At 38.4% G+C, this 54,361-nt stretch overlaps 5 protein-coding genes and 6 pseudogenes across 7 annotated transcripts in view; 4 read left to right on the forward strand and 7 right to left on the reverse strand.

Annotated features, from left to right (window-relative positions):
• LOC103326665 (cytochrome P450 71AU50-like) overlaps positions 1–1,981 on the reverse strand; it is a 2,052-nt gene extending 71 nt beyond the window's left edge. The window contains exons 1-2 of the mRNA XM_016793043.2: positions 950–1,981; positions 1–650 (exon numbers count right to left, since the gene is read on the reverse strand). The exon at positions 1–650 is cut by the window's left edge and continues 71 nt beyond it. Of these exons, the coding sequence (XP_016648529.2) occupies positions 36–650; positions 950–1,825 (1,491 nt within the window). The 5' untranslated portion in view covers positions 1,826–1,981 and the 3' untranslated portion in view covers positions 1–35. The remainder of the gene's footprint in view (positions 651–949) is intronic.
• A 7,661-nt stretch (positions 1,982–9,642) lies between these two features.
• Positions 9,643–11,720, reverse strand: LOC103326657 (cytochrome P450 71AU50-like). Its single transcript, XM_008228900.3, has 2 exons — positions 10,721–11,720; positions 9,643–10,425 (listed from the first exon to the last, which is right to left on the reverse strand). The coding sequence occupies exons 1-2, from the start codon at positions 11,594–11,596 to the stop codon at positions 9,811–9,813; spliced, it is 1,491 nt and encodes a 496-aa protein (XP_008227122.2). The 5' UTR covers positions 11,597–11,720; the 3' UTR covers positions 9,643–9,810.
• Positions 11,721–13,077: 1,357 nt separating this feature from the next.
• LOC103326666 (cytochrome P450 71AU50-like) lies at positions 13,078–21,508 on the forward strand (annotated as a pseudogene).
• Positions 21,509–26,069: 4,561 nt separating this feature from the next.
• On the reverse strand, positions 26,070–28,081 carry LOC103326658 (cytochrome P450 71AU50-like). The gene is made up of 2 exons (XM_089047648.1): positions 27,148–28,081; positions 26,070–26,852 (listed from the first exon to the last, which is right to left on the reverse strand). Exons 1-2 carry the CDS (start codon positions 27,832–27,834, stop codon positions 26,238–26,240), a joined length of 1,302 nt encoding a protein of 433 aa, XP_088903774.1. The 5' UTR covers positions 27,835–28,081; the 3' UTR covers positions 26,070–26,237.
• A 1,825-nt stretch (positions 28,082–29,906) lies between these two features.
• On the forward strand, positions 29,907–31,545 carry LOC103326667 (cytochrome P450 71AU50-like; annotated as a pseudogene).
• A 262-nt stretch (positions 31,546–31,807) lies between these two features.
• Positions 31,808–32,251, reverse strand: LOC103326668 (S-protein homolog 2-like). The gene has a single exon (XM_008228906.2). The coding sequence runs from the start codon at positions 32,249–32,251 to the stop codon at positions 31,808–31,810; it is 444 nt and encodes a 147-aa protein (XP_008227128.1).
• Positions 32,252–34,307: 2,056 nt separating this feature from the next.
• Positions 34,308–35,028, reverse strand: LOC148919005 (uncharacterized; annotated as a pseudogene).
• Positions 35,029–35,912: 884 nt separating this feature from the next.
• On the forward strand, positions 35,913–40,127 carry LOC103326659 (pentatricopeptide repeat-containing protein At4g39620, chloroplastic-like). 2 transcript variants are annotated; one of them, XR_016125205.1, is made up of 3 exons: positions 35,913–36,444; positions 36,951–38,206; positions 39,887–40,127. XR_016125205.1 is itself a non-coding variant. In XM_089048397.1 (3 exons), the coding sequence occupies exons 1-2, from the start codon at positions 36,097–36,099 to the stop codon at positions 38,061–38,063; spliced, it is 1,461 nt and encodes a 486-aa protein (XP_088904523.1). In that variant the 5' UTR covers positions 35,913–36,096; the 3' UTR covers positions 39,887–40,127. The 2 variants fall into 2 exon arrangements, 1 of the variants encoding a protein (XP_088904523.1); XM_089048397.1 differs by having other exon boundaries at positions 36,951–38,063.
• Positions 40,128–40,565: 438 nt separating this feature from the next.
• Positions 40,566–42,228, reverse strand: LOC103326669 (F-box/kelch-repeat protein At3g06240-like; annotated as a pseudogene). The gene has a single exon (XR_016125206.1). The product of XR_016125206.1 is annotated as an F-box/kelch-repeat protein At3g06240-like (transcript).
• Positions 42,229–46,195: 3,967 nt separating this feature from the next.
• On the forward strand, positions 46,196–48,554 carry LOC148919006 (uncharacterized; annotated as a pseudogene).
• A 3,559-nt stretch (positions 48,555–52,113) lies between these two features.
• LOC103326670 (UDP-glycosyltransferase 79B6 pseudogene) lies at positions 52,114–53,194 on the reverse strand (annotated as a pseudogene).
• Between the last annotated feature and the right edge of the window lie 1,167 nt (positions 53,195–54,361).

Genomic DNA, 54,361 nt, shown 5'->3' on the forward strand with positions numbered 1-54,361 from the left:
AAACTACAAAATGAGGCATTGTAGACATATTATGATCATTTGTGAAGTCGATAAGAAGGAATAGCGATTAGACGTTTGGCCCTTTCCACCGTAATGCCAAAAGACTCACTCATGTCCAATTCTTCTGGCAACATGTTATTTGGAAGTTCCCAATCAAAACAGTGGACAAGTTGTGCCAACATTAACTGGACCACAGTGAGCCCTAACTGAATTCCTGGGCAACGTCTTCGGCCAGAGCCAAATGGGATAAGCTGAAAGTGATTTCCTCTAACATCAACGTCGCTACCCTCAAATCTTTCTGGTATGAACTCCTCTGCATCAGTCCAAGCACTCAGGTCTCTCCCAATTGCCCAAGCATTTATGATAACGCGCGATTTTTTGGGTATGTGGTAGCCATTGACGATGCAGTCTTCAGTGGCCGCATGAGGAACCAACAATGGCGCAACTGGGTGTAGCCTCAGGGTTTCCTTCACTACCATGCTCAAGTAGTCCAATTTCTCCAAGTCTGATTCCTCTACCATTCTCTCCAATCCAACAACATCTTCTAGCTCCTTTTGGACTTGTTTCATTGCTTTTGGATGCCTCATTAGCTCGGACAGTGCCCAGTCGACCGTTGTTGATGACGTGTCCATGGAGGCCACCAGCATGTCCTGCAAAGAAATTTTGCCATTTTTTTACATTAAGTGGTGTAACAGACATAGACAAAACCATATACACATGATAAATAACAAAAGGGACATGTATAACTGATCAATTGAAACAAAATTCCACCTAATTAATGGTTCAGATTCACAAATCTTAAACCTCGACATGTTAAATTTTCTCACAAGAAATGATTTCGTTTTACATCGAGCAATGCTAGAATAAAAGGACAAATAATTAAAATGATGCAAGGATTTAGTGTTTAATACCACCATGCCTATATGTTTAAGTTTTTGTGTATACTAACCATTATTATCGCTTTGATATGAGGGCGTTCGATTTGGTATTCAGATTCTTCGGATCCCATGAAGCCCACCATGACATCAACAAAGTCTTTAGTCCTTTCTCCATCGTTAGATTGAAGATGTTCCTCAATGATCTTCTCAAAAAAGGTATCAAACGCCTTGTTAACAGACTTCATCCGCTTTGTAAACCCTTGGAGGTCAAGGGGAGCTATAAAAGGAATGTAATCAGCCAAGTTAGAGGCGCCTGCCAATTGGAGGCCCTCTTTGATCACAGACCTGAAACCCCTCGTATCAAAATCCTCATCCCTGTACTTCTTCCCAAGCACCATCCTGCAGCTCATGTCCACGCTGAGAGATGAGACAATGTCACTCAGATCAAGAGCAACATGTCCCTTATAGGCAGCGTCTCGAATAGACTCAACACAGAGAGCAACCTCTTCTCGCCTCATGGACTTAAAAGAGTTGATTTTGTGGTTGCTGAGCAACTCAAGTGTGCACATCTTCCGCATGTCGCGCCAATACGGGCCATATTCAGCGAAGCTCAAGTTCCTCTGCCCAAAAGAGATGTGCTTTGCACCTTCATGAGGTGGCCTGCTAGCAAACACAAGGTCGTGTGTTTTCAGGAACAGCTTGGCAGCTTGTGGAGATGAGACAACAATGGTGGGCATAAGGCCTAAGCGCATGTACATGACGTCACCATATTTTTGGGCTAGTCGATGAAGATCCTTGTTAGGGAACTCCCCTGATAGCAAGTGAAGGCTTCCAAAAATGGGAAACCCTCTTGGACCAGGAGGTAACCTCTTCTTCTTGTTCTTGCACCATGCTTGCAGGATGTGAACAAGTGCAAGCAACCCAATTGTTGCCCAAATCCAAACCATTGCTGTTTTGGGGATATGATCTCAAATGGTTGAGCTAGATCTAGCTGAGTGTGTTTAAGACGGTATGTCTCTCTATACTTCTTCTGTTTATGTACTTTGTTTAGATCTTCCAAACAACTAGACTATTTGTATGTGTGCTTTTCAAATGGGATTCTATTCTTTGTAGGCGGCATCTAATAGTCTTTCCTCTTTTCTTTCAGTCTTTTGCTACAAATATATTCAACAAAATTACTACTAAAAAATAGAGTTGTTGGGAAAACATCATCACCTTAAGATTTCTTGGAGTGGGTTCCAAGTCCCTTCATCTTTTCTTACCATTAGACTAAATCTATATCTCCAATTGAAAATTTTGTCTTGTTTCGTTTTGAAAATTTAGACTAGAATTCTTTAGTCAATATTGTCATGAAGAGAGGCATATAAATGTTTCTTGATGCACAAGTAGGCGGCGTCTAATAGTCTTTCCTTGATGATCACTTCCTCTTTTCTTACCATTAGACTAAATCTATATCTCCAATTGAAAATTTTGCCTTGTTTCGTACTGATACGTACAGAGATCATCAAGACTAGAACTCTTTAGTCAATATTTTCATGTTATTATTATTATTTTTTTGGTCGGAATATTGTCATGTCACTTGTGATCTAGAATTCAAGAAACCTCTATTAATATCAAGACATAAATTATTAGATGAGTAGATTACATATTAACCCCCAGGAGGGTTAATGCATTTTGACTTGAATTATGTTCTTAAAATTTTAACATTCGCTTGATCTTTTAATAAACAAAAATGAGGCATTCGAATTTGAGATTTCTGTCGATATTTGAAAAAAAACAAATACCAAGAGTTAGTTTCAACTTTTTTAGAAAATGGTATTAAGTTAGTACCATCTTGAACAATGATGTTAAGTAACTTTTTGTTATCATGTAATGACATGGGAAAAAATATAATACCTAGAGAGCCAGCATGTATGGTTGGTCACCGTGGCCAACACATGGGTGCGGTGATTTATTATTTGAATATAAGTGATATTCTAAACTACAATGGGAGGAGGTCTCTCAAACATATACTATCAAGGTGTCATGAGATTTTGAACGTGAGACTAGGGATCATCTTTTAACCCTAGGTCGAAGTGAGTCACCCGAAGCCCATGGGCCAAATCCCAACCTAACCCGATGAGTAGGCCCACTCGGCCCAGTTCGTTCTAAGATTGGGTAGAGTTTGGGCTTCGGATTTGAAACCCCATGCCCACCCATGGCCCGACCCCAGTAGGCCTGCCCATTACCTTATCTTGCCTTATTTCCATCCCAAACATTTAAGTAAATGTCTTGTCTTTTTACTTTAATTTGCTTTTATATTACTCCATTTACTTAAGTTATTTACAATGTAAATAAGGAAGTACTCCTATTTGAATTCAATTAAAAATACTAAAAAATCAAATTTCCAATAAATCAAAATATGAAAATCCAACCTGATGACGAAACGTACTATGGGACCAATGATCTGCAAGTCAAGTTGACAGGACCCGCCCCGAATTTCCGGAACCCGAGGCGAACCTGCGGAGACCCGGCATCACACCCATGCCAGTTCACTCCTTAAAACTATGTCCTCGTTTATCGAGAGAGGATTAAGGGCACGAGACTTTCTGCTGAAATTTCGAGAGTCTCCCCTGTAAATTTAACATTTCCCAAAATTTCCACCTGCATAAAACACATTTTATAACCCAACCGGCAGCACGCACAATATAATCTCATGCAATTTACATAAATGGCCTTCGGCCTTCAAATGATTCTAGCAGAACTGCCCACAATGTTTTTAAAATAACTTAATGCATCAAACATGCATATAATAAATTCAAAATCTATTTATGCACACCTTCACTCACTTAGTCCCCAGGACAAGCCTCAATTCAACCAAGTTTCGGGACCAACAATGAGGTCCGAACCAATCTCAATGAGACCACCTAAGTGGGGTCTAATCTATGGCTGCACCTAGTAACTTCAGGCTGCCTACGTACCCTACTAAGGGATCAAGCCACACGTAGTTCTTTCGTATCAATCCTGGCTTCTAATATCAACTAAACCATTACCGTCATACAAGTTCATACATTCTAGGATTTATCCATCATAACACACCAAACACAATCACATAGCTCCCCTCATACGACGGGACGCACCCGGCCATGTATGGGGTCTGTCAACACGCCGGCTAATCCAAAGACGCGTGCGACCTCAACACTGGGCCTAGCTACATTCTCACTAGCCCACACACAATCATATCTCCCCTCATACGTCGGGACGCACCCGCCACGTATGGGGTCTGCATCAACACGCCGGCTAATCCAAAGGCGTGTGTGACCTCAACACTGGGCCTGGCTACATTCTCACCAACCTGCACACAATCATATCTCTCCTCATCGTCGGGACGCACTCGGCCACGTATGAGGTCATCCAACACTGCTGGCTAATCCAAAGGCGCGTGCGACCTCAACTCTGGGTCGACTACATTCTCACTAGCCCGCACACAATCATATCTCCCCTCATACATCGGGACGCACCCGGCCACGTATGGGAGTCTGTTATCACGCCGGCTAATCCAAAGGCGCGTGCGACCTCAACACTGAGCTGGCTACATTCTCACCAGCCCGCACACAATCATATCTCCCCTCATCGTCGGGACGCACTAGGCCACGTATGGAGTCCGCATCAACACGCCGGCTAATCCAAAGATGCGTGCGACCTCAACACTGGGCACTGGCTACATTCTCACCACCCTTGCGGGATTAAAGGCCTCAACATAATCACAATATGGGGTACGTGGGGTAGTGCGTAAAGCATGTAAACTAACATTCTATACTCTTTAATACCTTCGTATACATACATAATTACATTCATCCCATATAATCCTTTATTTCGTAAATCTCAACCCTGGTATAGCATCTGATAATTCAGCAATTTAAACCATATAATAATATCCTAAATTTGCATATAAACCATTTAACTCAACAACGCTCAAGACCTGTCACTAAGGTCATTCTAACCCTCCTGGGATGGTAGAACTACAATGAAAGTCTCGCGGTCAACCTAGGGTCAAACTACCCAAACTTGGTCAAACAGGCCCGCGGGGCCCACGACCTCCAAATCATGATCCGAGAGTTCCTATAGGTTCTACAAGGTCAAGGACACACGTTCTGCAAGTTTGGTCCAGATCGGACGGTCGATCGCTCACGATCGCACGATCGGACGATCACTAAAACCCTAGCCCTATGGTTGGCATTTCCGGAGTATCCGGGACTCCGTTTTATGATCCGTCGAATCCTACACGATCCTGGTAATACCTAGATCAACATATTATAACCTGAGGACTATCCAACAGTCCAAACCTAGCGAACCCAAAAAATACGCGATATGCGATATCCGTTCGGGGCTCTAACGGTACCCAAAATGAGATCAAAGCACACCTACGCGCCCGTGACATCGAGAGGATCACAGTGGGACAAAAATGCCCCTCAACTACAGTGCCCACACGCCGCCACACGCCCGGCAGCGTGGGAGTCCAAAGCGATATTGCATCGCCGGAAAACTTCCAAATCGAGAGCCAAGACTCTTACCCTAGGTAATACACCTAATTTGGAGCCGCTTTTGTTCTTGGGCATACCCCAAAAACTGACCGGAAGTGGCCGGAATCTCCCCTCAAAATTCGGCCGAAATCCAATTTGTAAATCGAGTTGCCTACGCTACAAATTGATCAATTCCTACCCAACAGGCAGCTAGAGCTCGGAAAATAGATGAGAAAGCATACCTTGATCGCAAGATTTGGTGGCCGGAATCGCCGGAACGAGCTCTAAAAATCTGAGTCAAAACCGCCGTTTCTCGCAATTTCCGGTGGTATCATTGCCGGCTAATGTTGAAAAGAACGGGTGAGGCAGGACGGCGGAGTCAAGCCGGTCATTTTGGGACCGGTCCCGACCCGAGTGGTGGTGGATGAATGAACGACCGGCCAAAGCGTGGCCGGCTATGGTGGCGTCGCGAACCAAAGGAGAGAGAGAGGGACGCTCGGGGAGAGAGAAAGAGAGAGAGAGAGGGAAGTTCCGTCTTTTTATCAAAATTCCGTTTTCCAAATATTTACGATCATGCCACTGAGTTTCTTTCGATCTTAACTCTCTCGTTACAACTCCGATTCGAGTCCACTATGTGTCTACGAACTCATCTCGCCGTGCTCTACGCAACGGTATAGTCGAATTTCCCAAATTCCTTCCGAATAAGAAATAACCAAATTACCCCTACCTCAAGGGCAATTTCGTAAGTTCACTTAAATAAATTAAAATGGGCAATAAATTTGGAGTCGAGGTGTTACACAAGTCCTTTTTCTATTGGTCTAAATCCCATTTACTAGGTGCAGTGATATCTATATGCAATGTTTCAGGCTTTGCTTTAATTTCTCTTTTAAAATTTTTTTTTAAAAAAAGAACTATATTAATATCAAGACTAGGAAGTATATGTTGATCAACCCCCTGGATTCATGATTAAGAACAAAGAGGATAGAGTTTACAGACTTAAGAAGGCATTATATGGCCTTAAGGAAGCTCCAAGAGCTCGGTACGAAGAAATCAACTCTTATTTCACAAAGGTTGGTTTTCAAAGAAGTCCTAGTGAAGCAACATTTTATGTGAAATCTGCAGAAAGTGGAATACTGATTATTTCCCTATATGTGGATGACATTATTTACACTGGAAGCTCAGGAGAATTGATGATGGAGTTCAAAACTGAGATGATGAAAAAATATGAGATGATTGACCTTGGGTTATTACATCATTTCTTGGGTTTAGGTGTGCTACAAACAGAGTCCTATATCTTTTTGCATCAGAAGAAATATGCAAGGACATTGTTGGACAAGTTTGGTTTCAAAGATTGCGAATCAGTTGCTACTCCTCTTGCAGTAAATGAAAAATTATCTAAGGTGGATGGGAGTGAACAAGCTAATGAAAGTGTGTGTATAGGCAGATAGTTGGAAGTCTGCTATACTTGACTGCAACAAGACTGGATCTCATGTTTGCAACGAGCCTTTTGGCTAGATTTATACATTCAAGGCACACTTGATTATGGTATAGCATATGAGAAAGGGAAAGAAGTAATGCTTATTGGCTACTGTGATAGTGATTCGTCAGGGAGTGAAGATGACATGAAAAGCACATCTGGATATGCATTTAGTCTTGGATCAGGTGTATTTTCTTGGGCATCTGTCAAGCAAAGCAGTGTTGCACTATCCACTGCAAAAGCTGAATATGTTAGTGCAGCAGAAGCCACTGCCCAAGCAATCTGGTTGAGATTTGTTCTCTTAGATTTTGGTGAAGAACAGGTTGGTGCTACTCCAATTCTATGTGATAATACTTTAGCTATAGCCATAACCAAGAATCCTGTGCATCATCATAAAACAAGGCATATAAACAGGAGATTTCATTTCATTCGAGATGCGTTGCAAAATGGAGAGATTGATTTGTTATACTGCAAGATTGAAGAGCAAACTGCAGATATTTTTACCAAGGCATTGGCCAGGGATCATTTTGAATACCTAAGAAGAAAGCTTGGAGTAATCTCAGCTAAACACTTAGAAAGGAGTGTTGAAATATAAGTGTTTTAGCTGATATTATTTTGTATTTAGTTTAAATCTACAGATTTAAATGTGAGCCCTTGGATTACAGTCTAAGTGGACAGTTAAGATGTAATCTTAGAATAGGAGAATGGATGGCTAGATTTGGATGATGTAATGTGGGAATATTTTGTTCCCAACAGTTAAGTGTGCACAGTGTGTGCGTGAATGAAAGTGAATACATCTCTCTCTCTCTCTCTCTCTCTCCAAAATCTAACATTTCCCTCTTAGGGTTTTACTTGTATATATAACCTTTCTCTATAAAGTGTATGGGAGGATAGCCAAAAATATCTTGTAACCATTTTTATACAAATAAAAATACAATTCGTATTCTTTCAAGGTCTGAATTTGAAACCATCTTCTTTTACAAAAGTTATCCCAACTGCCGAGATATCAGAGATTGAGACTCATAATTTTATGGGAAAAACACAAAGGAGAGAGAAAATTTGTAAAAAAAGCCAAAATGGACAAAATTGCCCTTATTTATTTTTGGATTTCCTAAGGAATCCTTTACATTTGCATGTCTTTGATTTGAAAGTTAAAAGGTTTTTCTGTCTTTTTTGAAAAAGTTTTGGCTTTTTCCAAAAATGAATTTTTATTATTTTTTTGCTAAAACCTAAATTTACTTAATTTTATTCCTCCTTTTCTATATAAGTGTTGCTAGTTCAGTTACCCCGCTTTAGTTAACCAGAACTTTTTGAAATATGTTTTTAATTCAATTCTATGATTGTTTGCTCTTTCCTTGTTGTTAATGGAGAATGGGGAATCGAATTTGGAAACACTTTCAACATTAAGATGAGAAATACCAATAGACCAATAGCTAGTTGGTGAATGTTCATTGTCTTTTCAATAACAAGTATTATTGTATTGTGGTTTTGTTATGGGTGAGTGTAACCAGTTGAATCTAGGTTTTGCTTTGAATTTTTTTGTTTTTTTGTTTTTCTTTTTGTTTTTTGTTTGTTTGTTTGTTTGTTTTTTTTTTTTCAGGATTCTCCTTGTGATAAAGATTGTTCTCATAAGACAATGTCGCCTAAAGAAGAACAAGAATAAAAAAATCTAGGATAAATACATAATATTCAAGTCAACTGATGGAGAACTGGTAAATGTAATTACTCTCTTTAAAATATCATTTTCTGTTTGCCATTGTTTTTCCTTTAACAATTTAAAGGAAATATATATGTGTGAAAATTAAAAAAATTATCCCTTCTTTTCCTTTCATTTTGGAAAATATCTCCGAAAAAAAAAACAATTATAATGTGTATTCGGATATAAGGGGACGTGAAATTTGATAATGAAGAAAGAACTTTAGTGCCAGTTTTATAACTGATTTTGAACATGGTAGTGGGACTCAAATGAATCATAAGGAAATAAAAAACATTAGGCGAATAAAAACAAAACGGAATAACAAGGGACTTGTAGTTCAAGCGGCTAAGAACATTTATTCGTGCTCCCAAAATTCTAGGTTTGATTTTCCCAATATCAATTGTATAAAAAATGATAAAATCTGGAAATATGGAGTGTTTAGGAGAAAGAGAATGACAGAATTTTCTGGTTTTTCCAACTTGATTTTTTTGTATAACTTACAACAGGAATTTATACAAGAAGTAGGCTCGCTAACCAAGCTCAATATTAATTACAAGTAGGTAGATTGCAGCTGGTCTTGAGCTCCAAATCCTTGCGCCCCTAATCCTGGAGATTGCAGTAGCCTCCCAAAGTCAAGCCAACCTCATTGATGCAGCCAACGTCCAGCTGGTCTAGCTAACATAAAAAGCAAAAGAAAAAACAAAACAGAGAAAGGGTACTATCAAGTCTTTGATAAGCTAGCATTTAAAATGGCTAATATCAAGTCATTTTTACTATGTCGTAAAATCAAGTTTCCTGTATTTCAAAAATTTCATATATACATTAGTTACAAAATGAACGCAAATATAATAGTCCCTCGACCAACACTCATGCGCTTGACAAGTATTGAGTAACTATAAAGTAGACATGGTGACTTGTGTTGATCTTTCAGTCAGCTTGCCTACAGCAACTGCAGGAATTTGTCATATCAACAGATAAAGATTGGGACATGGGGTGCCTGATGTTTACAAAATATAGTCTGCTTATTTGTATATCTTGCTTCAAGAAATCTATCCAAGTTGTAAACGAAAGGAGAAAGAGACTCTCAACTTAAGTACGTAACGCGATTTTATTTATTTTATTCTTTTTTTTTAAATATAATTTTCTTCAAGTGAAGAAAACAAATGTAACGCGTTACAAGAGTGGTATATAGTAGAAAAACAGAAACGACACTAGAAAATATTAAAAGTACAAAATGAGGCATTGCAGACATTATGATCATTTGTGAAGTCGATAAGAAGGAATAGCGATTAGACGTTTGGCCCTTGCCACCGTAATGCCAAACACCTCACTCATGTCCAATTCTTCTGGCAACATGTTATTTGGAAGTTCCCAATCAAAACAATGGACAAGTTGTGCCAACATTAACTGGACCACAGTGAGCCCTAACTGAATTCCTGGGCAACGTCTTCGGCCAGAGCCAAATGGGATAAGCTGAAAGTGATTTCCTCTAACATCAACGTCGCTACCCTCAAATCTTTCTGGTATGAACTCCTCTGCATCGGTCCAAGCACTTGGGTCTCTCCCAATTGCCCAAGCGTTTATGATAACGCGCGATTTTTTGGGTATGTGGTAGCCATTGACGGTGCAGTCTTCAGTGGCTGCATGAGGAACCAACAATGGCGCAACTGGGTGTAGCCTCAGGGTTTCCTTCACTACCATGCTCAAGTAGTCCAATTTCTCCAAGTCTGATTCCTCTACCATTCTCTCCAATCCAACAACATCTTCTAGCTCCTTCTGGACTTTTTTCATTGCTTTTGGATGCTTCATGAGCTCGGACAGTGCGTAGTCGACTGTTGTTGATGACGTGTCCATGGAGGCCACCAGCATGTCCTGCAAAGAAATTTGCCATTTTTTTACATTAAGTGGTGTAACAGACACAGACAAAACTATATACACATGATAAATAACAAAAGGGACATGTATAACTGATCAATTGAAACAAAATTCCACCTAATTAATGGTTCAGATTCACAAATCTTAAACTCGACATGTTAAATTTTCTCACAAGAAACAGTTTCGTTTTACTTCAAGCAATGTTAGAATAAAAGGACAAATAATTAAAATGAAGCAAGGATTTGGGGTTTAATACCACCATGCCTATGTTTAATTTTTTGTGTATACTAACCAGTATTATCGCTTTGATATGAGAGCGTTCGATTCGGTATTCAGATTCTTCGGATCCCATGAAGCCCACCATGACATCAACAAAGTCTTTAGTCCTTTCTCCATCGTTCGATTGAAGATGTTCCTCAATGATCTTCTCAAAGAAGACATCAAACGCCTTGTTAACGGACTTCATCCGCTTCGTAAACCCTTGGAGGTCAAGGGGAGCTACAAAAGGAATGTAATCAGCCAAGTTAGAGGCGCCTGCCAATTTGAGGCCCTCTTTGATCACAGACCTGAAACCCCTCGCATCAAAATCCTCATCCCTGTACTTCTTCCCAAGCACCATCCGGCAGCTCATGTCCACGCTGAGAGATGAGACAATGTCACTCAGATCAACAGCAACACGTCCCTTATAGGCAGCGTCTCGAATAGACTCAACACAGAAAGCAACCTCTTCTCGCCTCATGGACTTAAAAGAGTTGATTTTGTGGTTGCTGAGCAACTCAAGTGTGCACATCTTCCGCATGTCGCGCCAATACGGGCCATATTCAGCGAAGCTCAAGTTCCTCTGCCCAAAAGAGATGTGCTTTGCACCTTCATGAGGTGGCCTGCTAGCAAACACAAGGTCGTGTGTTTTCAGGAACAGCTTGGCAGCTTGTGGAGATGAGACAACAATGGTGGGCATAAGGCCTAAGCGCATGTACATGACGTCACCATATTTTTGGGCTAGTCGATGAAGATCCTTGTTAGGGAACTCCCCTGATAGCAAGTGAAGGCTTCCAAAAATGGGAAACCCTCTTGGACCAGGAGGTAACCTCTTCTTCTTGTTCTTGCACCATGCTTGCAGGATGTGAACAAGTGCAAGCAACCCAATTGTTGCCCAAATCCAAACCATTGCTCTTTTGGGGATATGATCTCAAATGGTTGAGCTAGATCTAGCTGAGTGTGTTTAAGACGGTATGTCTCTCTATACTTCTTCTATTTATGTACTTTGTTTAGATCTTCCAAACACCTAGACTATTTGTATGTGGGGTTTTCAAAAGGGATTCTATTCTTTGTAGGCGGCGTCTAATAGTCTTTCCTTGCTGATCACTTCCTCTTTTCTTTCAGTCTTTTGCTACAAATATATTCAACAAAATTACTACTAAAAATATAGTTGTTGGGAAAATTAAACATTCCAAGTCCCTTCATCTTTTCTTACCATTAGACTAAATCTATATCTCCAATTGAAAATTTTGTCTTGTTTCGTATTGAAAATTTAGACTAGAACTCTTTAGTCCAAAATTGTCATGTCATTAATATTGTCATGTCACTTGTGATCTAGAATTCAAGAAACCTCTATTAATATCAAGACATAAATTATTAGATGAGTAGATTACATATTAACCCCCAGGAGGTTTAATGCATTTTGACTTAAATTTTGTTCTTAAAAATTTAACATTCGCTTGATCTTTTAATCAACAAAGATGAGAGATTCAAATTTAAGATTTCTGTCAATATTTGAAAAAAGACAAATACCAAAAGTTAGTTTCAACTTTTTTAGAAAATGCTATTAAGTTAGGACCATCTTGAACAATGATGTTAAGCAACTTTTTGTTATCATGTAATGACATGGGAAAAAAAATACGTAGAGAGCCAGCATGGATGGGTGGTCGCCTTGGCCATGGGTGCAATGATTTATTATTTGAATAAAAGCGGTACTCTAAACTACAATGGGAGAGGGTCTTTCAAGCATACATTACCAAGGTGTCATTGGAGTTCGAATATGAGACTAAGGACCATCATTTGGCCTGCGGGGTGAAGAAAATAGCCCGAGGCCCATGGGCCAAACCCAGCCTAACCCAATGATTATGCCCGCTCGGCCCAGTTCTTTCAAAGATTAGGTAAGGCTTGAACTTTGGATTTGAAACCCCCGGCCCACCTATGGCCCGGCCCGAATAGGTCCGTCCATTGCCTTATCTTGCCTTATTTCCATCCTAAACATTTAAGTAAATGTCTTGTCTTTTTACTTTAATTTATTTTTATATTACTCAATTTACTTAAGTTTACAATGTAAATAAATACCCCAATATAAATTCAATTAAAAATACTAAAAAATTAAATTCCCAACAAATCAAAATACGAAAATCTAGCCTGATAACGAACCCTACGGTGAGACCAATGATCTACATGTCAAGTCCTTTTTCTATTGAGTTAAACCCCATTGACTAGGTGCAATGATATATATGCAACGTTTCAGGCTTCGCTTTAATTTCTCTTCTTTTTAAATTTTTTTAAAAAGAAAACTCTATCCAACTAATTGATAAAAATCAAGAGGTCTGAAAATGGAATCTGTTTTCCTCCGCTGCCATTGAATAAAAAAACTATTAAAAGAAAGACACTCTTTTTTGGTCCAAGAAGAAAAAAACATAATTTACATATCAAACAGAACCACTTACAAGCTTCCCAATCTATTTTTTAACCTTGACCTGTGACATGATCACTTACAAGCTTGGAATGATCTCTAATATTCTAGGTAAGGCAGCAACAATAATAGAGATAAATTTCATAAACACTTAGCTCAGCAACAACTTCAGAATTTCCCCCCAGAGAGCAAATGGTTTGGATTTGGGCAACAATTGGGTTGCTTGTACTTGTTCATATCCTCCAAGCATGGTGGAAGAACAAGAAGAGGTTACCCCCCGGGCCAAGAGGTTTTCCTGTTTTTGGAAGCCTCCACTTGCTAGGGGACCTCCCTTACCGGGATCTTCATCGACTAGCCCGAAAATACGGTGACATCATGCATATGCAGTTAGGTCTTGTTCCCACCGTTGTGGTCTCTTCCCCGCAGGCTGCCGAGCTGTTCCTGAAAACACACGACCTTGTTTTTGCAACTAGGCCACCTCATGAAGGTGCAAAGCATCTCTCTTTTGGGCAAAGGAACTTAAGCTTTGTTTAGTATGGCTCTTATTGGCAGGACATCCGAAAGATGTGCACCCTTGAGTTACTTAGTGTTTACCCCGAAAAGGACCCGCCGGCCATTCGCGAGGTTTGGCCGTGGAGTTTTCTTTGCGATTGCGAAGCGTGCCACTGTTGGCAGTGAAAAACTCCAACAGACTGAAAATGGTAAGACAGTAAAATGCGCACCGATATTGACTTTAATCAATCGATTGTGGATTGGGTAGGGAACTGACCCAATACAAGGTTCTTTTCTATGCCTCAATTAAGATGACTTCAATATTCATCTAGCGCGAAAATGGTAACGGACAGAAGCTGAAATTGAACGATAATGGAAATGACAGAAGTTTATCGGAATATTTATCTATTCAGAAAACTTGAAAGAAAAAGGAAGTACATAAACAACACAGAAGATTTCTCTATTCAGGACTTGGTACATAAAATTAAAATGGAGATTGAAGATTTCTCTATTCAATCTTGTACAAGGAAATATCATACCAAGAGTTGGCAGAGCAAGATAAAGAAAATTCCTCAGGAGTTGTCAACTGGAAAATTCAGAGAATGAAAAAGGAAGGCTGTTTCAAGCTTTTGAGCTGGGTTTATAGACGTTGAGTCTGGTTTTTTGTTGGTTGAGTTGTGTGTGTCCTTTGCTGATGATTTCTCCTTCAATTTATAGAGAATGGAGGTCGGTTGAATGGACCAGCAGTCAATTTGAAGTACCCACTTGCCATTGGTTTTGGTGAGTGGGTTGCATGCAAATATAAGTAAACCCAAAAAGTTGCCAAGAGGCTTTAATGTGATTTGACAGAAGCTATCACTCTTGGACTTAAAGAAATCCAAAGTATTAGTCCACTTGCCATTGATTGGTGAGTGACAGCCAAAATTAGCTGGCTAAAAGACAAAAAGAAATGTAGGGAGAATGACCAACATCTCTACTTCTTTCTTTATTCATTATTTAAGTCCACTTGCATATTATTTTATTTCTTTCAACCTTTGTGTGGACTTTTCACGTGTTTGAACTTTGGCTTTGTTTTAATATTCTTCACAGAGAATATTAAATTGTTTCCATCTACCACATCTTCATTTTATTCTTCTTTGAATCAACTCACTTGTGATGAATTCCCTCCATTGATAAAGTGAAACTTGATTTGCAGCCACTAAGTTTCTCCTCCGAACATGCCTTGATGCATAATGAACTTGGAATGCTAGATTGATCCAACTGCTGCAAATTTCGGATATGTTGTTCTCCACATAAGTAGGAACAACATTCATGAAGAACTTAATTCCATTTGAGCAATGGAAAATCCGATTTAGCATGGTTGCAACTGACTGGTCGTCATACACTGCTCTCACGAACAGAGATCATGATTAGTATTCTGAAGATTCAATACTTGTGCAAATGACGCCAAATTCGGATATATTGTAGTAGACATCCAAATGAACAACTTTCATGAAGAACAAATATTCATTTGAGGACTGGAAGCTAGCCCGAATTGGGCCATAATTAGGCCCGAATTGCCACTGTTATCAGCTTTCGCTGTTGCTGGTATGCTTCTGATGTTTGATGTCGTGAGGATTCCACATTTATCGAAATGATCCCAACTTTGGATATGTTTCAGTAGACATTCTAATGAAAAACTTTTAAGAAGAAAGAAAATTCGTTAGAGCATTGAAATTAGGCCCGAATTGGGCCCGAATTAGGCCCGAATTGCTGCTATAAACTTTTTACTGGCGTTGTGCATCTGGTATTTTCAGCTCTTAGGATTCAAATTTTGTCCGAATAAACCCAACTTTGGATATGTTGCGGTAGACATAGAGATGAACAACTTTCATGAAGAAAGAAACTTGACTTGAGCTCTGGAAGTTGAATTTTGGGCTCACTCCATCTGACTGCAGCAATGCATGTCTAGCCTTATTTTGGCCATTTTGATGTTCATAGAAAACTATCTACCATTTTAGGCAAAAATACAATTTTTGGTACAAACACTTAGCAACCACAAAATCAATTCCTTCAAGTCTATGAGGAAAGAAGAGGTTGCTCTGTTTATTGAGTCTTTCCAAGAGGCTGCCAATAATGGACATGTTGCTATTGATCTAAGTGACAGAATCTCATCTCTCAGCGTGGATATGAGCTGCCGGATGGTGTTGGGGAAGAAGTACAGGGATGAGGAGCATGATGAGAGGGGTTTCAAGTCTCTGATTAAAGAGGGTATGCAATTAGCAGCTTCCCCTAACTTGGGTGATTATATCCCTTGTATTGCTCCACTTGACCTCCAAGGATTCACAAAGCGCATGACGGCAGTTAATAATGCGTTTGATAACTTTTTTGAGAAGATCATTGAGAGCATCTTCAATCTAAGGATGAAGACCGAACTAAGGACTTTGTTGATGTCATGGTGGGCATCATGAGGTCTGCAGTATATCTCAATACCGTATCGAACGCTCCAATATCAAAGCCATAATATTGGTAATTATACATGGAACCTAGCTACACATATTTGCACAGTAGTCAAACATTGCATTTGAAACGAAATTATTTCTTCTCAGACAATCTAACATATTATGGTCTAGAAGATTTCTAATCCAAACCTTGATTAGGTATCTTGTACATAGAGTTTCATCCAAAAATGGAGAATTGCTTGGCAGGACATGCTTGTGGCTTCAATGGACACATCATCAACAATGATAGAGTTGTTAGATTTTGGAGAGAGAGAGAGAGAGAGAGCTTGAGAAAGGAGCAAAAATGAATTCTGTTATTCTTTTCACGCACTCACTGTGCACTCATAACAGCTGGGAATAGGATATTCCCAAATTACATAATCCAAATCTAGCCATCCATTCTTCTATTCTAAGATTACATCTTAGCTGTCCACTTGGACTGTGATCCAAGGGCTCACATTTAAAACTATAAATTTAAACTAATTACAAACTAATATCAGCTAAATCACTTATACTTCAACACTCCCTTCTAAGTGTTTAGCTGAGATTACTCCAAGATTTCTCCTCAGGCATTCAAAACGATCCTTTGCCAAAGCCTTGGTAAAAATATCTGCAGTTTGCTCCTCAATCTTGTAGTATAACAGATCAATCTCCCCATTTTGCAAAGCACCTCGAATGAAATGAAATCTCCTGTTTATGTGCCTTGTCTTGTGATGATGCACATGATTCTTGGTTATGGCTATAGCTGAAGTATTGTTGCATAGAATTTGAGTAGCACCAACCTGTTCTTCACCAAAATCTGTGAGAACAAATCTCAACCAGATTGCATGTGCAGTGGCTTCTGCTGCACTAACGTATTCAGCTTTTGTAGTGGATAATGCAACACTGCTCTGCTTGATGGATGCCCAAGAAAATACACTTGATCCAAGACTAAATGCATATCCAGATGTGCTTTCATGTCATCCTCACTCCCTGACCAATCACTATCACAGTAGCCAATAAGCATTGCTTCTTTCCCTTTCTCATATGCTATGCCATAATCAAGTGTGTCTTGGATGTACCTAAGCACTCTCTTGGCAGTTCCCATATGTTTTCTAGTAGGACCAAGCATAAATCTAGCCAAAAGACTTGCTGCAAACATAATATCTGGTCTTGTTGCAAGCAAGTATAGCAGACTTCCAACTATCTGCCTATACACACTTTCATCAACTTGTTCACGGTCTACCGTAGATAATTTTTCATTCACTGCAAGAGGAATAGCAACTGATTTGCAATCTTTGAACCCAAACTTGTCTAGCAATGTCCTTGCATATTTCTTCTAATGCAAGAAGATGTAGGACTCTGTTTGTATCACACCTAAACCCAAGAAATGATGCAATAACCCAAGGTCAGTCATCTCATATTGTTTCATCATTTCAGTTTTGAACTCCATCATCAATTCTCCTGAGCTTCCAGTATAAATAATGTCATCCACATATAGAGAAACAATGAGTATTCCACTGTCTACAGTCTTCACATACAATGTTGCCTCACTAGGACTTCTTTGAAAGCCAGCCTTTGTGAAGTAAGAGTTGATTTCTTCATACCAAGCTCTTGGAGCTTGCTTAAGGCCATATAATGCCTTCTTGAGTCTGTAAACTCTATCCTCTTTGTTCTTAATCATGAATCCAGGGGGTTGATCCACATATACCTCCTCATGTAATACTCCATTCAAAAATGCTGATTTCATATCTAGCTGAAACAACTTCCATCCTTTCTGTTCACCCAAAGCAATCAATGTCCTGATTGTATCGAGCCTAGTAACAGGTGCAAAGGTCTCATTAAAGTCTATTCCAGGCTTTTGAGAGTAACCTTTTGCAACAAGCCTTGCTTTATTTTTCTGAACAGAGCCATCGAGGTTCAACTTGGTTTTATAAACCCATTTGACACCGATTACTGGCTTATTAGCTGGTCTATTAACCAACTCCCAAGTGTTGTTCTTTTCTATCATTGCAATCTCATTCTCCATTACTTTCTGCCATGACTCATCTTTGATAGCTTCTTCAAATGTTTCAGGCTCAATGATGCACAGATTGCATCTTTCATATATTTCTGCAATGCTTTTATATCTCAGAGGAGTGTGATCAATCTCTTGTGGTCCGGGACCAATTTCAACATGTTCTTCTTCTGGAATCTCTGCTTGAGTCAAGCTAGCTTCACCAATTTCCTTTTCTTTCTTAGTAAGCATATCTGTGATTGGAACTGAAACACTGCATTCCTTTTGTGTATTCCAATCCCAGCCTGCTTCCTCATTGAATACCACATCTCTGGAAATAACCACTTTTCCAGATGCAATGTTATAAAGCTTGTAGCCTTTTTCACAGCTCTCATACCCCAGAAACACACATCTTGTGCTAGCCAGATCAAGCTTTTGTCTCTGTTGATTTGGAACATGTGCATAGCACAAAGAACCAAACACCCTTAAGTGTTTAATTCCTGGCTTTCTACCACTATAGGCTTCAAATGGAGTCTTCTTGTCCAAGGCCTTAGTTGGACACCTATTTAGGATATATACCGCAGTGTTGACAACTTCAGCCCAAAAATCTCTTTTAATTCTACTAAGCTTTGACAAACAAAACCAATCTTACATACAAGTGCTACTAGCCATCTCCACTATAGTCCTAGTTCTAATTTAAAACTTTCTACCCACTCTGCTAGTAGTTTTGAAGCGTTCTTCATTATGTTAGTTTCTGTGAGTTGCCTTTCCATCTACATTATGCCATTTCCTCACAGAATTTGTTGAACTCAATGGATGTATACTCTCCTCCTCTGTCACTTCTCAATTTCCTCAACTGGTATCCACTTTGCAATTCAACAGTGGCCTTAAATCTCTTAAACACATTGAATACTTCAGACTTGTATCACAAAAAATAAATCCAACACATCCGAGTACAATCATCTATAAAGGTAAGAAAATACCTATTACCAACCTTTGTAACAGTCTGCATTGGACCACAGATATCACTATGTATAAGTTCTAGAGGAGTGGCTGCTCTAGTAGTAGTTGCCCTTAGGAATGTCTCCCTACATTGTTTACCTAGAACACAACCCTCACATACTTCTTTAACTGCTTTGATTTCAGGTAAACCTACCACCATTTCTTGTTCCTGCAACAGCTTCAAACTACTCATGTTCAAATGTCCCAACCTCCTATGCCACATAGTTGTAGAGTGACACACACTTACCTTGTAGGCAGTGTGTATTCCAAACTGCAATTTCATTGGAAAGCTACGATTTCCTCTCATTTGTACATTTGCTACCATGTTGGAGTATGAACTGTCATCATAAATTTCCACCTTGTGATCACCAAACACCAAGTAGTAGCCACGCTCCATCATTTGACCCACGCTGAGTAAGTTTTCCTTCAGTCCAAGCACCATCATAACTTTCTTGATGTATCTCTTGCCTATTTTGGTTTCAACCACCAGATTTCCTTTCCCAGTCACTTCAACAAGCTGTCCAGTACCCATTTTAACCTTTGCAGTCACATTCTTGTCAATATCAACAAGTAGATCTCCTTACCTGTCATATGGTTACTACATCCACTATCTATATACCATACACCCTCGTATCCTTTTACACTAATATTGGAGTTGTTACTAGCATAAAACATGGTGGGGTTAGATTCTACCTAGTGCCATACTTGAGCTGTTGCATTGGTTTCTCAGATTTTTCTAGTTTCATTGCTGTAATTGTCCCTTGCAAGATGACTAAACTTGTCACAGTTGTAGCACCTTGGCTTGCCCTTGAATCGACACTCACCAAAATGCAATTTGCTGCAGTGCTTGTAGGTATTTCTAGGACCATCAGTGGATTTGTTATTCCATTTATTACATTTTGCCTTCCAATTCTTCTAATCTTTAATACTTTGATTTCCAGTGGGCTTATCTGATTTGGGATTCACACTCAGACTAGCAAATGCTCTCTCAGTTTTGTTTTCAGAATGTCTATCTAGCCTTAACTCAAAGCTCTTCAAAGAGGCTACCACTTCTTGTACCTCAATCACATCTAAATCCTTCGAATGTTCAATAACAGAGCAGATAGAATCATAGGCTGATGGCAGACTAATTAACACTTTTTGAACAACTCGTTGTCTAGATAATTCCTCTCCATAGCTCCTCATTTGATTTATTATATCAAATAATCTTGTAGGATAAACAGATAATGATTCATCATCTCATATTCTTGTATATTCAAACTCCCTACGAAGACCTTGAAATTTAACGCTTCTGACATGTTTATCACCATGGAATTCTTGCATAAAGATATCCCAAGCTCCCTTAGAGGTATCTTCGTGAGAGATCCACGGAAAAATCGCATCAGAAACTGCTCATTGAATCAGACCCAAAGCTTTAGCATCCTTCATGAGCACCTCTGTGAGAGTCATCTTCCCAGCATCGCTTGATTCTTCTTTTTCTTCCTTCTTTGCATCAGCTCCCTTCAAATCTGAGCATTCTACTCCCTTCTCAACAAATTCCCACAACCTATGATATTTGAATATGGTTTTCATTCTTATGCTCCAGAATTCATAGTTCTCGCCGTTGAAGATCGGCGCTCTCAGCTCACCTCTTCCATACCCAACCATGTTAGACACAGATCTCCTAAGCAATTTCTTCGATCTCAGCTCGTTTTTTTTTTTCACATATTCAAATGCCCAGAGTTAAGCGATTGAACCTGGCTCTGAGGCCATGTTAGATTTTGGAGAGAGAGAGAGAGAGAGAGAGAGAGAGAGAGAGAGAGAGAGAGAGCTTGTGAAAGGAGAAAAAATGAATTCTTTACTCTTCTCACGCACTCACTGTGCACTCATAACAGCTGGGAACAGGATATTCCCAAATCACATCATCCAAATCTAGCCATCCATTCTTCTATTCTAAGATTACATCTTAGCTGTCCACTTGGACTGTGATCCAAGGGCTGGCATTTAAAACTGTAAATTTAAACTAATTACAAACTAATATAAACTAAATCACTTATACTTCAACAAGAGTGGGTGCTCTCGGAACTCAAGAGGCATCCACATGTAATGAAGAAAGTCCAATAAGAGCTAGAAGATGTAGTGGGCTTGGAGAGAATGGTTGAGGAATCAGATTTGGAGAAATTGGAGTATTTAGACATGATAGTGAAGGAAACCCTGAGGCTACATCCAGTGGCACCACTGTTGATCCCTCATGCAGCCATTGAAGATTGCACCATCAATGGCTTCCACATACCGAAAGCCTCGCGTGTTATCATAAACGTATGGGCAATTGGGAGAGACCCAACAGTTTGGACAGATGCAGAGAAGTTCATACCAGAAAGGTTTGCGGGTACTAATATTGATGTTAGGGGAAACAACTTTGAGCTTATTCCATTTGGCATTTATTGTGCACCAATTCATCACGGCAGAAAGTAAGACGATTTATTGTTCCACGGCAGTGATGTTAGGGGAGGTGGCATTTATTGTTCCACGGCAGTGAGTTTAATTCTTTTCTTTCTTTTTTCTGTACTTGTTTATCACTCTCCCTTTTCGGTCCAATTGGAAACGTGACCTCTAAGTTTTGAAGAGTGATCTCCAATTGAAAATTTTGGCTTTGTCGAGTTTTGTATGTTATCCCACTGCTGAGATATGGTGATTTTTATTTATATCTTCTGTGTAGGATGAATTTCAACGTCAATGCTTGTTATATCTTGATAAGTTAAAGGTCAATTTATATGTTAGCTCTCTTGTAAGTGAAAGGTCAATTTCTACATCAATGGCAACTTCGTCTCTCAAAATTGAAGGATTGCTAGGAATGGTCACTCTGCTTCTGAAAGATGATAATTTCTTGAAATGGAGGTATCAGATTGAATCTATCTTGGAAGGTTATGATCTTTTCCACCATTTCGATGGATCTACCATTGCCCCCCCTTCCCCCAAATTTGCTGTTCTGGATGAAGAATGGGTCATCTCCGAGGTTATTCGAGCGTATAAGGAGTGGTTTTGGGCTGATAAAGCGTTATTGAGCTTTCTAATTACAACACTCTCGAACAACACGATTGAATATGTTATCGGCAGTAAAACTGGTCATGATGCTTGGTTGAGTGTCTCTGATTGCTATGTCTTCGTGTCTCGTGCTCGGATCAATCATCTCCAGACTGAGTTGCAGATGGCTCAAAAAGGTGGTGATTCAATCGATAAATTTCTCCTGCATCTCAAACATATCAAGGATCAGTTGTCCATTGCTTGAGTTTTGATTTCGGATGATGATCTCATGATTGTAGCCTTCAATGGATTACCTTCCAAATACAATATAATCAAGACAGTTCTCATTGCTCGAGATACTTCCATTTCTCTCAAAGAGTTTTGCGCTCAGCTTTTAGCTGCTGAATCGTGCATTTCAGCTCATTATACTTCGATGGTAGCCATGAATACTTCTTCTGGCTCTCGCAATACAAGCGCTGGTTACTTCCAACTCGCATGATTGATTCTGTATCTCCTTCTAGTTTCCATGCCAATGCTCGACGCTCTGGTTCTATGTCTAATTCTTTTGGGAGAGGAAGGTTTTCTGGTAATCGATCTTTTCCTCCTCGTGGAGTTTTCAAGCCTCCACACCTTCTCATGGCCACCTAAGGTAAATAGAATTCATCTATTGAACCTCGTCAGTTTGTGATTACAATGCAATTCGGTTTTTTCTCTATTACAATACTCTATGTCGTGTTGTTGGGATATGTTTAACTCGTGCCAAGTTTATAACATGACATCTTTAGGTTATATGATTCTTTTGGATGTAATCGCAAACATTCTTGTTTCAATTCTCATCCTGTACTTTGGCCAAAGATTCAACGAATCATATTTTTAGATTATTCCCTCTTCTTACTGAGAGTAGAGACTCCATGTTGTACATTCACATGCCTCTATGCATGTACTGAGTATCATGAGGAACACCTTTAAGTCACATCCTTTTGATACTACTGTATGGTGCTCTCAAAGACAAACAATTAATACACAAGACAACCTTGATGTCTCAAATCTAAGGACTAATTTGCATTATCATAACTTTAAAATTCTTTGTTTCACTCTTGTGCGTAAGACTTCCATACAAGAATTCTTAAGTTGATCGCGTTCAGTGAACTCTGAATTGAATCATCCTCCGAATTGAGCTGACATAGTGTGTACCAATCTTTGCGAATTACCATTGTCCAATTAGTGATCCTTTGACCAGGTGTAGTTTAGGATTCGATATTACTATGATGGAAAGGTCTTGTGAATCTAACTTCTTCAGACTACTTTCCATTCATATCTTTATTCATGTACTTATTACTTTATGTACATTACGTATCTTAGAGTAACATTCATGCCCCCTTTGATTATATTAATTATGTTATATCCTTAGAATATTCTATTTTTATGTCGGCTTCTAGGGCATATATCTAATAGTAGACACGTCATCAATTAATATCTAACTAATTTCCGTTAAATTGATCTTTTGGTCAAACGTTAACTGACGACGTGTCCACTGTGGGACCCATCAATTCCAAAAAAAAATTAATAGATGAGCTCGAAGGAGTAGTAGCTGAAAGAGCTGGGCTTTGGAGAGGAGGTGCAGGTTGTTGGATTCGTTAGAGAGGTTTAAAAAAAAAGATTTTTGAATGTTATTTTATTATATTATATAATTGATTTATTAAATTATTTTTAGAAATTGGTGGGTCCCACAATAAGCATGTCATCAATTAACGTCTGACCAAACGATTAATTTAACAAAAGGCTTAAATTAGTCAGATTTGAAAACCATCAAGTGTAAATTGATGAAATTGAAACTTGGGAGCTCATGCTAAGAACAACCCCAAACCTCCAGGGGATCTTTTTAACGGTAGTCCTAAAAATAATTTTTCGAAAGTTCAAAATTATAAGGGCTCAAATGTATATCATTTCAAATCTATAACAATACAAGGGCCCACATTTGAAAATTAATTGACTTTGAATAAGAAATATGCAATTAATTAAACACTTCCTTCAAGAAAATGTTTAATTCTTCTAGTATGATGAATTTTTTTTTTTTTTCAACCATATGATGGTTTGGATTTGTTGTTTCCTTTCCTTGTTGATCACAATTCCTCGTTTAGTCTTTTGGCACAAATATATTCAGCAAAACGTTTCTAAACAAATAGCAGATGTTTTGATAGCATACCTCATGCATTACTGGCATAGGATAAGAGCTACAGCTCACCCTTCACTTTTTCAACTTCTAGACTTTCCCTCTTAGGGTTTTACTTGTATATATAAGCTTTCCCTGTAAAGTGTATGGGAGGATAGCCGAAAATATCTTGTAACCATTTTTATACAAATAAAACTACAATTCGTATTCTTTCAAGGTCTGAATTTGAAACCACACCTTCTTTTACAAAACTTATCCCAACAACTGAGATATCAGAGATTGAGACTCATAATTTTATTCCTCCTTTAGTGTTGCTAGTTCAGTTACCCCGCTTCAGTTATTCCTCCTTTTCTATGATTGTTTTCTCGTTCCTTCTTGTTAGTGGAGAATGAGGAATTGAATTTGGAAACACTTTCAACATTAAGATGAGAAATACCAATAGACCAATAGCTAGTTGGTGAATGTTTGTTGTCTTTTCAATAACAAGTATTATTGTATTGTGGTTTTGTTATGGGTGAGTGTAACCAGTTGAATCTAGGTTTTGCTTTGAATTTCTCTTGCATTCAATATAAACAGATGAGTGCTTCAGTAGGGTTTTTTTTTTGTTTTTTGTTTTTTGTTTTTTTTGTTTTTTCTTTTCGGGATTCTCCTTGTGATAAAGATTGTTCCCATAAGACAATGTCTTCTAAAGAAGAACAAGAATAAAAAATCTAGGATAAAAACATAATATCCAAGTCAACTGATGGAGAACTGGTCAATGTAATTACTTTCTCTTTAAAATATCATTTTCAGTTTGCCATTGTTTTTCCTTTAACAATTTAAAGGAAATATATATATATATATATATATATGTGTGAAAATTAAAAAAATTATCCCTTCTTTTCCTTTCATTTTGGAAAATATCTCAAAATATATATATATATATATATATATATATATATATATGTGTATTCGGAGATAAGGGGACGTGAAATTTGATAATGAAGAAAGAACTTTAGTGCCAGTTTTATAACTGATTTTGAACAGGGTAGTGGGACTCAAATGAATCATAAGGAAATAAAAAAATAGGCGAATAAGAACAAAACGGAATAACAAGGGATTTGTAGTTCAAGTTGTTAAGAACATTTATTCGTGCTCCCAAAATTCTAGGTTTGATTTTCCCAATATTAATTGTATAAAAAATGATAAAATCTGGAAATATGGAGTGTTTGAGAGGATGAGAATGACAGAATTTTCTGGTTTTTCCAACTTGATGTAAGAAGTAGGCTTGCTAACCAAGCTCAATATTAATTACAAGTAGGTAGATTGCAGCTGGTCTTGAGCTCCAAATCCTTGAGCCCCTAATCCTGGAGATTGCAGCAGCCTCCCAAAGTCAAGCCAACCTCATTGATGCAGCCAACCTCCAGCTGGTCTAGCTAACATAAAAAGCAAAAGAAAAAACAAAACAGAGAAAGGGTACTATCAAGTCTTTGATAAGCTAGCATTTAAAATGGCTAATATCAAGTCATTTTTAGTATGTCGTAAAATCAAGTTTCCTGTATTTCAAAAATTTCATATATACATTAGTTACAAAATGAACGCAAATATAATAGTCCCTCGACCAACACTCATGCGCTTGACAAGTATTGAGTAACTATAAAGCCTTGGTATAATAGACATGGTGACTTGTGTTGATCTTTCAGTCAGCTTGCTTACAGCAACTGCAGGAATTTGTCATATCAGCAGATAAAGATTAGGACATGGGGTGCCTGATGTTTACAAAATATAGTCTGCTTATTTGTATATCTTGTTTCAAGAAATCTATCCAAGTTGTAAACGAAAGGAGAAAGAGACCCTCAACTTAAGTACGTAACGCGATTTTATTTATTTTATTCTTTTTTTTAAATATAATTTTCTTCAGGTGAAGAAAACAAATATAACGCGTTACAAGAGTGGTATATAGTAGAAAAACAGAAACGACACTAGAAAATATTAAAAGTACAAAATGAGGCATTGCAGACATTATGATCATTTGTGAAGTCGATAAGAAGGAATAGCGATTAGACGTTTGGCCCTTGCCACCGTAATGCCAAACACCTCACTCATGTCCAATTCTTCTGGCAACATGTTATTTGGAAGTTCCCAATCAAAACAATGGACAAGTTGTGCCAACATTAACTGGACCACAGTGAGCCCTAACTGAATTCCTGGGCAACGTCTTCGGCCAGAGCCAAATGGGATAAGCTGAAAGTGATTTCCTCTAACATCAATGTCGCTACCCTCAAATCTTTCTGGTATGAACTCCTCTGCATCGGTCCAAGCACTTGGGTCTCTCCCAATTGCCCAAGCGTTTATGATAACGCGCGATTTTTTGGGTATGTGGTAGCCATTGACGGTGCAGTCTTCAGTGGCTGCATGAGGAACCAACAATGGCGCAACTGGGTGTAGCCTCAGGGTTTCCTTCACTACCATGCTCAAGTAGTCCAATTTCTCCAAGTCTGTTTCCTCTACCATTCTCTCCAATCCAACAACATCTTCTAGCTCCTTCTGGACTTTTTTCATTGCTTTTGGATGCTTCATGAGCTCGGACAGTGCGTAGTCGACTGTTGTTGATGACGTGTCCATGGAGGCCACCAGCATGTCCTGCAAAGAAATTTGCCATTTTTTTACATTAAGTGGTGTAACAGACACAGACAAAACTATATACACATGATAAATAACAAAAGGGACATGTATAACTGATCAATTGAAACAAAATTCCACCTAATTAATGGTTCAGATTCACAAATCTTAAACTCGACATGTTAAATTTTCTCACAAGAAACAGTTTCGTTTTACTTCAAGCAATGTTAGAATAAAAGGACAAATAATTAAAATGAAGCAAGGATTTGGGGTTTAATACCACCATGCCTATGTTTAATTTTTTGTGTATACTAACCAGTATTATCGCTTTGATATGAGAGCGTTCGATTCGGTATTCAGATTCTTCGGATCTCATGAAGCCCACCATGACATCAACAAAGTCTTTAGTCCTTTCTCCATCGTTCGATTGAAGATGTTCCTCAATGATCTTCTCAAAGAAGACATCAAACGCCTTGTTAACGGACTTCATCCGCTTCGTAAACCCTTGGAGGTCAAGGGGAGCTATAAAAGGAATGTAATCAGCCAAGTTAGAGGCGCCTGCCAATTGGACGCCCTCTTTTATCACAGACCTGAGACCCCTCGTATCAAAATCCTCATCCCTGTACTTCTTCCCAAGCACCATCCGGCAGCTCATGTCCATGCTGAGAGATGAGACATTGTCAGTCAGATCAACAGCAACACGTCCCTTATCTGCAACCGCTCGAATAGACTCAACACAGAGCGCAACCTCTTCTCTCCTCATGGACTTAAAGGAGTTGATTTTGTGGTTGCTGAGCAAGTCAAGGGTGCACATCTTCCGCATGTTGCGCCAATAAGCACCATATTCAGCGAAGCTCAAGTTCCTTTGCCCAAAAAGGATGTGCTTTGCACCTTCATGAGGTGGCCTGGTAGCAAACACAAGGTCGTGTGTTTTCAGGAACAGCTTGGCAGCTTGTGGAGATGAGACAACAATGGTGGGCATAAGGCCTAAGCGCATGTACATGATATCGCCATATTTTCGGCTAGTCAGTGAAGATCCTTGTTAGGGAACTCCCCTGATAGCAAGTGAAGGCTTCCAAAAATGGGAAACCCTCTTGGACCAGGAGGTAACCTCTTCTTCTTGTTCTTGCACCATGCTTGCAGGATGTGAACAAGTGCAAGCAACCCAATTGTTGCCCAAATCCAAACCATTGCTGTTTTGGGGATATATATATATATATATATATATGATCTCAAATGGTTGAGCTATATCTAGCTGAGTGTGTTTGAGACGTACGGTATGTCTCTCTATACTTCTTCTATTTATATACTTTGTTTAGATCTTCCAAACACCTAGACTATTTGTATGTGGGCTTTTCAAACCTTTGAAGTCAAAGGTCGAGAATAAAATAAATGTATCATCAGATGAGAGGAAACTCCATTTTAAGACCTTTCAAGGAAGTCGTTGATTTTTTTATTTTTTTAATAATTAGTTTGATGGATTAAAGAAAAAATAAAGAGTATGAACATGAAGAGACGTAGATAAATGTTTCTTGATGCACAAGTAGACGGCGTCTAATAGTCTTTCCTTGGTGATGACTTCCTCTTTTCTTACCATTAGACTAAATCTATATCTCCAATTGAAAATTTTGTCTTGTTTCGTACTGATACGTAGAGAGACCATCAAGACTAGAACTCTTTAGTCAATATTGTCATGTTATTTTTTTTTTCGTCGGAATATTGTCATGTCACTTGTGATCTAGAATTCAAGAAACCTCTATTAATATCAAGACATAAATTATTAGATGAGTAGATTACATATTAACCCCCAGGAGGTTTAATGCATTTTGACTTAAATTATGTTCTTAAAAATTTAACATTCGCTTGATCTTTTAATCAACAAAGATGAGGGATTCGAATGTAAGATTTCTGTCAATATTTGAAAAAAGACAAATACCAAGAGTTAGTTTCAACTTTTTTAGAAAATGCTATAAAGTTAGGACCATCTTGAACAATGATGTTAAGCAACTTTTTGTTATCATGTAATGACATGGGAAAAAAAAAATACCTAGAGAGCCAGCATGGATGGGTGGTCGCCTTGGCCAACATATGGGTGCAATGATTTATTATTTGAATAAAAGCGGTATTCTAAATTACAATGGGAGAGGGTTTTTCAAACATACACTACCAGGTGTCATGAGAGTTGAAACGTGAGGTAAGGATCATCATTTGGCCTGCAGGGTGAAGTAGATAGCCTGAGGCCCATGGGCCAAACCCAGCCTAAGCCAATGATTATGCCCACTTGGCCCAGTTCGTTCTAAGATTGGGTAGGGCTCGAACTTTGGATTTGAAATCCCCGGCCCACCTATGGCCCGGCCCGAATAGGTCCATCCATTGTCTTATCTTGCCTTATTTCCATCCCAAACATTTAAGTAAATGTCTTGTCTTTTTACTTTAATTTATTTTTATATTACTTCATTTACTTAAGTTTACAATGTAAATAAGGAAGTACACCCTCGTTTGAATTCAATTAAAAATACTAGAAAATTAAATTCTCAACAAATCAAATATGAAAATTTGGCCCGAACCTTATGGTGAGACCAATGATCTAGTTAAGTCCTTTTTTCACTAGGCTAAACTCCGTTGACTAAATGCAATGTTTCAGGCTTTGCTTTAATTTCTCTTTTTTAATTGATAAAAATATAGAGGTCTGAAAATGGAATCTATTTTCCTCCGCTGCCATTAAATAAATAAACTATTAAAAGAAAGAAACTCCTTTTTTGTCCAAGAAGAAAAAAAACATAATTTACATGTCAAACAGAACCACCGAATGCAATCTCATTGGAGTTATAACGGATATGCTTCCCAATCTCATTTTTTAATCTCGACCTGTGACGTGATCACTTACAAGCTTGGAATGATCTCTCCAACCCGACAGCCAGTTGATCAATTCCAATGCTTTTTTCTACAATCTTATTCAATCTGAAAAGCATACAATAATATTTAAAGTCTAGGTAAGGCAGCAACAATAATAGAGATAAATTTCATAAACACTTAGCTCAGCAACAACTTCAGAATTCCCCCCCAAGAGAGCAAATGGTTTGGATTTGGGCAACAATTGGGTTGCTTGTACTTGTTCATATCCTCCATGGTGGAAGAACAAGAAGAGGTTACCTCCTGGTCCAAGAGGTTTTCCTGTTTTTGGAAGCCTCCACTTGCTAGGAGACCTCCCTCACCTGGATCTTCATCGACTAGCCCGAAAATACGGCGACATCATGCATATGCGGTTAGGTCTTGTTCCCACCATTGTGGTCTCTTCCCCGCAGGCTGCCGAGCTGTTCCTCAAAACACACGACCTTGTTTTTGCAACTAGGCCACCTCATGAAGGTGCAAAGCATCTCTCTTTTGGGCAAAGGAACTTAAGCTTTGTTGAGTATGGCTCCTATTGGCGCGACATCCGAAAGATGTGCACCCTTGAGTTACTTAGCAACCACAAAATCAATTCCTTCAAGTCTATGAGAAGAGGTTGCTCTCTTTATTAAGTCTATCCAAGAGGCTGCCAATAATGGACATGTTGCTATTGATCAAAGTGACAGAGTCTCATCTCTCAGCGTGGATATGAGCTGCCGGATGGTGTTGGGGAAGAAGTACAGAGATGAGGAGCTTGACGAGAGGGGTTTCAAGTCTGTGATCAAAGAGGGTATGCAATTAGCATCTGCCCCTAACTTGGGTGATTATATCCCTTGTATTGCTCCACTTGACCTCCAAGGGTTCACAAAGCGCATGAAGGCAGTTAACAAGGCGTTTGATAACTTTTTTGAGAAGATCATTGATGAGCATCTTCAATCTAAGGATGAAGACCGAACTAAGGACTTTGTTGATGTCATGGTGGGCATCATGGGGTCTGCAGAATACAGTATCGAACGCTCCAATATCAAAGCCATAATATTGGTAATTATACATGGAACCTAGCTACACATATGCATAGTAGTCAAACATTGCATTTTAAATGAAATTATTTATTGTCAGACAATCTAACATGTTATGGTCTAGAAGATTTTTAATCCAAACCTTAATTAGGTATCTTGTATATATAGTTTCATCTAAAAATGGCGAATTGCTTGGCAGGACATGCTCGTGGCTTCGATGGACACATCATCAACAACGATAGAGTGGGTGCTCTCGGAACTCATGAGGCATCAACATGTAATGAAGAAAGTCCGAAAAGAGCTAGAAGATGTAGTGGGCTTGGAGAGAATGGTTGAGGAATCAGATTTGGAGAAATTGGAGTATTTAGACATTGTAGTGAAGGAAACCCTGAGGCTACATCCAGTGGCACCATTGTTGATCCCTCATGCAGCCATTGAACATTGCACCGTCAATGGCTTGCACATACCAAAAGCCTCGCGCGTTATCATAAACGTATGGGCAATTGGGAGAGACCCAAGTGCTTGGACAGATGCCGAAAGGCTCATCCCAGAAAGGTTTGTGGGTAGTAATATTGATGTTAGGGGAAACCACTTTGAGATTCCAGGCTCCGGCAAGAAGGTGTCCTGGAATTCAATTAGGGCTTACCGTGGTCCAATTAATCGTGGCACAACTTGTGCACTGTTTTGATTGGGAGCTTCCAAATAGCATGTTGCCAAATGAGTTGGATATGAGTGAGGAGTTTGGTCTTACGGTTCCAAGGGCCAAGCATCTACTGGCTATTCCTTCCTATCGACTTCACAAATGATCACATAATTTGTGTTTGTAAGAGTATAATGTATCATTTGCAAATTTTAGTATTTTGGACTATGGTTTATGTTTAGCATTCTACATTTGTTTTCGTCACCTGACAAAAACGAAGAGAAAAGAAAGAAATCAAATGATGGAATTGTGTTAATCAAGACGATTGACAAGAAGTAGAGCATTAAACAACTTTATTATAATTTGATGCCCGATGCATTTACTTGAGCCTTTAAGTAGAACAAAACTAACTTCCACACATATCATTTTCAGGCTTTGATCTTTTCCCAGTCATGCATTTTTTTATCTTCTTTCGTTTGGATATGAAACAAGTAAATCCCATCTTCTTTGGCTTTCCATATGCAATGAGCTCCACCACATTCGTATAGAAAATCAATAGTATCTCTAAACACATCAAAAACAGCATGGTTGTCCAAATACCAGAAATTGCAGAAGTAAAGTGTGCTGCCCCAGAGGTTGACCCGAAATCCCCATTCGTACTCCCCATTGGGCGGAAGACTACGAAGGCCAAAATCATCGTCTTTGGATTTACATTGGTACTGGAGTTGTTGGTTGTTGAGGTTGTTGACGATGCGCACATAGTCCTTTGTAAGACCTCTGCGGATCCAATATGAAGTACTTGGAGCAAAGGCTGAGGCAAGGAGAAGCACAACGCAGTAAAACTGCCATATTGCTTTTGATGACCCCTTCATTGTTTGTCAATTTCATTCAACGGAGAGTTTGATGGCAGGAACCATTTGCAGTTATCATGCTTTTATAGTGAAAGAACATTATTGTTTACAAACGGACACGGTGAGTAAAATTCATTAGATAAGGTAATTAATATAAATGGTATGTATTTATATGGTACATTATTTTTCCCTTTCTTAAATTTTATATATTCATTTGATTTGCTCAACTGAACTTGAATGGATAAGAGGACTTGAGGAAAAGAAGAGAATGTTGATAAGATCAAACTCCTATTGGTATGTTATTAATTCTAAGATGAATCTTTAGCAACACAACTTCTGAGAAATTTTTATGCTATTCAACATGACATTTCAATGTGGTGTCACGAATCTAGTAAAAATTTAACACGTCTTAAAGGCATTTTTGGTACTTTGATTTTGCTTGGATTTCAATTTCACGCTCTAATCGAGTGTTAATATGTGCACACTCCAATTGATTTTCAATCCAAAAATGTTCACTTTGGGCACATTCCAATCAATTCTGAAAGTTACCAACAAAAACAAAAGTCAAAACTCGAATGGATATGATAATTCCAAAATTGGCCCACTCACTTGTGTATGAAAATTCAATTTTTTTTAGAAATTATAGTAATTTGAGGATATTCTTTTTTTTTTTTTTCTTTCCAAGAATCTAATATCGTTTACTTGACCTCATTTACTAACAGCAACATTCTTTTGTAAATGGAGGACAGGAGGATTTGTAGAACATCCTCCTTGTAATTATAATTATCATTAATAAAATAATAATGTTAGAGAGCCCATTGATATCGATCATAAATACTAAAGAAATCAATTTAATTATGTTATTTGATAAATAACTTTGATTTTTTTTTTTTTTTTTTGCCTACAAATATCCTTACTAGGCCCAGCATTGAGCCAGTTATTCTTTTGGGCCAGTCACAGTAAAAACCAAAAAGTAAACAATGATAATTATTAAAGAAAAAGAAAAAAAACCAAAAAGTAAATACTTAGTGATAAATCGTGTTACCTATAAGTTAGGAACATAAATTGGAAGACTACCTATAAGTTAGATACAAAAGTAGACAAAATAAAATTGTATGTTACCTATAAAAAAAATGTACATAAAATAATATTACACAATAGGCAATATGACTTAAATGACTATTACATCATAAAATATTTGAAAAAAAAAAAAAAAAGGGAATGTAATTTTATGTGGCACAAAAGTCAACGAACTTGGATCAAAGTCACCAAATTCAAGGATTAAACGCAATTCCACAATAGAAATTTGGATCTATATCAACTTTCCTAAAAAAATGACTTCTTAGATTTAGGTCCAAAATTATTTAGGTGGGTATATATTTGAGTTAGGCTTATTGTATATGTTTTAGTTGGGTAATGTTGGGGAATTTGTATATGCGGCGGATTATTTTGTCCACCCTTCAAGAGGATGTTTTTGCTGTGCCACCAAGAAGTAAAGACATAGGTGAGTCATAGTCTACATAAGTGCAATGTGAGCCAATGAGTCTTTGATGCTTAAGTCAGTTTTGATAATAGAATCAATGGGAAAAAGTAAGGTTTCTTGGTTGAAGGAACAGGAACCTCCTACTGATGGCAGTAATTTGCTATATATATGACTCGTTGATGGCTAGTTTATCGCTGCGAGAGACTACATGCAGAATGTTGATTGGGGATCCAGAGTTCCGTTGATATGTATGTCAATTCAATTAGTCGTTTGACTATAGGGATGTGTGAGATATTTACCGAGTGAGCATAATGTCCTAAATTACTACTGTTTCATTGAATAAGGAGATTTTGGTGATCAATGTTGATCCATTTAGAGGCATGGGGCCCAAAGATAAGTCTTAGTGGACTTACCCTGTAAAGCCCAAACATGCCTTGACCTAGGCTTGTTTGGTACTTAAGCACGGGTTAGGCTTGTGGTCTAAGCTTGGGCCATTACCTTGCAAGGCTTGAAACAACAAAAAGGCCATGTTGGGCTTGTCCAAGGTGCTCGTGTATTCTTGTGGAGCCCATGCTTCTCTTTATGCAGAGGAATCTACCTCTGCCATCCTACATTTATATCATTATGTGATCCTGGAAATCCAAAGAAAGCATGCCATATCCATAGATCTTTTGAAGCCACAACTTCGAGAGTCAACTAAGGCTCGCGATGGTCTCCATGAGCATACATCCCTTTCCATGCAACATACAATTTTTTCATTTCCAATGCATGCAATCGATGCTACCAAGCGTTCTTGGAAACCCACAAGTCTCACCTTCTGAGTCTCACCTTCTGCTAATAACCTAGAAATATCATCATTGTTTGGCCTTCTCAAGTAATTCTCACCAAAAATGTCAATAACCGCTTGAACAAACCTTTTCATTTATTCAATTGAAGTAGTTTCACCGATCCGCACATAATCATCGACAACATCAGCTGCAACTCCGTAAGCAATCATTCTCATCACAACAGTGACCTTTTGTAAAGGTGATAAACCAAGATGATCAGCTCGATCCCTTTTTTGGGCAAAGTATGAGTCATAATCTTCTATCGCATTTAGGATTTGAAGAAAAAGTGGCTGGCGCATTCAGAACCTTCTTCAAAATTGAGTTGGAGAGTACTTAAGATTCTCAACAAAATAATCATCATAGAGTCTTTGGTGCCCTTGTAGTCGTCCACTGTCGATATATGCATGACATTGGATGGCACCACAATGTTTACTCGTTTCTCCTTCCATATTTTCTTGTTCCTTTTGCAAGGGAACCATTTCCAACATTTCTAGTTCTTCACTAGATTATGAATCAACAAGATTCCAAAAGTGCTCATCTGTCGAATCAGAAGATGAATCGGAAAAATGATGAGACATGTTGGGGTTCTTCACAATTCACTGTAAAAGAAAAGAAAATTTTTTGGTATAAAAGAAGAATTGTGTTTGAGCACAAGTTCTTTTATTTATTTTTAGCTTTTTGAAGAAAATGAGTGTTTAAAAAAAATTGTTCAACGGTAGGAAATAAATTGGAAAGAGAAAGAAGTAAAAGTTTGTAACGGTCAAATCATTCAAGATAAAGAAGAAAAAATAAATAAATAAATAAAAGTAACAGTTAGTTGTCTTTAAAAAAATAATAAAATATTCATTTGACATCTTGCTTTTGGGATGTCAAAAGTAATGGTTGAACATCTAACCTTCATTCCACATCAGTTTTAACAATTCAGTTGGAGTGATGTGAGATGTTATTCTAGCAATTCTTATGTGACACTTTTGACACTTCAGATTGGAGATACTCTTAGTAGGTTTTTGTCAAACAATAATATCGGCATACCGAACAACTTGAATTGAAATACTAAAGAAACTAATTTAATTATGTTATTTGATGCATAACTTTCATGTTTTTTTTTTGTTTTTTCTACTAAAGATCCTTAGGTCCATCATATTTTTTTGCTTATTCACTAAGGAGGGGCAGGGACATAATTATATTGGGTTATTTCAAGATTGTATTCTACATGAATGGAACTGGATGCACTTAGTGGGAAAGAATTTGACCCCCTTTTTCACTGTAGTGCTATCCCATATGGCTTTGGTTCAGCATTGAGCCAGTTAAAAGTAAAAACCAAAAAGTAAATAATAATTATTGAAAAAAGAGTTAAAAACGAAAAGAAAACCGCATCTCTCCCTCTTCCGTCTCATCCGCTTTCTCACAGATCTCCTCTCCCTGCTAATTTGAGCTCTCATTCATTCTCTCTGAAACCTTCAAGTCAAAAACCAAGCTGCCCAGGTTGCTCCACCATGTTCTTCCCTTAAAACCTCCTACTCTCCCTCTAAATTCAGACCCAGCCAGAACTCATAATGCCCTTAAGTCTCTCACCGAACTCTCTCCATCCCTCCACATTGGCATTTGCTCAAATTTTTTCTCAAAACTCCAACCTTACACAGCCATGGCTTCCACACGTGCTTCTCCGGAAGCGACCCATGACCCGAATTTCCTGCGTTTCGACCCGACCCAAAAGAAAACCGGGAACGAAGACCGAGGACCCGGATGTCCGTGAGGTGGTTCGTATGCTCATGAGGAGCTTCAGTGACAAAGAGCCCTTGTTGAAGACGCTCAACAAGTACGTTAGGATTGTTAGAACTGAGCATTGCTTTCTGCTTTTTGAAGAGCTTGGGAAGAGTGACGAGTGGCTTCAGTGCTTAGAGGTCAGCTCTTTTTTCAATCTCTGCATTTTTAGCTTTTGGGTCTTTGAAATTGTTGAAATTTTTGTTGTGGTGTTTGTGGTCGTTGATATACTTTATGATTGAGCTTATTTGGTTTGGTTTGTGGAGCCCAATAATCGTTGAAAGCTTGATTGAACGATGTGATTTTCGTATATAGTTGTTGTGCATGTTACAATATATAGGGAATAGAACGGCATGTGTTTATATTGTAGAAATTAGGCATTTCTAAGTCTAGTTTTTCACATGTTAAATCTGGGCAATGACATAAATTTTATGGGTTTTAAGAAATAGCTCATGGGTGCATGACTATGATTTTACGAGTTTGGAGGAGAAAAATATATGTATATCTGGACAATTTAGTTAAGTTTCAGTGAACTTGATGATATACAGCTAATTTGAACCAAGACGTTTCAGTTACAATTTGAGCATTTTCTAGCAGCGATTATGATTGGATGAAAGGTAGCTTCACTTACATAACCCACACTCAGGTGTTCAGATGGATGCAAAAGCAGCGCTGGTATGTTGCTGATAATGGAGTCTATTCGAAACTGATTTCGGTTATGGGAAAGAAAGGCCAAACTCGGATGGCCATGTGGCTCTTCTCTGAGATGCGTAATAGTGGGTGTCGGCCTGATACTTCTGTTTACAATGCACTCATCTCAGCCCACCTCAACAGCAAGGACAAAGCAAAGGCTTTGGACAAAGCTCTCAGATACTTTGACAAGATGAAGGGGATGGAACGGTGCCAACCCAACATTGTGACATATAATATTCTTTTGAGAGCTTTTGCACAATCTCGAAATGTAGAGAAAGTTAACTCTTTATTTAAGGATCTTGATGAGAGCATTGCTTCCCCTGACATCTACACGTATAATGGTGTAATGGATGCATATGGGAAAAATGGGAATATCAGAGAAATGGAATCTGTTCTTTCTCGCATGAAAAGTAATCAGTGCAAGCCTGACATCATCACCTTCAATTTGCTGATTGATTCATATGGGAAGAAACAACAATTTGATAAGATGGAACAGGTATTTAAGAGCTTACTTCGTTCCAAGGAGAAACCAACACTTCCTACATTTAATTCAATGATCATAAATTACGGGAAGGCAAGGCTTAAGGAGAAAGCAGAAGATGTGTTCAAGAAGATGATTGACATGAAATACACACCAAGCTTCATAACCTATGAGAGTCTTATCATGATGTATGGGTTCTGTGATTGTGTTTCAAAAGCTAGGGAGGTATTTGACAGGTTGGCTGACTCTGGAAAGGAGCTAAAAGTGTCAACGCTTAATGCGATGCTTGATGTCTACTGCATGAATGGTTTGCCCGTGGAAGCTGATAAGCTTTTTGTGAACGGAAATAGTATTGGGGTGCGCCCAAATGTATCAACATATAAACTTCTTTATAAGGCGTACACTAAAGCCAACATGAAGGAGCTTCTAGAGAAACTGCTGAAGTGCATGGACAAAGATGGTATTGTCCCTAATAAGAGGTTCTTTCTAGAGGCTCTGGGAGCATTTTTCTCTTCACCAGGGAGTCCAGGGTCCGTGACTGCAACCACTGGTTTGAGCAGGCCACAGGATGGAACAAAAACTTAGGTAGATATGGTTAATAACTTGGTTTGCATATTCTTCTGATTTTTCTTCTGTTAGACTCAGGTTCCAAGCAAAGTTAGCATATAAACAGAGTTTCTGTTTCCAGCATCAGATAACTGTGGCACGCGGAATTACATATTTATATAGTAAGTGGTATTTATGTGATTTAGTCTTTGGTAACACCATTCGTTTTTGCTTGTGGTAAAACTTTTAATTTGTATCTGCAATATGTTTGTTTGTGGGGTTTTATTTATTTATTGCTTTATGTCTTCAGTTATATTAAGTTTCTTATTTGCAGAGTTTCCCTGTTGTCATCTTAATTGACCCTTGTAATTCTTTCGTTTAGGTTTAAAGTAGATATCTTACTGAAATCCCAGACTATTTCACTAATCAATACTGCATGTGATCAGAACCCTAAAAGTACATAAATGATTTTTTCTTTAGGTTGAAAAAATCTGGTTATTGGTGGAAAAAACGAGATTTAGAAAAACCTAGAGTGTTAAGGACAATGTTATTGATGAAGTTCATCTTTCAGAATCAGAGCTGAAAATAGAACAGTTGTGCAGGAAAGAAATTCAAAATCAAAAGAAAGGAAAGGAAATTAAAATGTCATGATGGATACAATTCAGAATTACTTAGTAGAAGGTCAAGGTCTAGAAATTACCAAGTATACAGGTTAGAGAATGGCTGTGCTTATAGTGAAAAGCCCTAGCCACTATAGTGGGAATGCTTAGTCGCATATGAGTCATATGATATCTTTCTATCAGTTATTTCTAGGCGTAGAGTCCAAATTTGGTTTATCCACAAAAGTGAATTCAACTTACAGCTGGAGTAATTGTTTTGATTTTTTTATTTAAAACTTTTTATTCACTTGACTTCTAATATGCTCAAAAGTAAAAAGTAAATAGTAGACGATTACTGTACCTTCGTGTAAGTGAAATTTGTTCTTGCCGATGTAAGTTGCACCTTCTTGTCTACAATGCAAATAAATATCTCCTCATTTAATTTCTAATCTAGAAATCTTTATTTGATCTAGGATCTCATTCCATTGACAGTAAATGATATACTGTAATAGTTAGCGACTCTCTCTCTCTCTCTCTCTCTCTCTCTCTCTCTCTCTCTCTCTCTACCTTGCGGCAAGCACAAGGACCTTCATCTTCTTCTCAAAAAATAGGGGCCTTCTTCATTTTTTTCCCCACTATTCAGTTTAGACATATGCTTTTTTCTATAGTTTGTAGTGTTTGCTTAACAGTTCATGAATGCTGTGTCATGACATATAGAATGTCTGTTGGAGAATGCAGAGCTGCCTGTGCCAGAGTATATTCTGTGCAATATTATTTCTGAATTCTGATAAAACTGTTTGCACTCAAGTTGTTGCTCAACACACGCATCTAATTTTATTGAATTATTGTATACGAAAAACTGACAGAATTTTTTTTTTCTCATCCTCTCATCTCTTCCCATCCCCTTCCACCCTTCTCCTCCTCCACCATTTTCCCCATCTCCCAGCCATGGCTGTCCATAGCCCAGGAGGGCCCCTCTAAACCCAGAGGCAACTCTGGTGGCTGCATGGCCCGGCCATGGTTATTATTATTGTTTTGGTCAACATGGTTGTTATTATTATTATTATTATTATTATTAAACACAATCTACATTAACTATTTAAAAATTGAAACAATTGACACCATAGTAGGGATGAAAGATCGCATCATTTTGATTTCATGTTCTTTCCTGCTTGTCAGTTTTACATAAATGTTTAATTTTTTCCTACTGGATGCTATTTTTCCACAATTGATAAATGTCCGTAACACATAACATGACTGCAGGAGAATGCGGAGCCACATGTAAACGACTTATAAGAACTGAAGCTAAGTCTTGTAGAAATTTATTAGAGGAAAGTTTTGGTTTGTATCATGTAGTTCATTCTTTTCTGTTCTTAACAATGTAACTGGTGATGACACTCGTCTATGACCAGGGTGCTTATCCGTGTAAACCCTGATTTTTACATTGAGTATACTGAGTATTCTTTGGTAACTTATCAAATAAATTACTACGCATTTGACATAATGCAGTGCTTTGCAGTTTAAGAGCATGTCACCAGGCTTTGGGCCGTAGCATTTTGGTGTAATCTCAATTGACCGCCTCCCTTGCTTGCTTGATTTATCTACCATTCCTGTTATGTACTATTTCAATTAAATTGGACAAGTGTCTTGCTTAGTGTCTTGGTGTTTGGTAAACTTATAAATGCTAGGCGATGGTGTGTTACGGCCACATTTGGTGGGTGGGACTAGACTATGACTATTTCAATTAAAATGAGCAACAATTACAAGTCCCATATAGAGGAGTGAGACTCATAAGGACTAACTTAGACTTGACTCCAACCCAGTCCAAGCCAAGCCACTTAACGAGGAGTTAGCCCCTTTTTATGCGAGAATGCAAAATCATCGCTAAAATAAAATTAACAAACATTAAAATCATCCCCAAGGAAATTGAATACGAAGAAAATAGCAGAGATAAATGACAATTCCATGTTTTGGAGCCATAGATACAGATGAAGTGAGTTCATCTTCTTAACATCCTCCTCCATATCCTACGTACTTAAACATTGTCCTCAGTCAACATTATTATTCAGGGAAACAAGGCTTTCCAAGTAAATCCCAACTTCTTTAACTTCAGGTAATCCGGAGATTGAAAGATTCCGAAATCTTGGACCATTAGAATTGCACAAAAGCAATCGGTTCCTGAACACCAAGAGATCATGACATTTCTTCCAAAAACCAGAGTGTCGTAATACAGAATATGGGATGGGGCTCCTTATTTTAGTCCAAGACTCCCTCATGCCATATTCTTTCATGATCCAAAACTCATTGTGCATTCCTCCATCAGCACCACTATGTATTAAACATAAGCAATCTCCGAAGGCCCCAACAATATAATATCTCGTATCAATAGAAGCAAGAGGTAGTGGAATTTCTCGGACATTCTCCTCTGCTAAATTGAAAGATATAATCACCGACCGATGTTCAACTCCAACTCTATCCATCAACAACCAATGAAGGGCTCCATTCAGAAGTATCCCTTTCTGCATGGGCTCAACTTGGTAGGGATATCGCCTTTGAATCATTCGCCAAGAGCCAGGTTTCAACGTGTAGACACTGAACATAATTCCACCTTCCAAATATAATATAACGACCTTGTAATCACCAGAGGAGTGATCAAAACCAAAACCAACGCAGCTGGAATAATACCCTTCCGACGTCTGGTATATCTGCAAGTTTCTTGGATTCTCTTGTTGCAGGTTAACCAGATAGAAACCGCTGTTATGTAACAGGCACAACAACAAGCCATTGGAGTGAAACAACAAGAAAACCCAATCACTTGGCAGTTTACAAATATGGTGGAGATCAGTGGGCACTAGTACATCATCATCAGCATGAATTTTATCAATATGGTTTTCGTTATCTTTACCAAGATAATTATCAACTACTGCATCATCATTATTATTATTATTGAGAAATTCATTATTATTACCGAGAAATTCATCGAGGTTTAAAGAGTAGTAACCTGGTTGAGAGGTCAGTAAATATAAGCCTTCGTCTTTGGTTGAAAATATCCTCATTCTCAATAGATTTGTTAAGGTGCATCTTGACGAAATCGGGGTCGGCGATTAAAGAACGCCATGACTTCGATACACACCTGAAGCGGCATAATGACTTCACTGGTAGCCTTGAAAGAATCTCAGGTATGATGTCGGATGGAAAGTTAGGGTTACCCTTTAGCTGTCTCAACGGGTCGTGCTAAAAGTTCCGAAAAGTGGCGGCACAAAAGGTGATAGATGGAGGTAGAACAGCGGCGGCGGCGGCGGCGGCAGCACCACCTGAACAAGGAAGCAGGTGGGGATTTGGGAGGTTAGGGTTAGGGGTTCTTGGGGTTTTGTGGGGAGAATGTTGGGCTGGGCTTGGGGAAAGGCTGAACAAATTGTTTGTGTGTATTCTTCCTTTGGGGCCAGGTCAATTTAAAAAACCTTCAATGTCCTTGAGACATTTCATCAACACTTGGTGGGTATATGAAGGCCGCCAAACAAGCTTCCAAGGGGTTGTCGGAGGGACCTTCCATCCATATATTAAGCTTCCACAAGGTCGAGTGACCCCATTGACCCACAGTGGATCCACTTCAATTTCCTTTGCCCTACGTATCTTGACAAGAAGAAAACTGTGTTTAAATCTTTATAACCCAAAGTCCACACCCCAAAAACCCTTTCTACGGACTAAACATAAAAGAGAATTGTATTTTTTAGATTTCGTTTGCCTCACATTGACTGGACTTGCATAGAGGTCCTGTTAAATATTGGGCCATCATCTATACTTAAGAGCACTTCCAGTGGTTTGCCCCTTGTCATGCAAAGAGGGGAGGTAAGCATTCTATTCACATGAATAGTAGCCGCTTGTCATATTAAGCAATGTGTTTCCAGTTGCCCTTTGCCATGACAAATACTATTCTTTTTCTTTTTCACAACTCTTTTTACCTAAACAATTAATTTTGATAATATTTTCGAATAAGATTTTATTTTATTAGTTGTATTGGTTGGTACTTATAGAAAAAAAAAAGTACGAGGATTTGGTGTTAAAAGGAAGAGTATTGGTTGGTAGTTATAGACACCGGGGACCCAGAATTTTTTTAGCTAAGGTGCAATATTGACTAAATATGAAAAATGGTTTTTCAGAATAATCATTTTCTCAATATATTGGCGGCTTTTATTCCTTGTACATCAAATAAGAAAACTTGATTTTATGGGATTTTAGTATGAAGTATATATTGACTTAATGAGCCATCATTTTTAGCCTAAATCGTATTTTGCACTAAAACCGATTTTTTATATTTTGATTTGGTGGGAATTTGATTTTCTAGTATTTTTATTTGAATCCAAATGGGGGGTACTTCCTTATTTACATTGTAAACTTAAGTAAATGTCTTTGTCCTTTTACTTTCATTTACTTAAATGTTAAAAATGGAAATAAGGTAATCTGTACAAAAAAATCAGTAATTTTTTTGGTATTTAAAAAATAATAATTTGATTTTTTTCCAGTCATTTATTGCACAAAAATTGGTTGTCGTTGGATTGTTGGAAAAAATCTTATCGGAGAGCCCAGCACGCGCCACGTGGATGAGGGCACTGTAGCGGCATGTTCAAATTTTTTAAAGTTGGCGCGTCTGACGTCAGCCTTGCCCTCGGACTAGCTAGTCTGTTGGGTCCCACCATCTGCCCGGGCTTGCTTTTGTTGCTAGAAACCACTTTTTGGCCAAATCCCCCCTAGCCCGAGTCCAGCCTTAGCTGTTGGAAATGCTCTAATGACTTCGAGCTTGGGGTTACCAATTCAACAATGATTTAAGTGTCAAAGTTTTAATTACATCTCACTTGCAAGTTGTAAGCAACCTTTTTCTTTCCTTCTGTAACTCCACTAGCTCCCAAATAGACTTCCTTCTGAGAGCTCTCAATTCCTCTATCTCTTTCCTCATGGAAATAGGAATTTCTAAGTCATCATCAATGCAACAATCAATTGGATCATCAGGAAGGAACAACAGGAGAATCATATTCAACAAAACTCTACCTTAGGATTACTTGTCGTTGGGGCAACCGACTAATCATGTTGCTTGAGAGGTGCCTTATCACTTTTTTGACATTCCAACTCTTACGATGATGACCTACAGGAAGAAGAGTCAAAGAACTACTGCTTTCATTTTGTTTCCATTTGTTCTATTTTTATTCCCCAAATCGGATCAACGTAAAACTTATCTTCACTACTCAAGTTTTCCTCCTGACGAGAAGTCTCAGAAAGATGAGTAGAAAAATAATGATAATCCTCACGGGACATGACATCCAGTGAGACAAAAAGAATACTATTGTGCTGATGATGATATGTCATTCTTCAGTCCTAGAAGAGATTTAGATAGTTCACAGCTTGATACAAAAGAAGGAGATTAAGGCTAAAAGTCAAACTCCCATGTAGGAGAACTAATCAAACAGCTATGCAGCTAATTACAATTAATTATATACAAATGTCAGCAAATACTAGGTCCAAAGATGTTTTCTGGACATGCAAGTTGAACTACTATGAGTTTGCAAAAAGAGTTTGGAGCAAGTAAATTGAGTTTCCCATATTGCCATAAACTTTGCTAGGCCAAGCATGAGCAATGTCTCCTAGTTAGAAAATCCTACATGCATATATGTATATTCATCATAAGGCTTGTTAAGAAATCATTTAAATTGAAGTGAACATATTGGAAATAAATTAAACGACTGCATAAAGAGAAACAGAGGTGTAATTTACCTTTCCTAAAAAGGATGGTACATCAGTTTGAAGGTTCTCCCTGGAGTCCTTCACATCCATTACTAGCAATGGAAAATGAAAAGAGATTCCTCAATCTGTGACAGCTTTCCACTTTTATGATTCTTAAATTTCCAAAAAGACTCAGCTGTGAGTTGGCTATAACAAACACTCTCTAGACTAACAAGGTTGTCAAGAAATAGGGACTCCAAGATGGGGAAGGCATTATGAGTGTAACTCCAATGGATTGAGTTAATGATATATGTAATGTCAGCATTGTTTTGGACATGGAGATCCAAGTACAAAGCTTCAGATCTCTTCAGCAACAATTTTAAACCTTGGTCCAATTGATTGCGGGTGGTTTGCTTGAGTTTTAGAGTGTTGAAGGTTTCATCCACACCATGCCATTTCCACGCATTGCCAATCAATATGTGGTATCTTTCTAGCTTATCAGAGAACAGGTTTTCTGGAAGAATGTTGCCATCTATAATATGTAAGTCTAATGAGGTTAGCTTAGATAAGTGCTTCAGCTTTGAAAGGCTAGCATTACTTCTTTGGACATTGACTCCTTCATCCTCTCATTGGTTAAAGCTGTTTCCCATTCTCAAGTCATCTAGTCTTTTCAAGCTTGAGATAACATTAGGTGAAATCACTTCAATTCCAGAGCAACCGCTCAAATCTAGAAATCGCTTCTTTCTGATTTGGGTCATCCTAATTCTGTCCGTGGACTTGAAATTTCTGATTTGTTTGGACAGAAAAGCTTCCTAATGAACTCTACTCTGGATAAATCTCTTCTTGATTCAGATGAAACTTTGAATGACCAGAATGTGACAAGCCGATGTCCAAAAAAAAAAATTTGTGACAAGCCCTAAACCGCATGAGCCAGAAAATGACAAAAACCATGTAGTTGTCAATGGAGATTGTGGGAACCGAATTTTAGCAAAATCCTAGGTCAAATATTTCCTTCCATTTGGGGATTATTTGATTTGGGGATTCTTGCCTTGAATTAGGGATTTGATCCTCATTAAATCCCTAATTGATTTAAATATCCTAAAATTAGGAAAAATAATTCTTTTCCCAACAAGGATTATTTTTCTCCAAACCCTAACCCTATGAGGCTCTATAAATACAAGGCTATGCAAGGCATGAGGTAAGCCATTCTAAGCTCTCAAATTACTGCAGAAATTCCCCTCCTTGTTGCCACCTCCATCTCTTTCTTACACAAGGCTTCGGCCATTACACACGGCTTTGGTCATCCGGTTCTCTCCCCGCGAGAGCTCCATACCCTTTTTAACTATTGTTTCTCTATGAATCAATAGAACTAACTTAGGCATCAGAGCGCCTTTGGTCAACACGCCCCCCAGGGTGTGGTCCTCTTATTCCGATTGGTTTTGCAGGGAGAAAGAGTTCGAGGAATGAGAAAGAGAAATATATTCATCAAATATTCTAAGGGACAAAAATCACTCCCACAGAGATGCTAGATCCTTGAAACATTCAAATGGATTTGAAGACACTTAATTTGTTGTCATTTCGGAGGATGGCTGAACTTATGATGAATTTGGCCTCATTAAGCTCTCTAGCTCTAGTACAGTCTGCAATGAGCTTAATGGTTTGTCCTCGGTGGATGCTAGTATTGGACAAAATGATGGTAAGTGTGATGCTGATGAGCAAATTATAGATGTCAACTTCTCGAGCAAAACAAGTCTCACTAGAGAGTCTAGGTTCTATGCTTGTATCGTTGTTGCCCTACGTGTTTAGATATCCTCTACAATTTGACACAAAATTCTTATTCACAATTGGTGATCCAATATGAGCCTATTGACTGCTGAGGATGCCTATGATATTGTTGCATCAGTGTCTATGGATGTTTTTGCAGTAGTTCATCATAGCTATCTAAGAGGTTTGATGAGGAGTTAAGAGATAATACCAAGATGAAGGTGACAGATTTCATAAAGACTGGTGAGGAAACATTATGCCATAGATGTAACTGTGGCTCAAGTTTATAAAGCCAAGAGTTTTGCAAAAATCAGAATTCAAATTAGTATTGAAGAGAAATATGGAAAGGTGTGAGATTATTGTGAGGAGTTAGAAAGTAATAATTGTAGAAGTACTATCATTGTGAAGACTGATTTGCAGGGTAAGAATCCTATGTTTAAGAGGATTTATATATGTTTTGGAGCACTTAAAAAAAGATTTGTAGAAGGATGTAGACCAGTGTGGGTTTTGATGAGTGTCCATGTTAAGGGTTCTCACCCAGGGCAGATTCTAAGTGCAGTTGGGGTTGATGGAAGTAATAGGATGAGATTTTTTGCAGCTATGGTCCCTCAACTATACCCGTAATTGCATTTGGGTCATTGAACTCAATTATTAGTTGCAGAAGTCACTCAACTATGTGTTTCGTTGCACCAGTAGTCCTTCCGTCAAGTCCGTTAGTTTTTTACGTTTAAAATGATGATGTAGCAAGATCTATCCAATTATTGATGGGCAAATGTGACTTTTCAGTTAGGATTATTTGTAGAAATGATCCCTCAACTATACTTGGAGTTACATTTTGGTCACTTAACTCCAAAAATAGTTATAGAGGTCACTCAATTAGGTGTTGTGTTGCACCATTAGTCCCTTCCGTTAGAGAGACTTGACGGTAGGGACTAACGGTGCAACGAAACACATAGTTGAGTGACCTCTGCAACTAATAATTGAGTTCTGTGACCTGCAATTAGTATAGTTGACGGACCATAGCTGCGAAAAACCCTAATAGGATGTATCCAATTGCTTTTGTTGTTGTTGAAGTTGAAAATACAGAGACTTGAGTTGTTTCTTTGATATATTCTTTCAAGATGTTGGTATTCAAAAAGGTTTAGGGAATTCCATTCATGCTTTTGATACCCAATGCTGAGGACATGCATTGTGTGTGGCACTTGCACAATGATTTCAAGCTTGCAGGCCATGCTGATCTAACTTTGAAGTAGAGATTGTGGGCAGCAACTAGGCCAACAACATTACCTATATTTGAGGTTGAAATAGAGCAGATGTTGGGCTAATCTGAGGCAGCATATAAGTAGCTTGAGGAGAGACTAGTTGCTCATTGAAGTCGATCACACTTTAGTACAGTCCCAAAGTGTGATATACTTCTAAACAACTTGTGTGAGTGTTTTAATGCTACAATATTAGAAGCAAGGTATAAGCCCATTGTTACTCTTTTGGAGAGAATTAGAACATACTTGATGCTCAGAATGGCTAGACTTAGAGAGATAGTGTGACCCCATGAAATTGGTCCAAGAATATTTGTTATTATGGAGAAGAATACAATTGAAAATGGCCAATGCATAACTTTATATGTTGGTAGGGAGAAGTATCAAGTTAATAGTATGTTGGGAGCTATGTTTGTTGTGGATTTAGAAAGGCATATATGCACCTGCAGAAAATGGGACTTAAGTGGAACCCCATGTGCACATGCCTTGGTTGTGATAACAAAGAGTGAGCACAAACCTTTGGATTTTGTGCATGCAATTTAAAAAAGGCCGGCATATGACAGGGCTTATGAGGGCTATATATCTCTAATGCCTAGTCAAGCATATTGGAGAAAAATAGGGCATGTACCTATCAAGCCACTTGTTTATTACATCCAACTAGGAAGGCCCAAACTGAGCAAAAATAAAGAACCTGATGAAATGCCAAGAGGGAGAACAAAACTAAGGAGGTATGGCATTGTATTGACATGCCGCAACTGTGGACAAGTAGGTCACAATTTGCAAGTTTTTCCCAAAATGGATAGGTTATATATATATATATATATAATTTATTCATTTGTTTTTTTACACATTTCATTTGTTGAAAATGGCTATGTTAACATATGATGTGTTGTTTTTGCTATGTTAACATGTGATTTGTTGTTATTGACAATGAAGAGGCAACCTAGAGGTACTAGAGCAAGAGGCGGTAAGAGGGGAAGATGAGATGTGAGGGAAGAGGTACAAGGGGAAAATGAGCTGCAATTGTTAATGGAGGTGTTGATACTTCTAGTGCCAATGCAAGTGGAACAAAAACTGCAAGTGGAACGGTTGGTGTCAAGGGCAAAGGTGTTGTGAGAGGTAGATGTGTTGTGAGTGAACAACAACAAACTCATGTCACACCAAAGTTTAATGTAAGTACTTGGATTAAACCTTGATGTTTTGGATCAATAATTGCATTATTGTGGTATCTTTAAAAGGCTTAAGATAGCTATGGTTGCTACAAGTGAGAAGAGGAACCCATGTCTCCCAAGTCATAGGAAACCAATCTATTTGCTGATTCACAACCTTCTCAAGGTTCAAGATCCTAACCTGTGAAAGCTTCAAGTTCACAAGCTCTTTCACAACTCATCCAAAGTCCACAAGCTCCTCAAGGTTCAAGTTCAGAAGCTCCAATTTCATAAGCTCCTCAAGGTTCAAGTTCACAACCTCAAACAATGGCAACTTCTCCAAAAAGGCCTAGGTTCAAATCTCCATAAAAACGAATAAGGCCATGGAGAGTTTAGTCATATATTTGAAGTGAATGGTTGAAGAGTTGTGATGTTTATTTTGGCCTGTGGATCATTTTGGATTGCAACTCTTTAAGGAGTACATTTGAACTGATTTTGTACAAATAATATGCAAAGCTTTAGTGATGAAGACGTATTTTATCTGAATTTGGACAAGCTTTCATGGCAGAGCTATATGTTGTGGATGTGTATGTTTAAGGGATTTTGGACAAGACTGTTTAAGGGATGTGTTTGAGTATTTTGAAGTGCTATTAATGTAATGTATTGTGAATTCAAATGTTGTATTTTGGCATACTTTGAAGTGTAGTTCATATATTTGGTGTGATAGTTACTATTTCAATTATCGAGATGAGAGCTTGCATTTTCATTCACCAAAATAACTTTACATTGATTACATTGGTCACAACACTTAAAATGAAGCCAATTATACACCCTTTCTTACCCTTACAAAAAGCCAATCACCCATCCTTACTAACCATTACAAATTATCAATTACCCATCCCTTTATGACCATTACAAATTGCCAATCACCCATCCTTTTCTAACCATTACAAAACCCAAACACCCATCCCTTCTAACCATTACAAAATGCCAATTACCCATCCCTTTATAACCCTTACAAAATGCCAACTACCCATCCCTTTCTACAATTGCCCAGTGGTGCCTCTATCTTCATTCAAAATCAACCACCTAATAACCCCAAACATGCACAATGACACCTAAAACCATGGGTTTTTTAGCTTCGAATTCCCTACCTTTTTTCTACTTCCAACTTGTTAATTCTCCTCAGCAGTCTTGGAATTATTTTCTTAGATCTATGACACATAACAGGGTCACCCCACTCCCAGATTTGACAACGATTCTGCAATGACAGAGTTTTAAAACTTGGAAACTCAAAACTACAAATTAGAAACTCAAACTTCAAAATTCAACTCACTAGCGCACAAACATAAAATCTTCATCCCGGATGTGAAGAAGTCCAAGAAGTCTGAATTTTTGCAACCTTCCCACAGTAAGCAAACTCGTGACGGCAACGTCCATGAACTGCCGTATTCCAACTTCGAACTCCCTCTGTGTGACCCATCAAAATTGCTAGGTAAGTTAGTCCTTATCTCTCTCTCTCTCTCTCTCTCTCCCCAAATAGATTGAAATCACCAGAAACAAATGGAGAACCAACCTTGGTGGACAAAATGAGAAATGAGGTTCACATGGGTAATTCAATCCATGAGGAATGACCAAAATAAACCTCAAAAAAGAGTCAACGTGAGTCAAATAGGACTGATTAATGGATGAAATGTGGGGCTTTTGACGGTTGGGGGAACATTGATAATAAAATTTAATTTGAGCCCTTAATTCACTAAAAAAAAAGGTCAGAGGGAAAATTGATAGTTATGTACAAGTTTAGGGGGCCATTCGGCACTTTACCCAACTGATAATACGAGTACTAACTAGAGGTGTCAAAAGGGATAGGCCGGCCCAGCACAGCACGAGCCCAACTAGTTTAAATGAGGCACGGCACGGCACGAGCACAAATATTAATGAGCTGTGCTCGGCACAACACAAAAACTTGGGTCAGGCCAGGATTAAAAATGAGGTCTAATGGACCGGGATGGCCCATGGCCCAAATCCATGCTTGGCCTGAGCCCACTTCAAGCACGGCCCAAGCCCGACCCACTTAACAATTTTTCTTTCTCAAAAGTCAAAATGCAATAATTTGACATCTAATGTCAATGTTTATATGTTTTTTTTTTAAAATCATAAATATATATTTGATGTCTTTCATTCTAGGAAAATTACTCAGGCCTTAATTAATTAAACAACATTGGACTTGATATCTAATTAGTACATATGATATATACGCTTCTCTTATAATCAAAGCAAGACATTTCTTCACACTTTTTTCCCTCTGCCCTTTCATATTATTTGGATGTTTGATTGATTAATGTTTATCTAGTGAAAAAAAAAATCAAGTGAAAAAAATTCAAATTAAATGGGTTAGTTTTTAGGCCCGAGTATAGCACGATCACGGGCACGGCACGAGCCCAGCCTAGCCCGACCCGATTCAAAGTGGACATGGGCTTTGAGTAGGGCCGGAATCATTGATTTTACTAAATTGGCTGGCACGGGACGGCCCTACACGAAAACGTTAATAGCACGAGTTTAAATGGGACAGGCTGGCCCAACACGGCCCATTTGACACCTCGAGTACTAACATAAATATACTAGTAATACATAATTGAAATTCACCCAATTTACTTATATTACAACACATAGCAACAATATGAGATTGAAAAGACCAAAACCATGAGATATCTTGGTTAAGAAGCTAAAGCCTAATTTACAGCCTTACAAAGCTCTTTTAGATTCTGAATAAACCTATCAATATAATCGCTCATAAACCCTAGCTTTGATAGTATCCCTCTCCATTTCACAAGGTTCTTCTTTAGAGAAACACCCAACTCATTTTCCTTATCCATCACAGAGAACGCATGCACAGCAGCAACTGTAGTGATGTAGTAAATAGATTTGATTCCAACCCTAAATTTCCTTGTGAATTCTGGTACCCAAAGAACAAAGTAGTAGAAAATCATGTCGATCTTATGGTCGTGGAAGTTGGCTTTTAGGATTGCTTGGATTTGCTTACGGTCTTGATCCACAACAACACAGAACAAATGGATCAAAGCTGTTGGGACCTCATAGGCAAACTCAATGCCCTCATGAAGGCCTTCAACGTGAGGGACAGTGATGGGACAAAATGTCATTAGGTATGGGTGGAGATTGAGATGTTGTAGCTGAATTTGAATTTTTTTGGGCGTCAAGAAAGAGATTCCAGTGAAAAAAATCAAGTGAAAAAAATTCAAATTAAATGGGTTTGTTCTTGGGCCCGAGAATGGCACGATCCCGGCTCCGTTTTAATGTGGACATGGGCTTTGTGTAGAGTTGAATCAATGATTTTACTAAGTGGGTCGGCACGACACGACCAAATAAATTAAATGGGCCAACCCGGCCTTGCATGAAATAATTAAAGGTACGAGTTTAAATGGGACGGGTCAGCCCGGCACGGCCCCTTTGACACCTCTAGTACTAGCATCAATATATTAGAAATACAAAATTGAAATTCACCTTATTTACTTATATTACAACACATAGCAACAATATGAGATTGAAAAGACCAAAACCATAAGATTTCTTGGTTAAAAGGCTAAAGCTAATTTACAACCTTATAAAGCTCTTTTAGATTTTGGATAAACCTATCAATATAATCGCTCATAAACCCTGGCTCTGATAGTATCCCTCTCCATTTCGCAAGGTTCTTCTTCAAAGAAACACCCAACTCATTTTCCTTATCCATCACAGTTGTAATGGTTTTGCTCAAGCTATCCTTTGAAAACCATCCATTTTCTTCACTCTCTACCTCCATAGCAACTTTGAGCTCTTTCACCAGTATCATGGTGTTCATGATCTGGTCACACAAGTTCGGAACCAACACAATCTACTTGTTCACTCAATAAAGACTCCAACATGGATCCAAACCCACAATGGCTCACAAGGCACCCAACTAATGGGTAGCTTAAAATGGTTGTCTGCTGCACCCAACCCCTAAAAACCACCCCTCTCCCTTTCACCCTCTCTTCAAACCCATTTGGTAGTGCCTCTTCAATTGTTGCATAGGCCGCAAGTGGTTTGAGAACCACAAAAAAGGGCAACCTAGTTAGCTCAAACCCCAACACAAGCTCTTGGAATTGGTCCTTCTCAAAGATCAACTAACTCTCAAATGCACAAAACATCATCGACCCTGCTTCCTCAAACCCACCAAGCCAGTTAGCCCACATATCTTCTAAAGGTGGGCTATTCTTGTTCAAATCTTCCAACCCATAAACTGGGCCAATTAAAATCATAGGCTTTTTGTGTTGTGCGCTTAGATAATCGCAGAAATGACCTTCGATTTCTCTACATGTTCTTATGCAAAATGCGTCACTTTCTGTGATGACATTTGTGAACCTTTGGTAAAGTATGAGCCCACCTAATCCAAACGGCTTCCATAACACTAACATGGAGCGAATTTCAACAGGAAGCAACACCACATTTTGTGATTGGTATCCAGGAGGTAGGTCGAGTTGTTGTTGCTCGATAATAATACCAGTAAGGCTAAGGTTGTAATTTCTCATCGGCACAATAGAGAACGCATGCACAACTGCAGCTGTAGTGATGTAGTAAATAGATTTGATCCCAACCCTAAGTTTCCTTGTGAATTCTAATACCCAATGAACAAAGTAGTAGAAAATCATGTTGATCTTATGGTCGTGGAAGTTGGCTTTTAGGATAGCTTGGATTTGCTTACGGTTTTGATCCACATCAACACAGAACAAATGGATCAAAGCTATCGGGACCTCAGAGGCAAACTCAATGCCCTCATGAAGGCCTTCAACGTGAGGGACAGTGATGGGATAAAACGTGATTAGGTCTGGGTGGAGATTGAGATGTTGTAGCTGAATTTGAGTTTTTTTGGGGGTCAAGAAAGAGATTCCAATGAAAAAAAAATCAAGTGAAAAAAATTCAAATTAAATAAGTTAGTTCTTGGACCCGAGTATGGCACGATCCCGGCCCGTTTCAATGTGGACATGGGCTTTGTGTAGGCTTGACTCAATGATTTTACTAAGTGGGTCAGCACGACACGACCAGATAAATTAAATGGGCCAGCTCGGCCTTGCACGAAATCATTAAAAGCATGAAGTTTAAATGAGACGAGTTAGCCCAGCACGGCCCCTTTGACACCTCTAGTACTTGCGTCAATATACTAGTAATACAAAATTAAATTCACCCTATTTACTTATATTACAACACATAAGAACAATATGAGATTGAAAAAACCAAAACCATGAGATTTCTTGGTTAAAAGGCTAAAACTAATTTACAACCTTACAAAGCTCTTTTAGATTATGGATAAACCTATCAATATAATCGCTCATAAACCCTGGCTCTGATAGTATCCCTCTCCATTTTTTAAGGTTCTTCTTCAGAGAAACACCCAACTCATTTTCCTTATCCATCATAATTGTAATGGTTTTGCTCAAGTTATCCTTTGAAAACCATCCATTTTCTTCTCTCTCTACCTCCATAGTTCTTTCACCAGTATCATGGAGTTCATAATCTGGTTATACAAGTTCGGAACCACACAATCTTCTTGTCACTCAACAAAGACTCCTACATGGATCTAAACCCACAATGGCTCACAAGGCACCCAACTAATAGGTAGCTTAAAATGGTTGATTTCTCTACATGTTCTTAACGCGTCACTTTCTGTGATGGCATTTGTGAACCTCTAGTAAAGTGTGGCCCACCTAATCCAAATGGCTTCCATAACACTAACGTGGAGCGAATTTCACAACCAAGAAGCAGCACCACATTATGTGATTGGTATCCAGGAGGTAGGTCTCGTAGTTGTTCCTCGATAA

Source organism: Prunus mume, linkage group LG3, assembly GCF_029339155.1.
Source record: "Prunus mume cultivar Tortuosa linkage group LG3, ASM2933915v1, whole genome shotgun sequence".
Lineage (NCBI taxonomy): Eukaryota > Viridiplantae > Streptophyta > Magnoliopsida > Rosales > Rosaceae > Prunus > Prunus mume.

Bases quoted from the DNA above. Each gene is read 5' to 3' on its own strand.
- LOC103326658 (XM_089047648.1), bottom strand. From the start codon at position 27,834: ATGTACATGCGCTTAGGCCTTATGCCCACCATTGTTGTCTCATCTCCA. The intron at 26,853-27,147 runs GTTAGTATACAC...ATTTCTTTGCAG, and splicing joins ATATCAAAGCGATAATACTG to GACATGCTGGTGGCCTCCAT.
- LOC103326659 (XM_089048397.1), top strand. From the start codon at position 36,097: ATGCCCTTAAGTCTCTCACCGAACTCTCTCCATCCCTCCACATTGGCA. The intron at 36,445-36,950 runs GTCAGCTCTTTT...ACCCACACTCAG, and splicing joins AGTGGCTTCAGTGCTTAGAG to GTGTTCAGATGGATGCAAAA.
- LOC103326657 (XM_008228900.3), bottom strand. From the start codon at position 11,596: ATGGTTTGGATTTGGGCAACAATTGGGTTGCTTGCACTTGTTCACATC. The intron at 10,426-10,720 runs GTTAGTATACAC...ATTTCTTTGCAG, and splicing joins ATATCAAAGCGATAATACTG to GACATGCTGGTGGCCTCCAT.
- LOC103326668 (XM_008228906.2), bottom strand. From the start codon at position 32,251: ATGAAGGGGTCATCAAAAGCAATATGGCAGTTTTACTGCGTTGTGCTT.